The following is a 70367-nucleotide window of genomic DNA, read 5'->3' on the forward strand; positions in this document are numbered from 1 at the left end:
AAATTAAGCAATTGGGTAGTGGAAACCAATATTTCTTCCTTTTCTTTTCACACTATAGTTTCTTTCTAGTCTCACAGTTCCGGAGTCGATTCCAGTACCCATGAGCCGGACACATTGATAGAAACTAATAATACCCTTTATTGCATATAGCAAAAAGTTTGGTAAAGAGAATTATTGTATTTTCACTGCAAGGACATCCCCCTTCACTTTCCTTCCATTATCAATTGTACCTAGAACTTAAGACTTACTTGCATAGCAGATAGGCAGATACTTAATTTCCTCCTCCTGATTTGTTGGTTTTTCTTGATAAAAATTTTACATGGTTACTTCTATGAACAAATTAAAACATGCATGGTTTTGATAGAGTTAATGTCATGATTATACAAGTTTTTTTTTTTTAATAATTTTGTAGATTGAGAACTTCTCTTATGAGAAAAACAAAAACAATTTAATTTTGTTTGTAACCAAATGAATAGAGAATGAATTTAATGATTATTTATGAATTTCATAATTCTGTACTTACAAATTTATTTATGAATTCTACTAATTTTTAATATAAATTTGGGTTAAGTTTAGCCAACTTTGATAAATTATTTAAATATATATTATTCCAACTGAATTTTTTTTTTTTAAATTTTCTAAATACATTAAGCTTAGGATGCTTAATTTACCAGCTCTATTCCAAACTGAAGACTTTGTTTTAACTAATCTTTTATTTTTTTCTCTTTTGTGCAGGTCATAAATGCAAGACACAACTAAACATAGACTTAGAGAGAGAGAGAGAGATTTACAACTGAGATATGAATTCTGAAGTCAGCATTGTTTTCTTGGGGTGTGAAGAGAAAGAAGAAGAAGACTGTGGGAAGATAAACATTTAGAAAATTTAGGATCTGCATTGATATTTGAGTACAGCTTTTTTATTTTTTCCTTCTCATGACAAATAGTCTTAAAAAAAGCTATTTTGTAATTTAAAGTTAATAATCATTTTGGAATTGTTACATATTTAATATATATATGGAATTAATATGGATTTTTTTTTGGGTGATAGAAAGTTTCAAATCCTTTGGTTAAGGTGGCTTGATATGTGAAAACATTTTGTCGAATAAAAAATCAGACGACTCTATTTCTACCTAATAATTATTAAAACAAGAATAATGTATATATAACAGGAGGCAAATTGTCTGAATGTGTTCGTTAGAAAACAACCCTTTTTGTCTGGTTCATGAGTTTTCAAAATTTGCTGCCTCTTCTTCATATCTACAACCAAATTCCATTGATCATTGTTTTCTATCACCCTAACTTGTTTACACTTGGATACTTATCCCTAACTTATCGAATTAATCACCATATTCATTAATAATATTGTACATCATATTCTGAAATTTAGATAATAGAATTTACGATACAGAGTTTAGAGAGGAAAACATTCTTCCCTTTTAGTTCTTTTTCTTTTGTCCGCGAGTGATGTCTAACGGCCTCCTTACTATAGTGTCACATGTCTCTGTCATTCAGATCCGTACATATGAATGTATCAGAGTCCCTCTTCATGTCAGTCGGCTATTTAATTTCCCTTGGTGCGCATACAGGCAGGGCTGCGAAATGATTAGACCTACTATTCTTCCTCACGTCACATCATCAAACTGGATTACTTCTCATTGGATCTGGACTCGCGATCGATCCAGCCTGCCCCGCATATCTGGACCAAGGCTTGAGATACTAAATCGATCAGTAAAAAAGTTATATATATTTTGGCCAGCATTATTTTTTTTTTATTCTGACCTAACACTGAGTCCCGGCAATTATGATATATAATGGGTTTAGGGTATATAGTCAAAATAACCTAGTTTAAGAAAATTAGTTTTGAAAATTTTATTATTTAATTTTTATGTTATAAAAAATTTATTAATAAATTTTATGTATTATAAAAAATAAAAAATATTTTTTATGACATCATTATATCTTAATTATCTTAATTAAAGAATAATAACGTTATGATGGTTGTGGATTAATGAGTCTATGGCTAGAAAAATTTCAGTGATGAAATCATGGCTGGTGGGGATGAGAGGATGAGTAATGAAGTGGGGCTGATTTTTGAACCGATTGAATCGGAGCATCAGAATATTCATGTCAATTTAATAATGATAGAAATAAATAAGTATTGATAATAGCTTTGATATTTCTTTTTTTTTTATTTGAATGTCAAATCCATGCACGTGACAAGCTTCCTACCAATCCATCTAAAGTCAACAACAAAAGGTAATAAAAACAAAAAGAGGCAAAGTGAAGAATTAAAATATATTAAATAAATATTGTTAGAAAATTAAAATAAATGGAAAAAAATAGGAAAAGAGAAAATTGGAAACATGACTTGCATGCATTGCATTAGCGTCTGCCTATCAAAATTCAAAACACGGTCAGCATATTAGATTTGATTTAGACTCGGCTGTGGGCGATCAGGTGCATCTCATTTTCAAATCCTCTTTAAAAACCCTACTCTTTGACCATCCATGCCAAATTACTTTTACCAATCCGATAATCTTGTTCAAACAGACCCTTTAAATAATTAAATAAAATTATCTAATAATTTCAAGTTAATTTTTTTTATTAATTTTACTTGTTAAATATATATTATTTAATTTTATAGTTGAAGAAAATTTATCAATTAATTTTTTATTAATTTTTTATAATAATTAAAATTAAGTGATGAGCTAATTAGTAATTATTTAAAAATTTTTAAAACGTTAACAAGTTTTCTTTATATTGTTGGTTCAAATAATAATTTTTAAAAGCAATTAACGGAATAAAGGTACGTGCACGCAATTGCCCAGCAATCAAACAATGGACCCTTTTCTGATGGGTGCAGTAGTCGGTGCACAGTACACTCGCACCTCACAGCCCACCACTTTACTAAACCGCCAACCACTCATCCACCGCATCACCACCGCTCCCCCACCACCTGTCTTTTTCCCTCACGCCATTTCTATCGCCGCTTAACCTCTTCCGTTAACGACAAGCAATTCTCACTTCTTTTCACATTCTCCATTTTACCCCTTCCTCTTGTCTCTTTCGGAAATTAAAAAAAAAAAGTATACATCTTACGTCAAAAACAGCTGCTCCTGACAACACCGTAATATAGCCATTTAATTTTTTAAAATTTTAAAAATATTTTTATATATTTTTTTATTTATTAATCTGCCCCGTTCATTTTCAATTATAGTCCTTTTTTTCTTAGAAAGCAGTGGTGGATTGTGTTCTTGAAGCTTTTATTAATAAATAAAAAATAATTATAGAAAAAGGGGCATAAGTCCTCGATTAATAGCCATTGGCAGGTGAAGATATGATAGTTCATGGGTAGAAGCTTAAGGTTTAGTCGCGTCGATAATGAGAGAAGAAAAGGCAATGAGGTCAATCAAAACGACTGTGTGAAGCTGTGGAAATGCTGACACGCCATAACAGTAGGAGGAAAATCCTCTTCTCCTCTCTTCGTGAGTCGTGATGCAGAAGAAGAAGGATGAAGTTCAATCAGACACTCCAGTTCATGAATCCATATCCCCTCGTGCCTTTAAATTCTCCCCTTTTCTATTTTTTATTATTTTTTAAATCCAACCTCTGTCCTAAAGCCATGTTCCGCAATACAACTATAGAATCATTTTATTAATCACTGTTAAAAAATTCTGTTAACTATAAATAAAAAGTCTTAATTGTCATTTAAATTTTCCCTCACATAAAACCTATCCTAACTTTACTCTCTTGTTTGAAGATCTGCACTCAAATTCGATTCCCAGAAATCACAACCCCTCTTCCTCTTCCCATTACTCTCAATCAACCTTCCTTATCTGATTCTCACATATACCTTACTCCATCTTCAACAACAAGATTTCTCATTTGCAAATTGAGCTTCAATAAACTTACTCTGCTTGATTTATTCTCTTTTAATGTTGGTGGTGCTAGTAAATAGGAAGTTGAGCCAAAGAAACCGAGTCAAACATCCAAACTCATTCCAGAAACTAAATTGCAATCACCTTTAGAGTCTCGACGAGATCGAGCGGACTCGGAAAAGAGCGCGAGGCCACTGGAAGAAGTGGGCATAAAGGAACTCACGCCTCTATCGCTATGTTCGACCCTCGGAGGCATACCTCTGCGCCTAGAATGCAATTGATTTAGAGGAAACAATGAGTTTAGGAGTATCGAATTTTATTAATTTAATTAGGCATTTGTTATGTCATATTTTACTGAAGAGTGTATTAAAAAAGTTTTGAAAAATTTTAGAAAATTTTAATTGACTTTTTTACATCAAAAGAAATTTTGAATTTGGTTCTTTGATGTTGAAAAGTTGCAAGTTTTGTTTGTGGTCGTATAATAGAAAAATATTAGCATTGGTTCTTTGAGGCTATATGATGCGGAGGCTGTACTCTGATTGATTGGGTTTCGTTGCTCTTTTAACTAGCCCTCACTCCCTCCTCTTCCTGGATTCTATGACCATTTTTTTAATTTCACTCTTAATCATACTTTCTCCTTCTATGTTATTTACTAATATCAGTTCATCTAGGTAGAAAGAATTACGGCTTGAAGTTTAGGATTTTGTGATGCTAATCTGCAAATTTCCTTATAGTTTAATTTTATAATTTTTTAAGTGTTCTCTCTCATTTGACTAATAGATTTATCAGTTGACTACCAGAATTATTAATAGAAAGATGTAATAATTGTATTTTAAAAACAAGAGAGATATTTTAATTGAAATTAAAAATTATAAGAATTGAATAATTAATTTTATTAAAATACAGACATCTCATAGTAATTTTTTAAAATTTATCAATTAGATTTTTTTAAATACTATTTAATTCTTATATTATAAAAAATTTATTAATTAATTATTTTATTTTAAAAAATATATAAAAATATCCATGATATTATAAAAAAATACTAAATAGTTAAATAAAAAAATTTTAAATAACAGTAAATTTTTTAAAAATCTAAAGGTCAATTAATAATTTTTTTAAAATTATAAGAATTAAATAATAAAATATTTAACTATTAAAATAAATAAAGAAATTAACTAGTTAATTTTTTAAAATATTATAAATATTTTAATATATTTTTTAAAAATAAATTATCAATCAATGAGTTTAATTATATGAGAATTAAATAATAATTTTTACTTTAATAATTTTTTCTTTAAATAATTGATAATTAATTAGGTAACCTATCAAAGTCCCCACTCTTTGACCCAATGGGGAATAGGCATTGAATGGAAATATCCCCTCAAAAGAGAGGGCAGTTTGGGGATTATACATGAACATAGTCCAGGGACAAAGAGGTAACTCAGAACCGCATTTAATTGATGCTCAGAAATTAATTAAATACATACTACAATAATTAAAATGTTAATCGTACGGCTATGTCCTCCTCCCAGGAAATCTCAACGGTCCACATTTCACTTCTTATGAAAATGACATTCATGCCACGGTGACGTCTCTCCCTTGTCATTTCCGCTTTCTCTTTCTTTTTTTTTTTTAATTTATTATTTTTGTTATTTTTTTAATCTTCTATTTATCAGCGATTTTTTTTTTCCATTACTCTCTTTCTCGCTCTATCAGGTCGGGATCGTTACTCAAAGATCGGATCGAGAGTTGCAGCTGTTGGACTTGGACCCTACACCTCTCTCTCTGTGCAAGGTTTCTCTCTGCTTTTTTGGCTGCAAACGCTGTCGTTTTCTCTCTCTCTCTTTTTTTTTTTAAATTTGTTTTTTGTCTTCATGTTGACTGTTGGTGTTTGAATCATGCAGGTGGTTTAGATTGATCTGAAAAGAGAAGATATAGTTTCATCTTTCATGCATTTATTTTGTTTTCTCTACTGATATTAATCAAAGGTATTTTGAGGTGAAATTTTGATGTTTAATTTTGTCTTTCTTTCACAGGAGGATAGATTTTTTTAAAGAAATCTGGAGAACTGAGGTTGTTTGGATATGGAGATTGTTGGATTTTTCTGAGGTTTGGTTTTGAAAAGGAAAATTTCTTAATATTTTCATTACGTAAAATGGATCTCGAATGATCCTTTAGACCATCAATTTCTTGCATCTCACGACGAGACTGAGAAAGGAAAGAGCTTTTAAGAGAAGCGTTGATTAATTCAGTTTCCGGTAATTAGAATATATAGTAATCGGAGATTTTTTGTGGGAAGAAGATTTTAATTAAGTTTTCTTTGATGGTTTGTAGTTGGTAAGTGGGAAGAAGAAATGTCATCATCGAACTCGCCATGTGCGGCGTGCAAGTTTCTCAGGCGAAAATGCACGCCAGAATGCATTTTTGCACCCTATTTTCCATCGGACCAGCCGCTAAAGTTTTCTAGTGTCCACAGGGTATTCGGCGCTAGCAATGTCGCTAAGCTTCTCAACGAGCTTAACACTGCCCAACGTGAAGATGCCGTCAATTCCCTTGCTTATGAAGCTGAGGAGCGTCTCCGAGATCCTGTCTATGGCTGCGTGGGTCTGATCTCTATCCTTCAACAGAGACTCAAGCAACTTCAGAATGATCTCTACCATGCTAAGAAAGAACTTGCACAGTATGTTGGGCCTAGTGCAATGCTTCCCATTCTGCAACCGCCGATGTTTATGCCACAACAGCAGTTCCCGATGATGGGTATTGCTACTGGGCCAGCGCATGGCGGGCAACTGATGATAAGAGACCATCCACAGCAGCCACACCAGCATCCAACAAATCAGCAGCAGCAGCAACAGTTCTTTGAGGCTCAGCAATTGGCTGCCACTGTGGCCGTAAGAGACCAGCAAGAGCTGTTTAGGGCTCATGATCAGCAGCAACAAAATCAATCACAGCATCAGCAAGAACTTGTAAGGTTTAATAGTGGATTTGACGCAGCAGGATCGGTTACTGCTACTGGATACAATCAGCTAAGCGCCGCTTCTCTGGGCGACTATGACAACTCTTACCAGATTCTATCTCAAGCGGAGCACCATCATCATCAGCTTCAGGAACAGCTTTTGATTCAACAGGAGCAACAACAGCCTCCCCAGCAAACCCAACTGCAACAGCAAAGGTCTGGAAGTGAAGAAGGCAGGAGTGTCAGTCCATCTTGTTGAAACTTTGCTAGTCTCGTTGACCTTCTCGCTGGTTCCATTGAAGCAAATTTTCTATTAAGGTACGTGTTCTTTGTTGATGCACTGCAGTCGAATGGTGAGAGTTCGATTCACTTGAATTGTTGAGGCGTGATCCTAAATAAATATTTTTCGTTCTCGCTCAACATGAATTGTCTTGGATTTATGGATGATTTTGATGTCCTCTGTATTCTGGGCAGGGTTTTCATTCATGGGTTAATATAGTTTTCTGGCAGAATAAAACCAGAGTTGCTCTTTATTGCATACAGAAATATGGCTAGGGATATGGCCTTCAATCTTCTTATGAACAGTTCGAACCTCTAGTTCTTCTAATACGCATTAATTGATCACATAGAGTTGCAGGAGAATTTGCACTAGACGTTTTTTTTTTTCTTGTCCTTTGGGTGAGTCGAGATAGCTAGAGGCAATTATGTAGGTATTTGTTGTGTTGGTTCAATCCATGCTGATTTGCGTATTGCGTATTAGAATTTGATTTCTTAAGAGTAATTACAAAACCTTGGATGGTTTTTTCTACCTAATGAAAAGCAATTTGGTTTTCCATTGAAAATGATATCTAGTTGTATATATCTTTGCACTTTAAAAAAGTTTTTTTTTTTTTTTTTTTCATAGAGAATATTAGACATTCATTTTGAAGTTGATTAATATGATTTTCTGTTAATAGGCTGTTTTGTGAATTATCATTAGATTTCCTTGTTTTATAAATGTTGATAAAAATAAATATTAGGCAACTATGGTTTTTTTCTCCTTTTTATTCCTTGCAGCTTATGAATGCTGGACAGAACTTAACATAAGCAGAAATATAAAAAGATTGATAAAGAAAGGTGGATCGTGGGTAAAAGAAGAGGAAATATTCATACTTGAGATCTATGAAGTAAGCAAAGCATCGGTTTTTGTGTTTGAAGAAGATGACTTTTGTGGGTAGACAGATGGCATTTTCAAATGTAGATCTGCAATGATTTCCGAGTACAGCTTTTTTTTATTATTATTATAATAAGCAAATATGTAATTAAATAGTGGAATTTACTTAAACACTACAACTTTACGTTTATTTTATATTTATAGTCAAAATTTTTATTTTTAAATAAAAAAATTTTAATTTTTAAATTTATTTTAGTATTAATATTAATAAATATTAATATTAATAAATATTAATATTAATAAAAAATTCTTTTTAGTATTAATATTTATTATTATTAACTAATTTTTAAATATCATTATAATTTTATTGCAAAATATTTATAAACTTATTACAATATTTCATTAAATTGCTGTCATAAATTTATAACAGTAAGTTTATATTGTTTTTTTTTGGTAAAAATTGCTAATTTTAATATTTCTTATAGGGAACTATTGTACTATTAAAATAAATTCCATTAATTCATATGTGCAACTTTGTTTGTTAGTAATTATTTAATTGTGTTTGGTCAATTTTATTGATTAATTCTAAATTGGGTGACTAAGAATAATAAACTTATTTAATCAATAGCTATGTACTATTGATTGATATGGTTAAATAATTATGGTTAGGAATTATTAATAGATATTAGATTGATCTCATAGATTTGTTATACATAATTAAGGATGATAATCATGTGCATATTATAATAATATAATAATTTTTTTATTACTATTTAGTTTTTAAATATTGCAACATATTTTTTTTTTCTGTCAATAAAATAATTTTTTTTTATTAAAATAATAATAAAAAATTAAATTACTTTTCTCCTTCTGCTTTTAAGGCGGAGAAGGAGGAGGAAGCCGTACTTGTTCTTGTTCTTCTTTATTTTTTTCTTCTTTTTTTTTCTTCATCTCCTTATTTTTAGGAAAAAGATAAATTATTTTATTGTCGAAAAAAAATAATAAGAACTTTTTAATAGATCTGGAAAAAAATAAAAATATTTTAATAGATATAAAAAAATATATAATAACATTATAATAAATTTTTAAAAATATAGAGATTGACTTGTTAATAATGACAATATATAAGGACTAAATAAATGATTTAATTTGATGGTAAAATTGAATTTTAAAAATTTTTTTTTTCATTTATTATTTATTTTTTATGAAAAAGAGGATGAAAAGATAATTTCGTTAATGAAGAAAAAAAAGAAAACGTTTTAATAGATTTTTAACATGGTAAAAATTGATTTAATGATAATATAAAAAATTAAATAATAAATCTCTTAAATAATTATTACGAAACTGATCTCATGGAGATCCACCTTCACTCTCAATGAGATATGGATTTTCACTTGATGCAGGCATAATTGACAAATATTAATTAACTGAAAAAGAAAAAGAGAGACTTGCTTGGCCTCCATGAGAAGGTTGATGGAAGCAAGCAAGAGTGATGTTTTCTGGAAGCCAAGTGACAATTGCACAATTGGTTTCTTCTCAAAAGAGACAAAATGGGAGAATGCACAGCCTGCCTATTCTGGAATGTCAAGTGGAGACAAATTGAGAGGTGATAGGCTGATAGCTACTTTTCTTTCTATAAAACTGTTTGCCATTGAGGTTATTTTCTTATGACAATCAATATATAATCACCCATTTAATTACTATATTTCATTGGAAAGCACATGCATTAAGTTGAGCATTTTGCTACTTCAATTTTTTTTTGGGCTTTTTCTTCTTTCTCGTCTCTAGAGTGCTTTTGGCATGAAAATTCATATCTAAGCTGTGATGGTCCTTTGTCTCGGTGGGGTGTAGCTTGCTTGGTTATTGGAGACGGCTCACGGAATGTTGGTCGAAGATAGGCTGTCCAGAAGGCGCGAATGGGTTCGTCAAAGAGCTCGTCTCCTCCACTGCTCCCCGATGGGTTTTGTTTTTAAGTTTCGTTTTTTGTCTTTTCTCCTTGAATGGTGCTTTCTGGGAAATGGGTCCTCTGCTCTACCTTGTTTAAGATCTTTTAATCTCTAATCTTCGACTAAAATCTTCTGGTGGTGGTTTATAGCTACGACCAGCGATGCTCTTCTTAGTGGAGATGGCATCCTCAGATGTTGCGCTCTGTTGTCGTGTTAAGGGAGTACGAGTACCTACCCGATCCAATTTGCTTTAGTCTTGGGCTTGGGACTGTTTGTATGGGTTGGTCTTTGATTTTTTTGTAGAACTCAAGGGCTCGAACCCATTTAAAGTTCTTAAATAATGAAACAAATATCGCGCTTACCATTGAGAAACCTAAATGGGCTTTTGCCCAATGCTCCAACCTTAATACTCAATTCCATATCTGGACCCGGCCGATTCATGGAGCATTTACATGGAACTAGGACCGGTATTGATACGGAACCGACCGGTTTGAATAGGACTAGTTTAATTTCCTTTTACAAAAATTATATTAATTTATTTGATTTCTTTTTTAACTTTTTACTACATAAATAATGTTCTAAATGTAAATTTTATACATTTATATTTTTACATAGGGGTGAGCATTCGGTCGGTTTGATTTAAAACCGAACCGAACTGAATAAATCAAAAACCGAAATTTTAGTATTTATAAAAATCGAATCGAACTGATTTTGGTCAGAAACCGAATCGATCCGAATCGGTCTGATTCGGTTCGATTCTATTCGGTTTGATCAGTTTCAATTTTTAATAAATTTTTTATTTTTTATACTTTATTTTTAATATTTTAAATTTTAATTAAAATATTTTAATTTTAATATAATTTAATTTCTCTATATTATTGAAAATAATATATTATTATCACTAATCGGTTCGGTTTGATTTTTTCGATTTTTTTCTAATAAAAATCGAATCAAATCGAAATAACTGAAATTTTTAAAATTAAAAACTGAACCAAATCAAAATAAATAAAAAAACACATTAAATTTTAAAATTAATTTAATTCGGTCAATTTTTTCGATTTAAACGGAATACTCCTCAGCCTATTTTTACATATATAAAATATTTATATTATTATAATTTTAAAAAAATAAATTAAAACCAAACTGAAATCATGAAACCGATGAATGAACAGATCCAGCCTGAATCAGAATGTAACCTGGCTATCGATATCTAAAAAGATTTAACAATCTGTTCTCTAGAAATGGAATTGTCATCAAGCGATCCCCTTGATAAGGACCCTTGGATTGGGATGTAAGCTCAAGAACTCACCATGTTGGGCAGCCAGATTCTCGAATATTGAAGTAAAAAAAAAAAAAAAAACTTATAAATAAAATTATGGATCTTTTTCATTAAAAAAAATTACTATTAAAAATTGATTTAGAGTGGTTGAATGTTAATTCCATTGACAATGCCCAATGTATTTATATATATAATTAAAAAAAAAGATTTAAAGAAAATAATTAATAAAAGATGGTAAGCGAAAGGAAAAGATTCCAGGCAAGGTGCTGAGATTTAGAGCGGTTGAATGTTAAAAAGGCAAAATCCAGGGATGGGTCACCATATCCTCTCAATTAGATTGGTATAGTTTTGTTATTTTATTTTATTATTAAATTGACATGTTTGTGATTTTGTCTTGTTAAGTCTTTATTAATCCATTGGATAATTTAAATAAATCTGTTTTATAAATTTATTTATTTATTAGGTGGGTAATTAATTTAATCTCTCCCCCTTCCATCATTAGATTAGATGCTCTTCATCGTATTTATATAAAGTCTATTGGAAAAAAAAAATTCAAACATTTTATTTTTGAAATAGGGTTGGGTGAGTCGAATCTTAGATCTTTCAAGACTATAAGGATGCACATTCCACCAGGCTAAGTCTCAGAGTTCAAAAATTCAAACTTTTATCGCTTTACTTTTCATATATGACATATGCTAACACTAAAATTTTAGGTAATAAAATTAATTTTTTTATATTTATTTTAATTTTAATTATTTATTACGTATAATTATTTCTTAATAAATCTATTAAATAAAAAAATTTAAATATTTACACATAAAATTTTAAATTTTAAATAATAAAATTAAAATCTTTCACTTTTATCACAATTATAATTAAAATAATTAAATTAATAATAAATTATAATATAATCTCTAAAATTTTATTTGACTAATAAACTAGTACTTAAAATATATATTTTTATTTCAATAATATTCTTTTTTTATTAATTCCATTATTTACTTTTCATTCTTATTTTTATAGTTTAATAAAAATTTAAAATATAAAAAAGTATAATATAAAGTATATAATATTTTATTTTATTTAATATTGAAATACAGTTTTTTATGGAATTAACCAATAATTTTACATACATCACAATTTTTTTTGTTATATGGATGAACAAAATAAAAATATTTAATATCTCAAATAATTTATAATAAATATAGTTAATATGTTTAAACTTTTATAAAAATTATAAAGAAATGACTTTATATACTAAAAAAATTATAATATTTCATTTTATTTAATATAAAATATAATATTTTATATATTAAAAATATGTGTGTAATTTATAATGGTAAATATAAACTTTCAATAAAATAATTTAATATAATATTTATATGTGATATTTAATGTAGTGAAAATTTATTTATAATAATTATTTATTTAATATTATATATAATAAATATAAAATAACTGTAAATTTAATATAAAATTTAAATTAAAAAACTCTATATTTATTAACATAAAAATTTTAGAGACTATATTATAATTTATTATTAACTTTTCAAATTCAATTTAGTTCTCTTAGTTATACTAATTTTAATCTTTTAATTTAAAAAAAATATTAATTTAATTTAAAATTTTAAAAAAATCTACTAATTAATTTCTCTCCTAATTTCAAAAGCTAAAAATCTACGATACAAAGAGATCTTTCATAAATATTTTTATAAAATTAAAAAATTAATTAACAGTCCTTCCCCATTATAAGGATTAAATAGAAAAAATTAATTAACAGAATCCTTCCACGCTATAAAAACTAAATAGAAAAACATGTGAAATATTAATTAATAAAATTTTTAAATTTTAAAAATATTTTAATATATTTTTTAAAATCGAATATCATCTAATAACTTTTTTTATATTAAATTAGTTTTTTTATATTAAATTTACTCTTTGCAAGGACTAAGAGATTAAATCTAGCGGAAAGAAGACGTTTGGCTGACAAATAGCTCCTTCGTCTTCGACCCTTAGGTCACTAAAAGTGCCCCAATCTATTTATCTAACTCTTGACTTGTGTAATTTTAACTAGTATGTCAATATTCTACAGGAGACTTAGAAAATAAACATATCAGAGAAATGATTTGCTTCAAGCTTAAAATAAAAAATAAATAAATGAAAAAAAAATCCTCTGTTTCGGACAAAACAAAAAAAAGCTGCAAGAAAGAAAAAACAAAGATGAACGTGACAGCATTTCAAGCGGTTCAGCTGTCGCTATTATACACAAGATTATGCCAATCGATTCCTGTAAAGCTTTCCCTGTGTTTAAAAAGAGTGTTATAACAGTAATACCAATTTCTACAGGATATTCTTCAAATCGCAGTGAGGAAACTTTTCGGGTATAATATAATTCAACCCATGAAAAAAAATTATTCAACAACAGCGATCTTGCCAACTGATTTATCCTTCTTCAGAAAGTTCATTGGCGAATTGAAGCAAGTTCATTGCCAACAGATACATATACTTGACAATAAAATTGAAAATAAACAATAATATAGCTATCTATGTAATGAATATGTCATTAAGCCATTAACATCCTAGAATCAGTCAATATGGATTACATAAACTGATGAACAACCCAGATCAGATAGGAAGAGACAGAACTCAAGTTCGGAGAAAAATAAACTTGCCTCCTAGAATCGGCAAAATCTACTATATCCTCATTGATGACTACATCATCATCTCTTTGCTAAAGAAGAAAAAGAAGAAAACTAACTCCAATCTTGAATCCTGTATCTTGTCGACTTCATTATTCTTACCTTTACAACCTCACTCCCCACGTATATTTGTATCTGCAAAATTCATGGGTATATATCAGAAATCAGTTTAGTTACCACTATACATCAACTTCTCCTGCCTTGTGCAGCCTACCAGTCCAACTATGGCTCTCTGATTTGTCATCATCTTCCGCTTCCCCGCTGTTGCCTCCGGTACTAGATATACCTTTGGCATACCCACATGCATGGAAGGGTCCTTGCGGAGAATTAGACTCCGAAATGCTCGGTTTTGAGGGGTCTTTGCAGTGATCTTGAGCCATCCATAAGCCACTTGCTTGGCAAGCAGCCGAAGAAGCTGGAAGTTTACGTATATGAAGCCTGTATTTCTGCTCACACATAAAACATAGTTAGTATAGTTCTTGTATAACAGAAACAAACTGCGAAAAGTGTTCTCTGAATAGAAGAACATACTTGCAAGTGACTCTTAACTTCGTCATTTGTCAGGCCATCAACTTGCATAAGTTCTCTTATCTGTTTGGGAGTAGCCACTGCAAAGCAGAATAATCTAATCAGAGTTGAACAATGATCAATTCAACTAGAAAATCCAAATCACTCATAATTCACATATCAGCAGATCTTTGTAATTGCAATTTATTCAAAAAAAATTGCAGCTTTTTGGCAATTTCATCCTTTACTCAAATATACAACAATCCCTTTCTACAATTGTCATAAATAGAGAAAATAATGATAAGTTTCTAACCTTGAGATCCACCAAGTTGTTGAAGAGCATCAACAAAACGCCGATGAAGCTCCGGCGACCAGCAGCGCCTCTGTTTCTTGTAAGAAGGATGTTCTTGCTGGTGTTGCTGCAGTTGTTGAGGTTTATTGTGCATCTTCGTTTGAATATTGGCATTGCATTTTGAAATCAAATTGCAGGAACCCAATTGAGATACTGGAGTCATAAGAGAGAGATCAGTAACTCGAGACACAACCTCTTTCTCCTCCTTTCTTTCAGTTCCTTCAAACACAGAAAGTGCCTTAAACGGCATAAATGCTCCTCCTTTGCTTTTGTAATTACACAACTGAACTGGGTTCTCACAAGTGGACTGATCATCATCTTCTTCACTTCTCTGTGGTTTAAGAAAAAAAATCCCATCTTTCAAAATCATAAAAATGCATTTTTTGCTTGTTTTAGAACAAAAAGAAAATTCAATTATTTCAATTTACCTGTTTGGTTTCTGATTTTGAGTCATGTTGCTTGGAATCAGAGTTGATATTGTTAGTATTCCAAAGTTGAACAGAACTCATCCAGTTCTTCTTATCACTCAAATCATTTCCCATGTTTCCTCCTCCATCTCCTCCAGAATTTTCTTTCACTGATACAAACTCCTGTTTCCCAGTTCGATCCTCACCCTCCAATTCCTTACACTGCAATGCCTCCTGCTTCAGCCTCACAATAGCTACAAACCCACAAATCAAACACCCAAAATAATAAAAACCCATCTCCAAAATCACAAAATCAAAACAAATCCAAACAGAAAAAACCTCAAAAACCATACCATCGTTCAAGAGAAGCATGCAAAGAGGGAGCTCACGTTTAAAAGCATCAATCTTTCTCATCTCATCTTCTAATTTCTTGATATAATCATCAAGCTTTGATAACTTCCTTCTGCTATCTTTAATCCCGGAAATCTCCATAAGATACTCACTAATCGTTTTGGGTACATAAACCAAGCTCAAATCCAAGCTCAGCTCCATTTTCCTCTCCCTTTCTTTTGGGTTCTTATCTCTTATTTCCTCCGAGATTATCTGCGTATTTTAGTTTCTAACATAGCCCAGATAAACACGCTAAATGAACAGGAAAGAGAAAGGCGACTGGTCTCTCTCTATATAAAGAGAGAGAGAGAGAGAGAGAGAGAGAGAGAGAGAGAGATGAGGAAAGAAAATAAACTCAGATTCAGGGACCAGAAGATTCGGTTACTCACATTTCGGGCCGTCGCATATTTAAGTAAACTAGGGTGAATCGGCGACTTGTAAGAGTAAAATATATTAAGAGTTGAGTGAATCGGCGAGTTGTCGAATTTAACGGGTTGGGAATCTTTTAGATAACGTGTACACGCGGCGAATTGTCGTTAAACAAGAGATGGATAAAAAGCAGGGAGAGAAAATTAACTGTTGTTTGAATGAGAGGATAAATTAGGTAGACAAAAAATCAAATAAATAATGTGTTTATTTAAATATTATTTTAAAAATAGAAAGATTATTTTTTAAAAATATAATAAATATTAAATTTATTTTTATTCCACACTTTCCCTCATTTATCTAAATAATTTATTTTATATAAAATACTTGCTCTTATAATTTTTATTTATTTTATTTTTCATACATATTAAAAAAATAATATTTTTATTAATTTTTTAATTATATTTATTTTAAAATATATTAAATTTTATTAAATATTAAAAAATTTAAAAAAAATATTTTAAAAATAAAATAAAATAAAATAATTAAACTATATATTATTTTAATATAAATTAAATTATAAACACTAAACTAAAAATAATTAAACTATAAAATATTTTTTTTATATTTTAGATAAAATTCATTTTTATATATTTTAAATCTTTAATAAACTAGATCATCTAATAACTTGTCGTGTAGCGTTCCTTTGGCGTCCAAGATTCCCTGCGGTGGGTAAGGTTTAGCGATCGCAATGAAAAAGGGTGCAAAAGTCTTTTGACTTATGCTATCGCTGCTTTGGAAACAAAATTTAGTGCCCATCTTCTGGTTCTTGGAAATTACCTTAGCGACCTTTTCTTTTCTGAGAATTACCTAAACTTACTTCTTTTAGCACAATCAACAAAATTTAATTAATATACTTAAAAGATATTAATGGCTATAAAAAGCAAAAAATTTAATTTTAACTAATAATTTATTTCTATCATGCTGTTAGTTGCGTTTATTAAATTTAATGTCAATTAATAATTCTTTAAATATAGAGTATATCAATTAAAAGAATAACGTAGCTTGGTTATATTTTTATTGAAAAATTTATAATTTAATTTTTAGATATTATCATTATTAACATGTCAATTTTTATATTTTTAAAAATTTATTAAAACGTCTTTTTGTCATCAACAAAATAGTCATTCCGTCATTCTATTAAAATTAGATAAAATAAGAAAGAGATAATTTTTAAATTTTAATTTTATCCTCAATTAAAATCCCTTATTTAGTCTTTGGATATTGTTATTATTAATAAGTTAGTTCCTATATTTTTAAAAATCTATTAAAATGTCTTTATCTTTTTTCATATCTATTAAAACATTATTATCATTTCTGTCCGTTAATGAAATATTCTCTATCTTTTCTCATATCTATTAAAATGTTCTTATCATTTTGTTCCATTAACAAAATAGTCTCTTCTCATTGTTTCTTTCCGTTAACAAAATCGTCTCTCCGTATATTTTTATAAATCTATTAAAATGTCCTTATCTTTTCTCATATCTATTAAAATGTCCTTATCATTTTTTTTAACGAAATAGTCCCTCCTCCTCCTCCTCTTCCTCTTCCTCCTCCTCTTAAAAAAAGAAGAAGAAGATGATAATGATGAAGGAGAAGAAGAAAATGATGATGATGAAAGAGAAGAAGAAGAAGAAAAAGAAGAAGCAGAAAAAGAAGAAGAAGAAGAAGCAGAAGCAGAAGCAGAAGCAGAAGAAGAAGGAGAAAAAGAAGCAGAAGTAGAAGAAGTATAAGCAAAACAAGAAGCAGAAGCAGAAGAAGAAGGAATAATTGATGAAAAAAAAATAAGGAGAAGGAAGAGGAGGAAAAGAAGGGGGTAATTTAATCTTTTATTATATTTTTAATGGTAAAAATGGAAGGAAAAACTATTTTGTTGACGAAGAGAAAAGATAAGGACGTTTTAATAGATTTCTAAAAATACATAAACTGACTTGTTAATAATAGCAATATTAAGAGACTAAATTATAAATTTTCCTTATTTTTTTAATTTTATTATATTCATTTTTTACTTTCTTAATTTTTCAATTTTTTAAGAAAAAATTGTTATTATTATTACTATTATTTCTTTTATTTTTTAAAATAAATATAAGAAAAATAAAAAAATATTTTTCATATTCCTTTTATTTATAATAATATATAAATTTAGTTATTATAACTCTATTTATTATTATCTTATTTTTAAAATATATTTTAATATTTAATAAAATTTAATATATTTAAAATGGGTATAGTTAAAAGTTAATAAAAAATTATTATATTTTTTAATATATAAAAAATAAATTAGATAAAAATTATTAAACGAAATTAGTAAAAAAATAACTTATTTTAAAAAACAATAGGAGCAATATTTTTATAAATTTATTTACGTATATATACATCTCAATTTGAAAATATTAAAAAATAAATAAATTTAAAATATAGTATATCAGAAGGACGATTTTTTCTTTATTTGCAAAAAGAATGAAGAATATTGAGTGGAATAGTTTGAGTCAGCTTAGTGGTTATGCTTATCTGAACTTATGAAATCCCCAGATGCCAAATTCCTAAGCAACTTTCATTTAAAATATACTAATATTTATAGTTATTTAAAATTAGTCTTTTATATTTAATGAAACTTATTTATTAATTTAAAAAATTTATAATAAAATTCATTAGCTAATTTATTGATTTAAAAAATTATTAAAATATTTATAAAATATTAAAAAATTTACTAATCAATTATTTGTTAACTTTAAATATTAAATATTCTACTATTTAATTTTTGTAATATCAACAAAATTCATTAGTGAATTTATTAATTTTATAAAAATTAAATTAATTATTCTCCCATTTTATATTTTTTTATTATTTTTAAAATTAATGGATAAATTAATTAGTAAATTTTTTAATATATGAAAAATATTTTGATGTGTTATTTCAAATCAATGAGCTAGCTTTCACTAAATTTGAGGAATTAAATAATAATTTTCCTTAAATTCTTTTGATACATTAAATTTACTACATTATTTTTACATTAAGATAATAATTATATTTTTTCAATTTTTAACTTTTATATTTGTAGGATTATGAATAAATAAATAAAATTTAATATTAATTAATGTAATTTATAGGTGAAATAATTGATTGAATCTATCCTAAAAATTTTTCCAAAAGAATTAATGATTCATTGTCCATCCTTATAAAATAAAAATAAAAATAAAAAAATAAAATAAAAACTTAAAAATCAATTTTCTAATTTTTTAACATTTAACAATGATTTGGAAAACAAATATTTTCTACAGTTTTTATTTTTAATAAAAAATTTATTTTCTAGTTGTTTTCCAAATGCAAGATAATAACTCTTTTATAACATATTATAATATTTTTTATGACTAAAATTAAATAGTTATTTAAAAAAATAAAATAAAAATAATTAGGTTTTAAAAAATTGGAAACATTTTTCATATAAAATATTTTTAAAAAATATTTTATTATAAAATATTTTTCACAAGTAAACAGTATTTTAATATATAAAATTAAGTTGACTTTTTCTTTGATTTAATTAAGACAATTTGTAGAAAAAAAATGTCATTGAAAATAAAATTATTTGTTAAATAAATTTAAATAAACAAAAATTATTTTAATTCCTTTTCAAAAGTTAATCTAATATTATTACTTGATTAGCATTGTTATTTTAAAATTTGATGCAGTGAATTAAAATTAAAAGCTAAAAATTTATCGAAAAATATTAAAATTTTATTTATTTGAAATAATTTAATTAAAAAATTTAAATTTTAAAAAATGTTAAAATTATATATATTTAATTAATATTTTTATTTAACAAGTATTTATTCCCTTGATTATTTTCGGTTTAATTAAATTATTTCGTGAATTTTCTAGCCAATTTGAACCGAATGATCGCAAATCTTCTAATCTACCAAAGTATCATTTAAGGGGCCCCACAAAGAATAGTGACAAGATGGCTAAAAACAAAGAAAATAACTAGTGGTATGTTTGTCATTTAAAAGATTCCTCAGCTAAAGAATCTTAATTTTCATTCTATTCTCGCGTTATCATGGTTATAGTTATTGATGATCTGAAATCCAGAAAACAGGGTTCTATAATAATTCTGTAAAATTAGAAAAAATTTAGATCTAAATGAGAGTATTTCTCCTTTTATATGTTTCTTTTTGTCTGCTAGTGACGTGCTAACAAAACGTATATCATTGGTCCACCTGTCCCCTGCTACGTTGATATGGACGTACGAGGGAATTAGATCTCTGTTCCATGTGTAACGGCCTTTGATTTTCTCTGTGTGCGTGTAAATGGGCCCACAAGGTAGATGAATGAATCTTCCTCCTAGTTTCGGACTGGACCGAAAGATAAGAACAAAACGGGATCCAAAGGGGGTTGGTCTGAGAAGCAGTGAAGGCTGGCCGACCTGGTTGAGAAATTCGGAGGGGGCCTGATATCGAAGATCGAATGGGTCTGACCCGTCAGTGCAAAGGATGTGTGGGTTTTAGATGATGGGTCCTTACCGCGAACTTAACCCTTAACCGAGATGAAAAAACTCAGTGGTCATCAGTTATGAACTCGTATCAAAACTAAACATGCCAATAACATGTTTTTGATATTAATGATTTTTTTTTAAAAAGATAATAAAAATATAAATTTAAAAATTGAGAATCGCAAGGACAGAGTGAGACCACCAACGAAATATCAAAACATAGCCAAGCTCTAACATTGTGATGAGCGGTGAGATTCTTGTCTGCAAAACTCGTCCGTTATTAGGAGAATAGTTTCTTCTAGAAAACAACGGTAGGCCAGGCTTCTGGTTTTGATTCTCTGTTTCCAGATTCTTTCTGCTTTGGAAATGACACCACGACACGTGTCCAAATTAGCTTTCTTTTTTCTCGTACGGGCGAGATAAGAAAGAAAAGAAAGGGGATGTGTCGTTGGAGATAAGGATTCTGTTTGGAATGGTTTTGATTTTTCAATGCTTTCTTTTTTCTTTGAAAAAAAAAAAGATTTATTTGTCAGCTAAATGACAATCATTTCTAACCACTCGTTCTTGTTGGAACTTTAATAGCTTTTTTCGATTATAAATGCAGTGATGAAAGATGAGGAACTTTTGAAAAAAAACAAATTTTAATTTATTATTTCCACGTTTGAATTCAACAAATTCAATCTTCTTTTGATTCCCTTCGTTGCCTAAAAATAATTTATAGATAAAAAAGTAATTTTTTAAAATTTTTTTTTAATAAAATAATTTATTCTTTATTATTTAATTATCATTTTAAAATAAATAATATTAATAAAATTCATATATTAAAAATTTTAACTATAAATATAAATTAATGAAAATATTTAAATTTTTTCTTAAAAATGAAATAGTAGTATTGAAGTGAAAATGAGGTCCAATCCAATTTAGGGTTTGAAATTGGATTAAAGTCATGGACTACCGACCCAAAAAGAGAAAAAGCTTGGGCTATGCTAATCGATATATATACGGATCAACATAGAATTTATATTTTAAAAATTAAAATATTTAATAATACAGTATTTATGCTTAATAAATTAAAATATACATTTAATATAATTATATTAAATTAATTATAATTTAATTTTATTAAAAATATAATTATAATTAATTAAATAGAGTTTATAAAATATTAATGAGTTTAATCAAGAGATCATGCCTCTCTCCCTTTGTTTCTTTTTCTTTTATCTTCAGTGATACATAATCACTCCTATTATCATGTTATTTATTTATGTCATTCAGACTCGTATATATAGACATACCAGTGTACTCCTCTGATCAGACGACTATTTAATTTCTCTAGCGTGCATACTAATAAGGCTGCGAGATATTTAGACCTGCTCTCCTACTCCTACATCTTATTATGTCATCAGATTAAATTATCTTTTGATGGATCCGTGCGTATAGTCAATCCGTCCTGCTTCACGTCACCGGATTGGAGCATGCGATATTAGGCTGGTCTGCTTGAGAGCGGTCTGGTGAGTTTTGAACTTATATTTTTTTCAAAGTTTCGATCTCACTTCAGAGTATAAAAAGTCCGATAGTCATGAGAACTTAATATTTCAGGTATTAAATTTGAATGTTTTTTGAATATCTATTAGACATATATAATCACCTATTATATTAAGTTTTCCAAATTTCATTTAGAAAGAGGCAAAATAATTATACTATTTTTTATATTTGTTTTGAATTTACTATTCACAAAGTACACATATTTAGCAGTGTTAAAAATTAGTTAAAGTTTAGTTTTGAAATTCTCAGATAGAAAAAAAATTATAAAATAACTGTTTTTTGGTCTGAGCATTGCGTAAGTAATATTTTGTGATTTACCTGTGGCAATAAAATTCTGACACCATCGAATATTGCTAATATGGTATGCATTTTTATTATTTTTAATTAATAAATTAAAAAAATAAAAAAAATATACATAAATTGTCAAAATTAGTATGGTGTCAGAAAATTAATATTCATAGGTAATTATTATTAATAATGATTTGTTTTATTCTATATCAAAATAAATTAATATAATTTTAATTTATTTAATGTGAACGAAAATTTAAATTCGAAAATTTATAATTTTAAATATGGTTTTAATACTAATGAATTATATCTTATTAATTAAATACTCAAATTTAATTATTAAAAATATATTCACACAAGTTTGCCCTATCATTATATTAAAATTTAATTATCAATGAATTTTGAAGTCATTATTTTAAAATTACTCTATCTTGAAATTTAATTTTTCTTGGAAAGCTTAATAATAAATCATACATCTAATTGGTGTTGTATCTCTACATTTTTAATTTCTATTTTAGAAATTAAATATTTTTAAACAGGGCAAAGCATATAAAATAAATAAATAAATAATGATGATTGGTGAGTAATAATGACGAAAGTCCAACCGATCAACAGTTCAGATTTCGTGTAGCTTGTACTCCTTAATGTACCATATAATCTCAATCAAAGACATTTCTTTATTTAGCAAATTCCAACTTACTACTTTTTGTACCTTCTCATTCATTCTATCCCTCCATTTATTTAATAATTCTTATGTAATGTTATTTACATTTTAATAAATTTATTTATTTTTGTACATTCTCATCGGTTAATGTTAATGTGAAAGCGTTTATGTCTATTTCTTAAATTTAATTTTTTTTAAATTTTATTAATTCGATTGTTTCGGAAGATAATACTCAATAGAGATTTATTAGTTATTATGAATTTTCGGAATCACAACGACGACATCAATTTTAAAATTTTATTCAAATTTTATCTCGTATAAATTTCCTTCCGTAGTTTTGTTCAGAAAATTTTAATAATTTATACTCGAAAGATAAGAAAGAAAGATGAGCATTTTTGTCAAATTATCTTATGTAAGGTTTAGACAGATATTTTGAGAAATATTTTTATTAAATTATCTCATGTAGGGATTTAATTTTAAATGATTATAAATTTTTATTAGACTTTATAATTGATATTTATGTTAAATGAGTTCATTGCAATACTACTTTAACTGTTCATACTTTGGCAAGAAGATCTATTAGATATAACGTTTTTGTTTGGAATGATATATCTATTTATTTAATGGAATTTTATTAATATAATTTGTAGTTTTATTTAAAAATAAATAAATGATTTCTCACCTTTTTCTAACTAGATAATAAATATATAAAAAAATATTAAATGAATAAAAAATAGCCTTACATAGAATACATGTAAAACTATAATTTAAATGATAAATATATTTCACTCATATATTTTAAATTATTTATTTAAAATGAATGAAATGTACATATAATTAAAATAATAAATTATTATTTAGTTTCTCTATTGGTTTTACATTCATAATTAAAATAATAAATTATTATTTAGTCTCTTTTATATTCATAATTAAAATAATAAACTATAATTACTTTCTATCATAAAAATAGTTACCATTGTTGTATTAATTATTTAAATACTAGTTTTCCACATGAATATAAACTACATAGATTAAAATATTGAAATGCATGAAATTGAAGAGATGAATTGTCAATAAAATGAAATTATTTTCAGAATGGTTGTGTTTATTTGAAATTTTAAAAATTAAATTTGAATTTAAAATTTAGAATTAAAATATTTGATTTGGCTAATAAAAAATAATTTAAAATAATTTAAAATTTAATATGCAATAATTCTATTTAGTTTATACGATATTAAAATTCATTAATTAATTTATCGATTTTAAAAATATATTTAAATATCATTTAAATTTTAAAAAAAAATTAATGAATTAATCTATATATTAATTTTAGTTATTAATTATTAAAACTCAATAATTAATATATTTTTTAAAATTTTAAAATATATTAATATATTTTTTAAAATTAATAAATTAAATATTAATATAATATCTAATGGTTAAAATCAACAGAAAAATTAAATAATATATTTTTAAAATTTTAAAATATTTTGATATATTTATTGAAATTAAAAAATTAATTACTAAAATTTTCTATTATTACAGGATTAAATCGCATATTTTTAAATTTTAATTTTAATATATATATATATATTAAATATGAATTTCAAATAGTGTAGCCTTTGTGGAAATCCAAATTTATATATTTTTAAACTTTTCAAATTATTTTGAAAAAAAAAATTAAATAAGGTATTTCATCCCAGCGCATGAATTCCAATATAAAAAATTTTCACGGTAAAGATTAATTTGTTAATTTATAAAATTAAGAAATTAATTTTTAGAAAAAAATAAGTTAGTTTATAAAATTTACTAATTTATTTTATTTAAATTTATATATAAAAAATATTTTTAATAAAATAACTTATTTTATATTATTGGATTATAATTTAGAAAGTAAAAATATCATCAATTTATATAGGATAACATTAATGAGATTTTCAAAACATAGATAATAATTTTTTTAAAAAAAATATTTTTACAAAAATAATTTGATTTTTTGTCTTGAAAATATTTTATATTAATTTTGTAAAAAAATCCTAAAAATTTTAATCAAACAAATTAGGCTTTAAATAAATTTACCAATATTTCCAACCCTTAACGGTGATCACATGCAACTCACGTGGTCACCAAAATAAATAAATAATCCAAAGACGAGCATAATCCAGGCACCAAGCAGTAAAAGGACGCAAAGCTGAAGGTCAATTATACCGGAAGACGACAAGATACAGCGAGACAGAGAATGGAACATCATTGCCAACTAAGCAGAAAAGACCAGAGGAAAACGCCGTCGTTTTTCGTCATCCACACTACTGCAACTAACACCACTGTTTTTGTCTTATTTACCTTCTCTCTAGTAAATATCTCCTTCGCTTCACCATTTCCTTCCCTGAAGACCAAACAAGTCCTCTCTCTCTCTCTCTCTCTCTCTCTCTCTCATTGTTACGGTGGTCGGAGACAGAGATATCAAGTCGTCGCCGATCGGAAAATCTCCCTCCAAAAACTAGCTTTAGCCGCCTCTTAAGCTCGTCGAGTTCAAGGAAATCGAGTCACTGATCTGCAAGTCGTGCCTTTGTTTCTTGTTGCTTTCTGACTTGATTTGTGGCTGAGCCGGACAAACGTCGTCGTTTTTGAAGTTATCTAATGTGATCAGTGATTTTGGTAGAGGGGCAAATCCAGAACGTGGATAATGGATCGGTCGACGATAACCGTGGGACCTGGTATGGATATGCCGATCATGCACGATAGTGACCGGTACGATTTGGTCCGGGATATCGGGTCAGGGAACTTCGGTGTTGCGAGGTTGATGAGAGATAAGGTTACCAAGGAGCTTGTTGCTGTGAAGTATATCGAGAGAGGTGATAAGGTTGGTTTCCTGATTTCATAGATTACGCGATAATGATTATTTTCTTCTTCTTCTTCCTCTTCTTGTTAGTATTATTTATTATTGTTTTATTATTGTTGTCTATGGGAAATCATTAATTGGTTTTTATTGTATTTTGTGGTCTGCCAAATTTATTTATTTGAATTTATTGTTTGTTCCTTTATGGATTTAGTTGTGATAATTTAGGTCTTCAATTGTGAGAGTTTATGGTATTTTGTGCTTACTGCTCTCTCTCTCTCTCTCTCTCTCTCTCTCTCTCCTTTCCCCTTTTTATTTATTTATTTATTTATTTTTTGAACTTGATCCGAAGAAAGTCAAGTTGGACGGCTTAAAATTCCATATTAGTTCATGTCGGTAGGAGAAGACAAAATCTTACAGCCAGTTTATAGCTTTCTAGTGTTTGCTGAGTAACGAGACTATACACTCAGAATTTTCTTTTCTTCTTGTTTGGTGCTTTATAATTTTGATCCTTTTCTTTTATTAGTATGGATGATGATTTAAGATTAGATTGATGTTTTTATGCTGTTTGCTTATGGCGGGAGCAGAATTAAGTTGGTTCTTTAAGGTAACTCTCAAATGCTTGTAGCAGTTCACTGTGGTACTTTTTTGCAGATTGATGAAAATGTTCAAAGAGAAATTATTAATCACAGGTCACTTAGGCATCCCAACATCGTGAGGTTTAAAGAGGTTAGTTATTTATTTATTTAATACTTTTTGTTTCCTCACAAGATCATATCATTTAGATGTGTTTCTGTAATTTGATAAAACGTTACTGTGAAAATCTTATTCCAGGTCATTTTAACTCCTACCCATCTGGCCATTGTGATGGAATATGCATCTGGAGGAGAGCTTTTTGAGAAAATATGCAATGCTGGACGTTTCAGTGAGGATGAGGTTACTTTCCAATATAGTAATTGTCCTTTCCTATCATATTTGCACTTTTTGTACGGTTTGTTGACATTGTTTCCTTGTTCAGGCTCGATTCTTTTTTCAACAACTCATATCAGGGGTTAGCTATTGCCATGCTATGGTACTCAAACTAACTTTATTTTATCCCCTTAAATATTTAGATGTTGTTTTGAGGTGAAAACTAAATTTTTGCCTGATTCATTTGGCCTTTGAATATTGTCTTTCTTGATGAAGCAAGTATGTCACCGTGATTTGAAGTTGGAGAACACTTTACTGGATGGAAGTGAGGCTCCTCGTTTGAAGATTTGTGATTTTGGGTACTCCAAGGTAATTACTTATTATCTACACTTCCTCTTCTTTCACTAGCCCCCTCCTATTCTCATTGTTATTATGTTACAACATCTGTGGGCCATTGGACCTCAAGGTTTCTGGTGCACAATATCAAGTCTGAGATCTATGCCATTTTGAATAATGAAAATGCACTATTGATATAGGACGATTCAAGAATTCTGGTTTTTCGTTGAGATGCTTTATATCACAATGAAATGCTGAAATGATTGAGATAACTTCAAGTTCTAAAATCTTATGGGCAAGATGATTTATAGTGTTGGAATTGGAAGGGGACAATTGGTACTTCATCGATTCTATGGAGGATGTCACATGACTATTTCTTATTTAGGCACCATTTAGTTAACTGCTTACTAGAGTTACCTTTTTGGGTTTTTGCTGTTTTCAAAGCAAAAAGCAATAACTGACAAGCAACAAGCAATCATTGGTTAGAGAATCATTGGTTAGACAACTAAAATATTACTGAAAAGCCAAAAAATGTGTTTACAAAATTAGAAAAATTAATTCCCTTCACATTTTGCTTTTCTCATGTGAAATTGTGAATTGAAAATTCTTGCAAGCATACATTTTTATTCTCTTTTCTTTCATAATGAATTCCGAACTTCAGCAACTTGCTAATTGTCTTCCTTCTTTTTATGAGTATTTAGGACCACTAATAGTAATAGTAGTTTTTTTTTTCTTTTAATTATTTTTATTTTTATTGCATCTATGGGTGTTTTTCCAGTCTTCAGTGCTTCATTCGCAGCCAAAGTCAACAGTAGGTACTCCTGCATATATTGCACCAGAAGTGTTGTTGAGGCAAGAATACGATGGCAAGGTAGCATCTTTTTATTTACTTTGAATTCAATTAATAAGATATATGACCACCTCAATCAATATGGATTCTTTTTACCACTTTTAAAATCATTTTCTATTTCTATTAAATTGATTGGCTGAACCAATGTATTTGAAGTTTTCTGCAAACATATTATTTTTCTTTGTTTGTTCTTGAAGTGATGGACAATCAAGTGGAAAATTGGGAATACAATGAGCCTGAGGTCTACATCTATTACGTGGTGTTTTTTTTTTTCAAATAAAATGTAATTCGTCTATCATTTTTCATATAGCTTATGGTTTTGGTGTCATCATTTGAGCATTGTGGCTGAAACAGCATCTAAAACTTTTTTATGATGCATTCTCCTTGGTACTTGGTGTTTCTGATTTGAACAGATTTTCCTAAACCTACTGTTTTATCATAGATTCAAAATGTAGTTTGAAGCTTTAAATGCCCATGGTCAACACCATGGAGGCAATCAACTTGCTCTAGGCATCACTTGCAACCTATTTTATTTTGGAATAGGACATCTCCTGTGGAAGAACCTGGAAAGCTTTCACATTTATCATCTGCCCATGTAGATGTGGTGCTGGTCCAAGACGATTTAACCTGTGTGGCTATGCCAATTGTAGGCCGTTGCTTAGTATTAGTCCTACTTAGATACTTACTGAACTGTACACTCCTGAGATGCCTTTTTTGTCAATATGTCATGTTTGGCTTCATGGAGGAACTCTGACTCCACTTCACTTGTTACTAGTCTTATACACCCCTTATGTGAAATCTCATGATCTTCTCCATGGAGGGCGAACTCTTGGTGATGCTTTCCTTGATAATGTCAATGCAAATGGGTTTAAGGCTATGCTTTCACTGCCACTTAAGAGTTTATGCTGCCTGTTAACAGGCCATAATTGTTCTAAGCTGGAAGTTTATTTATCAAATTCATGCAATAGTACTATTCTTCTCTTGTTCTCTCTTCTTTTTGCTTGTATGCACGTCCACATGTGCATTACAAAAGCCAAAATGCACATTTATACATCAATCATGGAGAATTGGTGCAAAACTTATATTACCAGTTTGCCTGTTCATAGTAACTTTAGAGCAAAAGATCTTTTTGTCTTCTAGGAATTAGAGATGGCATGTACACCCTAATGTGTGTGCGCATGCTTGAATGCATTTATGGGCAATTAAAGGTTTCAATCGGTAGACCATTTGGGTTGGCATATTTAATTATGCCTTCACAGTTCTTGCAAGTGTGGCAGCCAACAGGAATCCTTCTGTATTTTAGAATCTGATGATTCTTTCTTATTTTATGCTTGTTTCTTTCCAACTGTTATCAAAGATGTTGATAGATTTTGCTGTGTTAAGCATTATATTTGTGTGTGTGTGTGTGTGTATATATATATATATATATATATATATATTTATATGTATGTATATATATCTACTTGTGAAACTGCATTGGTTTCTTGTCTGTCTTCTTAGTCTAAGCAATATGTAATTTTGGATCACATGCAGACTTGCCCACACAATGATAAATGTTATTCAGAATTTTGTTGTTTAATATGAAAACGAGAAGCTATTTTAATGTTGTACTGCAATACCAGATTGCAGACGTGTGGTCATGTGGGGTAACCTTATATGTGATGCTGGTTGGAGCATATCCCTTTGAGGATCCTGATGAGCCAAAGGAAATCAGGAAGACAATACAGGTTTATCTCTGGTTAATATCACGTAACATCTTATGCTAGTTACCCTTATTTATGCAAGACAGTGTTCTTGTTGGTTCCTTGCAGAGAATTCTTAATGTCCAGTACTCTGTCCCAGACATTGTTCAGATATCTCCAGAGTGCCATGATCTGATTTCTCGAATTTTTGTTTTTGATCCTGCAGCTGTGAGTAATTTTCTTTTGTTGCTAAACTTAAATTTGCTATTATATATATATAAATTCAATACGTCAGTTAGAGAACAACTTGAGAAGGATGATCCCAAAAATGCTGTCTTTTTGGTCTTTTGTTGGTATGGCAGTAAGGGTATCCCCATTCCCCAATGCTTTGGGTTGGGGGATTAATCCCTCCCTGGGTCGGTCCAAACAGAGCATGTATGCAGTAAAAATCACGACTTTTACTGCTAAGTAACAATATCATAAATTTCTTTGACCTCTGTGCACTTTGATGAATAGATTAGAAGCAAAAACTGTAATTACTTGAAATTAAATGGAATTGTTATATGTGAACCTTGATGAAAAATGTTTTATATAATTGATATTAATAAACCTTTACTTGAGTTGGCTTTATTATTCTTGGAAACTTGCCTCAAAAGAGGAACTAGAATCTTGTGAGATGCTTTCTATTGTTTTTCATGTTGGCATAATTATAGTATACAACTAGTTCTGCTATTTGTTAAAGCTCCTGCTTTTATGTATTTTTGTATGCAACAGAGGATCAACATTCCTCAAATAAAGAACCACGAGTGGTTTTTGAAGAATCTTCCAATGGACCTAATGGATGAAAATACAATGGGCAACCAGTTTGAAGAGCCTGATCAGCCCATGCAGAGCATTGATACCATCATGCAAATAATTTCCGAAGCCACCATACCAGCAGCTGGGGCTCATGGCCTTAATCGCTTTATGACAGACAACCTCGACATGGATGATGACATGCTCGACTTTGATTCTGAATCAGAGCTTGATGTGGATAGCAGTGGGGAGATAGTTTATGCATTATAACTTTTTCATATCTTTACAAGAGGTGGTGGTTCTTCAGGCATGTGGACATATCAAAATTTAGCCAAGAAAAAAAAAAAAGAACGCATTGTAGAATGTGGTAGGTTAGAATAGAAAAAAAACAGCTTAGGAATAGGAAAAGTTCAACGTATGCTTTGGGTCTGTCATGTTCAGAATATGTATCCTCTATTCGTTTCTGTGTGGAGGGATTTCATCTTACTCCTTCAAAAGGGTTGGTAAGTGGTACAGATCCTCAAACTCGGGGGATATGCACCCTTAGCCATCCCATTGAACGACTATTATCATTTTTGCGTTGGTCCTGTGCATTTTGTCTTCTGTACTGTTCTGGTATAACATATGCTTTATATGATATTCATGTAACAGCTGCTTGTAAGTTCTAATATATTTGGCAGCTAGTTCAACTCGGATGGCTTAGTTCTCTTCCTCTATGTGTAAGTGCAAGCTCTCATCTCTTTTAGGGCAAGAAAACCGCATCCTGTTGTGAAATAATGCACATCAATGCCATTATAAAAAGCCACAAATCTCCAATTTCAGCAATTGGCTCCCATAAGGTGCCTATTTCTTCATAACGCAGCACTTGCTGTATATGCTGTAGATCTGAGATTGACATGGGCAGCTCAATTTTATTTAGCATCCCATCAAATCTCTCTTAGACAAATGCAGATCAGTAGTCTGTTCTGGCAATCTTACTGAATTTTTGGACCCTGATATGTCCAGAGTTGTAACTTGCGGATGCTTACCATTTTGATATGCTGACTCTGCCAGTTTGATCCAACAGCTCAGTCTTACAGTCTCTGATTTGACCAACTTGCCTATTTCATCAGGAAGTGCAGCCAACTTGTGACAATCGGTGTGATGCTGAGTTTCTTCAGTTGGATTCATTGATACAGCCCAACAGGCAACTCTTATAAGATCGTTGCACCAGTGATATTCATTTCCACCAAGTTTGACAACTTAGATGGCAGATGTACTGCTAAAAGCTTGACCAATTTTGCATGGCGCCGATGTTATGTTTTCAGATTCTTGAACTGTATAGTATATAGATGTGAAGCCAAAGGAAGGAACTGAAACCTGCTCCAATCCGATTTTCTTCAAATTGGATATGGTACAAAAGATGGGAAATTTCTTATTTCAGCAGGCAAGAAATCGTACACTTTGACTATCAAAACTTGTTTCTTTCCAATCTTCTTAAATTCTTTCTTGGAATCTCATATCAGTGAATACCCACTCTTTCTAACTTCATCCATATTTTATTCATATCTTTGTTTCTGAGGCCTTATCTGTAGCCAAGTTGAATGGAGCAGAAAAGAATGCTATATCTAAAAACTTGTCGAATTTTGTTATAACAATCAAGCAGAGATGCATCTTTAAAATATCCGAGGCATGACCAAGTACTATAGTTGTATTAAGTTAGAACCAGACTTGTACACAGTTCTCTAACTTTGAGAGTTCTCAATAATTAATACATTATCACCAAGATACACAGTGCTCTTGAGGTATGATCCTTTGCAAGAAAATGAATTGGATAATTGATCCAAGACAGAGCATTCTTCCCAACCCTTCCTCTTTCCAGGGCTTTTGCTGCTGCTCTACTGCTAATATTTAACAAAATCATACATGTTTTTAGTGGAGAAAAGATTTGAAGTTTATTTCTGATCTAATTACAAAATAAGGGGTGCATGATCATTAGTGGTGAATTAACATCATCAGAAAACAATGATTATCGAAGCCAGTTCAAGTTGAAAGGCTCATAATCTTCACAACTTACCATGGTAATTCAAAAGTCGAGCAGTCAATCATGTAGAACTTTCTTAAACTATTCAACTCACTGACTGGCAATTTTGTTACGCCTAAATATTCTGATATGTCGAGAATTCTCAGATTATGAAGCTCCCTCTGGCAACTCTAACAATTAATGCAGGATTCAAGTATTAGCAACTCCAGATGAAATACCAGATTCCTGTCGAATGTTTCAGACATGCCCTGTTTTGATGTCCCTATGCAAAGGCAACATGGTTTTCTGGCCCCTGTTCTTACAAATCTAATCCCTTTGGATTCCAGTCGTTTGATAAGTGATGGGGTACTCTCTCGAATGAATTAAGTCAGTTCGAGGAGATGGGTATCTAGCGAGATAAACCACTGGATGGTTCGTCCGGCCTTGATTCTCTTCTTTCTCGTCCGCCCTCATCATGAATAACAGTCGAGGGTCTAGAACCCAAACCACAGCCTCAGTGTGCGAAACACTTCCAAATACCAGATTTCAGATGTGTGGTCACGATGCTGGCTGGAGCATATCCCTTTGAGCGTCCTGTGAGCCAAAGGACTTTAGGAAGATACAGCTTAGGAATCATGTTCTCAATATGCACCTTCTATCCCTTTTTGTGTGTGTGGATCATAGTAAAATGAGAAAAAAGAAGCATCGAAAATGATCTGGATAGCTCAGTTGATGGAGCAGAGGACGGAAAATCCTCGTGTCTATCAGTTCAATGAAATGGCATAATATAAATGATGGTGTCCAAGCTAATAACTAAATCTTAGAGTATATTACAGTTCTATTTTGAGGATTTATCAAAAGTTAAGAAATTATCAGCAAAGATGCCCTTTAGCCTCTGAAGTAAAATCTTTCTTGCAAGAAAATGAATTGGACAATTGATCCAAGACATAACATTCTTCCAACTCTTCTCTTTCCAGGGCACTTTATGCTGTTGCTGCTAATAATTAACAAAATTGTACATGTTCTTAGTGTAGAGAAGATTTGAAGTTTATTTCTGGTCTAATCACAGAGCAAGAGGTACATTTACAAGCGAAGCCAGTTCAAGTTTATATCTTTATGCACCTTTATTGCCAGATTTGGGAGGAAAGGCTTAAATTCTTCCCATGCGTTGGCTGTTTCTTCATCAGCTACAACTTCGTTTAGGTGGACAAGGTTCACAACTGACCATGGCAACTCACAACTTGAGCAGTCAATCATGTACAGCTTTCTTAAACTACTCAACTCGCCAATCTGGTCTGGCAATTTTGTTATACTTAAACATGCAGATATGTCGAGAATCCTCAAATTACGAAGCCTCCAGATTGTGTCTGGCAACTCTAACAGTTCAATGCAGGAGTTAAGCCTTAGCACCTCCAAATTCTCCAAATTCTCCAAGTCTTCTGGCAGTGCAGAGAGTTCGTGACAATTGGTGATACTGAGCTTTTTCAGCCGGACAAGTTCACAGAATCCATCAGGCAATTCCTTCAAATCATTGCAGTAGTCAATATTGATTTCCACTATGTTAGGCATAAAAATGGTAGAGTGGCTGAAAGCTTGACCGATACTACACATAACCAAAGATATCTTTTCTAGCTTCTCCAATTGCACAGAGGCCGAGAAAAAGGATGGAAGTGAAACCTTTTCCAATCTGATTCTTTTCAGATTGGATAAAGAACCAACAAGCTGGAAATTGCTCAATTCAGCAGGAAAGAAACCATAATTTGCAACGACTAGAACCTTCAGCTTATTCATCCCTCCCATGAACCAGGGTAAGGTGTAATTCTTTGTCTGAAAATTTAGAACTAAAACCTCAGCTTCGGGTGCTTCGATGCTGCACCAATTTGATGAGAACACAGTATCTGCAAGCAATGTCTCTTATGGTTTCAGAGCACGGAAAAAAATGAAAATCTTTAAAATATTTTCGTGTCATGTGTATGTGTGTGAGATTGTGTATGTTGTATTAAGGAAATAGAGATGGGGAATATCAACCTGTGGAAATAGATAAAAGGTTGGCCCTGATAAATTGTTGCCTTTGTTCAGCCCACCATTCAGGAATTTTATTACCACTTATGTCCAGAAATAGCCTCTTTCTGTGCTCAATGCTTCCTGAGCTGCTTTGAATGATAGCCAACTCTCTTAGTAAATCATGCTGCAGCACATTAATAGAGCCATAATCTTCACTGGCGTATTTCCTGGCGAAAGACAGAAGTTGAAAGATTAACAGTTTTAATTGATAGAAAAAACTACAATAACGAGTTTAATTGGAACAGGAAATCCATCAAAGAAATGCGAAAAACAACACAACAATTTTTAATTTCAAAGATGAATTACTTAAATCAAGGATGTATGCTATTGTACCTTGTAACAACAAAATCAATCAGATTTCGTTGAGAGAGTTCATAGAGATTAGCAATGGCATCATCTTCTTCGAGCTTATGCCATTCGGTCCACATGTCAATAAGTGTAGAGGCAGGAATTTTTTGGTCTTCAGGAAAGGAACCTAAGTCCAAGTAACACTCCTTGGCTGCAGTATTTTTATTTAAGGCATCAATGCTGGTTTGAAGACAATGAAGCAGCTCAAACTCAAAGTTGGCAAGAATAGAAGAAGCTTTAGAACATTCCTTAATCCTCTTGCTCCATTCTGCTGCAGACTTCCCACATAGTGATTTGCCAACCACTGAAATGGCTAGTGGGAAGCCCTTACAGACTTCCACTATCTGTTCTCCGTTGCCAACATTAAAAGATTTTCTTAATTCTGTAATTTATTTGCTTCTACAAGTTCTGAACAAAAATAGTGAAATAACAAACAAAAATAAACAAATATTCTTGTCTGTAACTACAGGTTAATGAAGCAGAAGCACCTTATTCACAACTTCTTGATCTGGTCTGTATGAGTTCCCATCTTGCAGGAATGCTAGGTTACAAAAGAGAGTCAGGGAATCTGCATTATTCAGTGCTTTCAGTTTATAACTGGGACCGAAGCGTGGAAATTCAAACCTCGATGTTACTAAAATCTTGTAATCTATTATTGGGAACTTGAGCTTCTCAACTAGATATTCTGCTCCAGACCAAACATCATCAAGGACCAGCAGTATAGGTTCTGGTCCTATGGACCTGAGCAAATTTTCCAGTTGATTAACTGCATCTTCTTCACTTAGAAAACCAGTGCTGGAATTCATATGCTGAAATAACCTCTCTACAATAACCAGCGCGTTCAGTGATTTCGAGACAGTAACGAAAAAGATATTGCCCTTGTATTTTTCTGTCCAGAGACATAACACCATATAAGAAAGCAACCATTGAAATTTTTTTGGAAATATAGCATTTCACATTATGAAAAAGAAAGATTATTCATAACACAAAGTCTTAAAGAAAAATAAAAAAAAAATCTACGATCCATGTGTAGATTTTCGACATCAAAGTCCCTAATGAAATCCCAGCAATTTTCCCATCACTCAACCTAAGGACATACAAGAAACAGATGTGTCCAAAAGGACCAAAACAGTCTCCTACAGCTGAAAAGGTTAAACATTTGGATTTAAGTTTGCACGGTGGTCTATCTCTATCTGAATCATCTTATTCCCCTCCAATCCTAGTGACTCGTGTATTTTGTTTGGTACATTCGGCTCCAACTGTGATTCGAACCCGAAAATTCACAGTAGACACTCCAGTACCAATAAGTCAAACCTTATTGGTTCAGGACTAATGCATTTAAACTATACATGATTAATCATGATAAGCCAAACATAACAATCAAATTCGTTCACCCAAACACCATATATGAATAAGCATTTCTATATATGAATCAATCATAGCTAAACTTTGAAAAAAAAAATCACAGCTAAAAATAAGAGATTAAGAAAAGGGTAATCAACTAAAATATGGAATAAACAGGTACCCTTAACATCAGCATCTTGACAAAGTGCAGTAACCAATGTGGTCTTTCCACATCCTCCAGGAGCAGAAACTACAGTCACTTGTGAGGCCTTATCATCCTTGAGCAGCTTTTCTTTCAATTCCTTCAAGGGAATCTCTAACCCAACTGGAACCACCTTGAGCCCAGGAGGCGAGCACACACCCACAAACCCACTCTTATTGGACACCCCAGCACTGGACACCCCAGCACTGGATGCTCCTCCCATGCTTAAGTTCCTAATCTGGCTACTTAGGATTCTCATCTCAAATAATGTCTCTTTAACGTCTGATGTTTGATGCAGTGGCAAAATGGTCTCAATATATCTACGAATAGATTCATCTAACTTAACAAGTTTCTTTGTATAAAGAGGCTTCTTGACATAGTTGTATCGATGGATTTTTGCGCATTTGAGAACTAATTCCTCACCCCTTCTCATCAAATCTTGTAGCCTTTTGATTTCATCTGGGCGATCTAAATCTCTGTTGAAAGTTTCGATTCTCATGATGCTTGGTCTTATAGACTCCATTGTCTCTTCAAGGAGCTTCAGGGTAGAAGCAAACATGATGTTGCTTCTCCTTACCTCCAAAATAGCTCTCAGAAAACTTCCAAAAACTAACTCCAACCCAGCGCCTGCAGCGGCTGAAGCGAAAAGTGAAGCCATCTCCTTGAACAACAATTTCACTCAGAATCTTGCAGAACTAATTGTGAAACAAAAATAAATATGGGAAACAAGATTCATGGGTTTTGGTTAATTTGGAAAATGGAAATCTTTCACTCATTCTTGGGGAAATTCCTTCTTCTTCTCGGATTAACCTTATAAAAGGCACTACTTTATGCCACCCTTTGTCGACAAGCATAGATAAATAATTTTATTTATTTATTTTTTTTGAGGTTCAGGAGGAAAACAATAGAGAAAAATAGGAATTTGCAAGGAAGGTTCTTTCTTTAATGAACGACCACTGCAAAGGCAAAGACTTTCGCGGTGATAACGCCGTTTACTGCAAGGCAAGGACCAAAGAGCAAGACCTTATCTATTCTTCCAGTTTCAGACATCCATGGACCACTCAGGCTTTGGAACGTGACTGTTGCTTGGTTCACAATGGAAAATTGAGAAAATGAGGGGAGAAGCAGTTGACTTGATTATTCATTTTTATTTCCTCTAAATAGCTAATTAGATAATCTTCTAGACAATTATTAGGATGACATTTGTCCAAAATCAAACATTAATTTGAAAGACTGCGGCTTTACTACATGTTTAATTCAGTATTTTACTATAAGATAATTTCTTCAGATTTTTTCAGACATGAATGAAATTTCTTGGTGGTTTCTATTACACTTGAAAAGCCATCGTTGTTAGGTTCTACTCCACTGCAACACTAATTTTAGTCCTTGGCCTTCTTTCTGGCTTCAATGAATTACATCTTTACAAGCTATCGATCAAGATATATAAGAGTTTGATTTTCTTAAATATCTAAAAAAATATTGATAAAATAAATTTAAGAATTTATAAATAATTAAAATTTATTTTTTTATTAATGCTTTCGTTGTTTGTAAAAAATAATTTATATTAATACAATAATTTATTTTTTATTATTTTATTTAAAAAAATATATCTTAATAAATTTTGTATATAAATATCTTAATAAATTTTTTGAAATGTGGAAGATATTCGCTTTGGCTCCTCGGATCAACGTGTTTCTGTTATCTCTAGATTCCACAATAAGTCGTCAGAGGCAACTCATGGAATTATTGTCTTGGAAGGCGTGATGGATTGCCTGAGAGCGTGCCTTTTCCAACGCAGTGCACACTTTCTTCGAGATTTTTAGCTGGAATTTTTTGCAAACAATTTATAATTTAATCTATTAATATCACATTAATCTTTATAAATTATAATTTCTCTATCCTTTATTTTTATTAATAAATAAATTATTTCATTTAATTTTATTTATTTTTATTATTAAAACATTATAAAATATCAAATTATCTTTTTTTATTATTTTCTCTTATACAAATGACTCTCTCTTATAATTTTTATGAGATAAATCACGATAATTAATAATAACTAATAAAAAAAAATCTTTAAAATTCAAATCATCTTTCAATAATATAGTTATGTGTTTAATTCCAAACTAAATAAAAAAAAAATTGAACAACTAAAATTTATCCAAATCCAACAAAAATCAATCCTTTAATCCAAAACAATTTTACCTAAATCATCACTCAACTCGAAAAACATTAAATTTAAAAATTTAATTAATATGAATCTGCAATTTATCACGGAACTAATTAATAGATTAAGCGAATAAATTTATATTCAAATAATTGCATTTTACAAATCTACAAATATACAATATAGAAAGAATTTTGAAAATTAATGATTTTACATTAACAATAAATCTACAGCATACATCAGTGGTAAAAGTATCAAATGAGCAGAAATGGCTGATAGAAACTTGAGAGAGAGCAATATAGCAGCATATACTCACAAATCTTTGTAATTTGATAATCGTGTGATGATTGATGGGATTGGAGACTCAATTCATCGATAAGTAGAAAAAGAACAGGAGGAGCCAAGGAGTATTGACCATTTTAAATGGGGACTGAGAAGTGATAGATAAAAGAGTTAGGGTGGGAGACGATTGATCGAAATGGGTAGAGATAATATCTGGTTGAAAGAAAGAAAAAGGAGAAGAAGAACAAGAAAGTTGGAGGCTTCAGTGGGGAATCTATGGTGAAGAAAGGAAGAGAAAAAGAAGAAGAATGCCTTTGGTGGGAGCATTATGGCCAAAAGTAAGAAAGAAGGAGGCTGTTATTGCAGCCGTTTTAGATATGTCTTTAAGGCTAGAGTTTAATTGAGAGTATAATGAGAATAAAATTGACTTTTTAAAGTCTTTTCTCTTATTTTTAATGAGAATTTGACAACCAGAAGCTTCACAAAACACTCACTTAAGAACAAAGGAGGAAGAAAAGATTAGAATCTTCCAAATGGGACATGCACTGCCAAATCAGAAAATCAGAAGATCAAATGGAACTTATAGAGTTGAAATACATTCTTCGCCACATCAAGGAACTCGCAAATGCATTGAGGGAAGCTGTCTTCGCTCAGATCGTCGCCAAGAGAAGGGAAAAGTGTGTTTTTCTGCGACAAACATGCTTTCGAAAAACCGACTACATGAACCACCACCAACATCTCTTTTTAGTTTGAGAACACAGGAAAACACGGAGTAAGGAGAAAACAGTCTCTGCAAATAACACAACCAAAGAAAAGGCAAATGAAAAACAACTGCATATCACAATTTTCCTCATCTTTAAGAGCAAATCTCTAGAAACTAAACCAAAATGTTATTATTCACACAACCTCGTCCAGAGGAGGAGAGGGAATAAATCCACACTCTGGGCAAGGAAAGGAGACGACCGTCCTCCACCCAGAGAGATAAACAATGACCATATAAAACTGGCAGCAGAGAGAAGTGAACTCGCTATAGAAATAGAAGAAAGGGAGAAGGAGTACTTCTCTCCCTAAAAAAACCAATGAGAAAGAAACTAAAATTAATTTCTTAGCTGGATATTAAGGTTGCAATGAAGGTAGTTTGTATTTTATTCTTGGTGGTTGTTGCTGTGGTTGTCAATGTTTCATCTTCTCTATCTCATTCATCATTTTCTGGCAAAGTTTCAATCTCTACCCTAAAAGTTTGTTACAAGATCTCTATGCACTTCAATGTGCTTTTATTTTTCTTTCTTTTTTCCTTTTTTCCTTTTTAGCTTTAGTTGGCTTTCGTAGTAGGAGGTTCGCCAAGTAGCTGTGGGTGACGTCTAAGGGTGTCGACATTCTCTGGGTAACAAAAATTGCAAGTTCCCATTCTTTGTACTCCATCAATTTTCCATTCAAATCCAAATCTTATTGTTGGGTTTTCAGAATTGAATTGGATTTGTTTATTTTCTTCTTCTATAAATTTTAGAGAAACGTCTTTTAAGCTTAATTGTATAAAATTTAGGTTTTAGTCTACCTTTTATTATCCGGTTTATAAATGAAATCTTCTTTACTTTTATGATAAAAAAAATTAATTGCTTTATTTTAATTTTATTTATTTTATCTTTATAAAAAATAAATTTAATACGAATCAAATTAAATTAAATTAAATTAAATTTATTTAATTTAATTCGAATTTTTATCCGATGAAATCATGCTCACCCCATGTACCAAGTGAATTTGATGATTCAAAATTGCAAACCAGTGAAAGATGTTGATAACGAACTGAAGTACTCAAATCCAGGAAAAAAAGATAACTTTAGTGGTTAAAGGAGTAGGGACAGAGTCACGGTGAATGAAGGGGCATGGCGGTCGAAAAATTCCAAATTATATAAAGATATTGAAGTAGTTTTATATATAACAGAAAAAATTATCATTAAATTTTTATATATTTAAAAATTTATTAATTAATTTTTATTCTAAAATTATTTAATTAAAATATTTTTTATTTTATAAAATTAAATTTTTAATTTTTTATTAAATAATTTTTTATTCATTTTCAATATTATTTAGTTGATTTAATTTTAATTATTTATTTTATTGTTCTTCCAATTTTTTTATTTTTTCAATCTAAAATTTTTATTTTTTATTTTTAAAATTGCAATTTCAATACGTAATTTTTTTAAAACTATTTATTTATTGTGTAATTTAATTTTATATGATATTTTTATTATATGGATTCTTCATGAGCTCTGGCAACTGTGTGAAGTTTCAGATGTTGAACCCGTAAAACATAGGCTAGTGCTTGTTTGCAAATTGTTCAAGTTCCTCTCATTGTTTATAACTTAAGCAGTAGTATAACGTATTCTTTTCCGTGGTGGCTCTGTTCCCCACCCCCCCCAAAAAAAAAAAAAAAAAAACAATGCAATTTCTGAACTTCAAATCATCTCGATCTCTCTATCTACTAAACCTAAATAAACTCATTGCATCTCCTTATTCTTCTCAAACCCATTCTCATAAGCCTCTTACCCAAAAAACCTTCTTCAGATTAAACACGGAAGAAGGCCTCCTAAATCGTTTATGCAAGGATGGAAGATACAAAGATGCCATTGACATTTTGTGCCAACAAAAGCGCTTCAAGGAAGCGATACAAGTGCTCAGTCAATTGGACAAACCTTCTGCTTCTATTTACTCGACTCTTATACAGTCTAGCATCCAAAACCGTGTTCTTGAAGTGGGGAAAAAGGTACATGAGCACATTAAGCTATCTGGGTTTGTACCAGGTCTTGTTATATCAAATCGGCTTCTGGAAATGTATGCTAAATGTGATAGTTTATCGAATGCCCAGAAGCTGTTCGATGAAATGATTGAAAGGGACTTGTGCTCGTGGAATGTTCTGATTTCTGGGTACGCTAAAATGGGATTCCTTGAGGAGGCGAGAAAGATGTTTGATAAAATGCCTGAAAGGGACAATTTTTCTTGGACAGCCATGATTTCTGGGTATGTGAGGCATGATAAGCCAAATGAGGCTTTAGAATTGTGTAGAATGATGAAGAGATGTGATAATTCAAAATCAAATAAGTTTACTATTTCTAGTGCTCTTGCTGCAGCAGCAGCGGTTCCTTGTTTGAGAATTGGGAAAGAGATTCATTGTCATATCATGAGAACTGGGTTGGATTCAGATGAGGTGGTTTGGAGCGCTTTGTCTGATATGTATGGTAAATGTGGGAGCATAGAGGAAGCAAGGCACATTTTTGACAAGATGGTCAATAGAGATGTTGTTACTTGGACAGCAATGATTGATAAGTACTTTGAGGGCGGAAAAAGAGAAGAGGGGTTTGATTTATTCGCTGATTTGTTGAGGTCAGGGATTAGGCCGAATGAATTTACATTTGCTGGGGTTTTAAATGCATGTGCTGATCTTAGTGAAGAGGAGGTTGGTAAGCAGGTACATGGACACATGATTAGAATTGGTTTTGACCCATTCTCTTTTGCAGGCAGTGCTCTTGTTCACATGTATTCTAAGTGTGGAAATATGGTAAATGCAGAAAGGGTGTTTAGAGGGATGCCCAGGCCAGATTTGGTTTCATGGACTTCCTTAATTGCCGGTTATGCTCAGAATGGCCATCCCAATGAGGCCCTTCATTACTTTGAGTTGCTACTAAAGTCAGGGACACAGCCTGATCACATAACTTTTGTTGGTGTTCTTTCCGCATGTACTCATGCTGGATTAGTTGATGAAGGGCTTCAGTATTTTCACTCTATAAATAAGGAACATGGCTTAAATCATACTGCTGATCATTATGCTTGTATAATTGATTTATTGGCCCGATCTGGTCGATTTGAAGAAGCTGAAAATATTATCAATAAAATGACCATAAAGCCTGATAAGTTTCTGTGGGCATCTTTGTTAGGTGGTTGTAGAATTCACAGAAACCTTAAATTGGCAGAAAGGGCAGCAGAAGCATTATTTGAGATAGAGCCTGAGAATCCTGCTACTTATGTTACAATGGCTAACATCTATGCAACTGCCGGTATGTGGAGTGAAGTAGCAAAGATCAGAAAAACGATGGATGACCGAGGAGTGGTAAAGAAACCAGGTTTGAGCTGGATTGAAATTAAAAGAAAGGCACATGTCTTCATAGTGGGAGATACTTCCCATCCAAGATCCAAGGAAATACATCAGTTTCTGGGGAAGCTTTCTAAAAGGATGAAGGAAGAAGGGTTTGTTCCTGACACGAATTTTGTGCTGCATGATGTGGAGGAGGAACAGAAAGAGGTAAATCTCTCTTACCACAGTGAGAAGCTTGCAGTGGCTTTTGGAATTATATCTACTCCACAAGGAACACCTATTAAAGTTTTTAAGAATTTAAGAACTTGTGTAGACTGCCACACAGCAATTAAGTTTATTTCAAAGATTGCTAGTAGAAAGATAATTGTGAGGGATTCAAATAGGTTCCATTGTTTTGAAGATGGAAATTGTTCTTGTGGAGATTTTTGGTGATTCAATCCCTTAGAGATCCATCAAGCATTTTGGGAAGGCGGAGAAGATCATGTGGGGAACATTTTTTAAGCTGCAGCATTTTTCTGTAGAACATTATTTAACCTTCGTTAGAGCTACATCGGTGGACAAGGTAGGGGGAGAAATGGGGTATTTGACATGGGCATCTCTGTTTATTTTGCATCAGCAAGTCCAGTAGATGAGAAAAAGGATGCCTTGCTTTAAGGATCTGTAACTGATCGCGAAGATTGGCCCCTCCAAGTAAGCCATTAAAGATGAGGAACCCTTTTTTTCCTTGCAGAGATGATTTTCTTGCATCTTGGTAAATATGTGAAAGTGTAACATTTTTCATTTGGACTCAAAATGATGATAATTCACAAGGGTTACGTGATGTATGTCATGTTTTCTTTTATTTCAGGGTCTTATATAAAAGTAAATCTTTTACATTAAATATTTATACAAAAAACTTGGACGGGGCTAACAAGTTCATTGTTCTAATTATTTTAAAAGGTTCACTCGTGGAGCTAAATTTGGCTAGTAAACATACAGGAGAGTACCAATCGATACTATTTCCCTTCAGCCAGATTCAATATGAGCCAAGCACTAGAGAAAATCTGATCGAGCCAAATCGTCATCGTTGCTGCGAAGGGCATTCTAAGCAGAGCCTTGGCTTTTGAATAAGAGCCTCTAGGGGTCAATTGTGGAAGGAGATGAAGCGGCTTGGGAACCCCAAGAAGACATAGGTCAAACTAAAATTGAGAAACTCTTTAGTCGTCAATTTTTAGACTTAGACCGATTGAGGTGCGTGAAGACGAAAATGAAGTCAAAATCCACAGGTCTTCAATTGAAAAAGAAAACCCTCCCACCAAGCTCATGATTTGCAACAAAAACTCGCTGGAAAACGAAAAGTAAAAAATATTTACACTCGGCTTGGATGGAAAAGGATAAAACCATGATTTAGGCATGTAAATGACTCTCCTCTAGCCCCTACAGCTACAACTAAAGTAGTAAAAACAAGGGTTTTAACCGGAGACAATAGAAGTGTGGATAGAAAATTCTCTCCCCATAGTCCGAATCAATCTAAAATATTCTAATTTAATATAAGATTTTTCGTAAAAAAAATTATTGTATTAATTTAATTTCAATCCGATTAAAGTATGGTGGCAGTTATTTTTGTTTTTTTTTTAAAAAAAATTTATGATCATTGATTCATAGGTCTTTTGATGGGTATGCACTATCCACCACAGAAATTTGGGCTCCAGGAAATAGACTTCCATCTGGAGTCATTCCATTTCCATTGCAAGCTATGTACGTTTTATTATTTAACGAGCAGACCAAAGTCTCATCATTCATGTACAAGGCTCGTTGAGGTTCCTGCCAATTTCTTGTGGGATCAACAGCACAAAATGTCGGCATCTGGAAATTGCTAAAATTGGCACGTGCAAGCGATGCCGGAATCCTAATTAATTATTTTTTTGAAAAATAGAAGCATAATAAAGATTAACCATAATCAATTTTCAAGTGAATTTCCCAGCAATTATCAAAATTATGAATTTCTTATACATTATTCACTATAATTTCACTATTACAAAACCAGAAGTAAAGCCACGTCCGTAAATTATTATTCTATATATTTTGACAGTAAGAATACATCAATAGCAATAGTTTAATAATTACAATATTACTTTTTTTAATATAAAATAATGATTATTCATTTGTTTTACAATGAATAAATAATATGATTAAAATTATAATTTTATTAAATATAAAATAAATTTTTTATAAAATATATTATTACTTAAAAAATAAATTTTATTTATAATAATTTTAAATTATTATCAAATTATTATATTTTAATAGTAGTGATGCAACAATTTCACAATTGTTATTAAAATACCACTATCTAAACCGTGTTTTTTTTTTTCTCGCACATTTGCAAAGGATATGTATCTTTTTTTTTTTTTTTTTTTCATTTAACTGCCATTAAATTTAACTTAAATTCCATTGGTTCATCACAAAACTTTTACAGCAGTAAGGTGCAAGACGGGCAAACTCTCTAACAAATCATAAGTTAACATGGAGGCCTTAGGCTTAGCCAGCCGGTCAGAAAATCCGGCCGGCAATGGAGTAAGAATTGTGGTTCTCTCACGAGTACCAAACCACTTGGATTGCATATACTTGTGCTTCCTCCAAGGACCTAAGTGCAACTTCTTCTCCTTCATGCATTGTTTTCCAGCTGAGCATAGTATCTTGATCAAAGCTTTTAGTCTCTCTTCTTTTCCCACAAATATTTCCGGCAGCCGGTTGATTAATTGATTATATTCTTCACTTGCTTTTGCCATCTTGAATTCTGCTTGAAAATTCAATTCTATTATTACTCTAACTTCTCCTTCCTTTGATCTCAATTTATCCACCACTTCCATGTAAGTGTGTTCTCCTGTTCAAGGAAAAATATTAGCTTCCATGGCGCAATATTATATTTTTGCAGCTGCAATTTTTTTGCTAGCTATATATCTACCTGATGGAATTTTCTCCGAGCTCTTCCATTTAGACTTGCAGATGGCACAATCAAAACCTTCTGCTTGAAGCTGTAATGAGATCTCCCTCTGCAAGCAATTCCGGCACTCTCCAGCCACCGCCTTCTGACATGTGCATTGCAGACCTGTAAGCTTAATTTCCTTTACTGCAGCTTTTGTAGCTTGACGGATTCTTGTTTCGAGGGATCTAGTCCTATACAATGTTGCCTGAAAAAACATTGAAAGAAATCAACTTGGAAACTAACATTACAAGAATTATAGTTTTTAACAATAAATTTATCTACGAATAATACCTGAAGAAGTTGGTTTTGTGTTTCCCAGAATTTTCTGTTTTCATCAACACTACAAGAAATCTCATCCTCATCTTCCTCAACGTAATCAATAGAGTCACGAGAACTATTAGGGGACTCTTCTTGCTCTTCCAAGAAGCCGAAAACATCGTCGGCGATGCTCGTGGACTCATCGGAATATCCAGCACTCCTGTCTGAATCCCAGCAAGTGATCCAAGTTTTTCCGGCCATGGCTTGAGCTTCCTTTTTTTCTTTTTCCCCCTTTCTCTTTAGGTCTTAATTTGAAGGTGTGACATTCTAATGTGCTGAATTAGATCAAATTTATAGTTAGATTTTGAGTCGTTACATGGGACCAACGTGTCTTAAACGGACGAACGAGGCGCCGCGAACATGAAAGGCTGTCTTCTTTTGCTTAGGTGGCAGAATGTTACTGGCAGTTGAGTAAGTCTAATTAGTGATAGCTGTACTCCACGTCACCCTAACAAATATTTGTTAGGGCTGATAACTAAGGATATGCACAAAATATTCCATTTTTAGATTAGATTACATGTTATTGTTATTATTTAGTTAATTATTTTTCTTAATTAAACATCTCAAGTACTAATTACTATGACTAATTAATTAATCAGAAAAGTTTTGAGCAAAAGAGGAATCCTAATCCTGGGAGGTAGTGGGTTGGATCTGGTTGCAGGTTTGTTTAGAATTAAAACTATTTAAATAGGATTAGTTTAAATTGAAGCTAATATCATATCAAATCAGAAATTAACTATTTAGTTCTTGATGAAATCTACTAATTAATTTTTTTAAATATATTAAAATATCAGTTTATTAATTAATTATTTTATTAAATAATTTTAACAGTTAAATATTATAAAAAAATTAAATATTCTAAAAAAAATTTAAATATTCCTAATATGGAAGGATTAATTAATATATTTTTTAAAAATTTAAGAAATTAATTAATAAATTTTTTAAAATTATAAAAATTAAATAAAAAATATTCAACTGCTAAAAATAGTAGATTATACTTAAAAAACGTCTAAAATATTTTAATATATTTTTTAAAATAGAGAAATCTATTTTTCTAAAATTAATTAGTCTATGTTTAGTTAATTGAATCAAAGTTTCTATTAAAAAATATATTTAAACCTTAAATAAAAAATAACAATTTAAATTGAAAATCAAACCGAAATTAATTTTCAGGGAATTCTAAATGGGGCCACCTATATAATTTAGAAGGATTTATTTTATAATAAAATAATTTAAATAAATTGTTATAAGATTGCATATAATTTCAGTTTATTATAAATTAAAACTTTAAACTAAAAAAACTAAATTCATTCAGTTCTAAATTAAAAAATTAATGAAAAAATCAATTGAATTAATTTTTTATTATGATTTTTTTTTATTTCAAATTAGAAAAAAAATGAAAATTAATTAAATGCATAAATCATTAATAAATTGCCATGTGTGTACTAATCCAAATGAAAAGTGGGTCATAATGTTAATTACGAATATTTCTCCATCTTAAGGATATGCCTCCATTTTATGCAAGTTCCTAATGATACAAGAATAATTTGCATGAATATTCCGAAACTGAGTGCCATTGATGTAAATAATTTGCATATAAATAAATTTAATAATTTTAAATTAAATAATAATTATTTGTCAAAGTTTTAGTTACTTTGTAAATTTATTTAAGTAATTGTATACTTTTCTCTGTTCCAAAATCTTTATATAATTTAACAAAATATAGTTAATTAATATACATTATTAAAAGTAAAAAAAAATATTTAATTTCTGTTAATTTATTATATTGTTTTATTAAAAATTTAATTGCTTTTATATCATTAAATTAATATTAAAATTATTAGATTTTTCTTTATTAAATATATAGAGATGTAGAAATAATTTTGAGGCAAATGAAAAAAAAATTATATAGTTTATCAATTATAAATAGATAAGATTACATAGTAAGAGTCTGATAAATAGATATGCAGTTTCACCTGTGGAAAGAAAAATCTAGACAATGTAACACTCGACTCTTCATCAAATCTCATTCTCTTCTGAATAGGTTGAGTTTTCACATAAAATTACCATTAGCAGATACAATATAGTAAATCCCCATTTATACCTATAATCACGGGATTCCCAATCAATTAGTAGGTATCAACTGAATTTTCACCCAGACAATGTAGCATTCGACTCTTTATCAAGACTCATTATCTCCTGAATAGGTTGAGTCTTCACATAAAGTTACCGTTAACCTATACAATCTAGTAGATCCCATAATCATGGGATTCCTAATCGATTAGTCGATATCAACTGGATTTTCAGGAGATTCTTAAATTAACTCCATCTTTTTACAGTATAAAAACTAATGATTGTAGAGACCAAAGTATGCATTCTTACACAACTACTCTTGAGTTACAAGTAATTCCTTACATTTGTCCTTTTTTCAGTTTACTGACTTGAGCGTCGGAGTGGCTGCTATAGGCGCCAACCACCTCACGTTCTCTTTCCAGCAGATTGACCAATTACAGCACAACTCTGTTTCAGCCACATCATTTAGTTCCGCTGCCGGGAGATCCATTGAATTCTATGTTCATTAGATTAAAATTGGTCTCTTATCCCCTTTCTCTTAAAAAGAAATCTTTCTTTTCCCTCTCTCGAAATGGCCGGCAATTCATGAGCTGCTGCTAATGTTGTTATCAATGAGGACACTATCATTTTTTTTGCTCCTCGCAGCGGACAAAACACACTCTTTATGCTCAACGAAGCAGATCTCAACAATATGAACAATGAGCAAATGCTCCAATACATTAAAAGGTTGCAAGCTACTGTCGAGCAATACAAAGCTCGAGAGGAGGCATCATTCATGGCTCCTAGGGGAAGGGAGAAAGCCTCCGTTGATACCCCAAGGACTCGAACAAAGGCGATCCAGATGCGGTCCAAAGGGAAGGTCAAGTTCAAGGAAGAAGAGTCATCAGACGATACTATGAAGGACGTCGACTGGAAGCTAGTACAGATTGTTCAAAGGTACCAGAAGGGGCAAGAAGAGGACTATGGCCTGGAGGATGCCTTGGCCCTATCAGAAAAGATCTTAGCATGAACTTTTCCAACTAAGTTCAAGCTGCCAAACTTGGATAAATATGACGAAATAGTAGATCCAAGAAGTCACCTGGTGATCTTTATGACAACCATGTAGCTTTAGGATGTCAATGAATTCGTGTTATGCCGAGTGTTTCCGTCAACACTCACAGGTTTGGTTTAGAAATGGTACTAACATCTGAGCTCAGATTTAATTCAGAACTTTACACAATTTGCTATGTTATTTAAATCCAGGTTTATTACTTGTATATCTCCTAAAAAACTCTCATTTGACTTACGAAAGATTAGCCAAGGAGATGGCGAGTCTTTGAGAAGTTTTATCTCATGGTTTAATGCAGAAGCAATACAAGTGAAGAAATTAAATCATGAGATAGCATGTGAAGCATTGAAGAAAGAAACACATAACGTTAAGTTCATGGATTCACTAATCAAGAACCCAGTCGCTACGTACCAACAATTAATGGATAAAGCCCAAAAGTATATCAGGATGGATGACAAAGTCCAAGTATTGAGAGAGGGTAAAAGGACGAGTCAAAAGCAAAACTAAAAGCTAGAGAGTCGAGGATACAAAGGAGATCACAGAAGCTACCCAATCTCTAAAAGGAGAGATGACCAAAGTAAGTATAAGAATTATACTCCATTGAATGACTCATAAACATGTACTCTAATGTGGATCAGGAAAAACAATAAGGAGGTCAAGTGGCCTCCGAAGCTGAACCTTGAGAAAGCTGAAAGGCAAGACAGAACTAAGTACTATCGCTTTTACAAAGACCATAGACATACAATTGAGGAGTTTTGGCAGCTGAAAGATGAGATCGAGAGGTTAATAAGGGACAATATACTTTGAAAGTTTTTTAGAAAGAATAGAGAAAAGAGGAGGCTCGAACCCGAGATAATATCTCCTGAAACTACCCTTGACAGTGAACCTGTAGGGGTTATACATGTAACTGCAGAAGGATCCAATAATGGCAAAGAGAAAAATAAATGCGTCATAGAGGACGTCTTATCAGTTGAGCATGAACCATAGGCCAAACAAGAAGTAAGGTTCAGACCTACAGACGAGGCGATAGAATTTTTTTAAAATGACCCGCTGATCGTCAATATCCATCTAAACATGTATGAATGTAATACCCGGCTAGACTCTGGTATCGAAATTCCTGCCGTCCGGTGGGATCTCGGATGTCGGAAGCCTCTAGTAGGGTAGAAACATGTTTTCATAAAATGTTTTAATATTTTTCATGGTTTTAGGTGAAAAGGAAACGAGTTTTGAATGAAATTAGCTTTGGAGGAAAACTCAGGTTCGGCCGCCGAAACTCAAAGTTCGGCCGCCGAACATGCATGCATTTCGGGTGAGCCTTAGGCCCCCGAAGGCATAAGTGAGGAAAGCCCAGGTTCGGCCGCCTAACCTCAAGTTCGGCCGCCGAACATGGCATGCATGCGGAGGCACGTTCGGCCCCCGAACGTGGCCTGGCCAGCCACTATAAAAGGGTCCCTTAGCCGAAAATGGGCGAGCTTTTCTCCCCATTGTCGGCCAAGGTGAGTTCTCCGCCGTTCCTCACCAATCTTGAGTCCTTTCCTTCAAATCTTTCAAAATTTTCACAAGTTTTTGCTTTGTTTTGAAGATTTTCGAGTTTAAAGCAAGTTTTGGAGCTTTGAGGTTCAAGAACTCAAAAATCTCCCACCTCCGAGTTTAGGACGTCTCTCTCTCGATCTTCAAGAGGTAAGAGCCGATCTTAAGCTCATTTCATATTTAAAGTAAGTTTTATACAAGATCTATGGGGTAGAATGCATGTTTAGCTCATAGTTAGGTTTTTGAGTTTATGTTGTGTTTATGAGCAATGTGTTGTTGTTGTGTGTTGTAGTTGGGGTTTAAGTTAGTTTGAAGCCCCTAGGAGCCAATGTATGTATATTTGCATGATTTGAATGAGTTATATGCATGTTGGAATGGGAAGGAGAGGTTTTGTGCAAAGGGAGCCAAGTTTCTGCCCTTTGGCAAAAACCAGGTTCGGCAGCCGAAGGACTTTCGGCCGCCGAACATGGCTGGGGAGGCAAGCCTTTCGGCTGACGAAGTTGCCCCCGAAAAGAGACTTTCGTCTCTGTCTGGGACTTTCGGCCGCCGAAGGTGCCGCCGAATCTGCCTGGGTTTCGGCTCTGGAGGGACTTTCGGCCGCCGAAGGTGCCGCCGAACCTGCCCTGTCCAGCCTTCCTTTGCATGTTTTTGCATGATTGTTTTGAGGTGTTTTAGGGGGTTTTTGGGGGATGTTTTTAGAGTTATGTTCTAGTTGTTTGGTCCCTCATTTGAGTCCACCTGTGTAGGTTCGGACCCGAGGAACCAAGGACCCCAGCAGTGAGTTCAGCTGCTTCTGAGTCAGTAGAGCTTCAGTCAGAGGTGAGTAGAATAAACCTTTATGTTTTTAAAGCAAATGAATTACACAGTTGAGCATGTTCATGCATCATGAATACCATGTGATGAATTAGGTTGTTTGCATTAGAATTCACGAATATGTTGCATTGCATTTATGATGTTGATGTGGATTGGTTATTGAATGATCCTTTAGTCCTCATATGGTATGATGATGCTACGGCATGATATGGTATGGAAGTCCAGGTTGTACCCAGTCTACGTCCCTGGCACTATGTAAGAGAAAGTCCAGGTTGTACCCATTCTACGTCCCTGGCACATTGGTATGTATGATATGTTATGTTAAGAGAAAGACCGGTTGTACCCATTCTACGTCCCGGCACTTTGGAATGTAGAGGACTATTGGTGACAATACCATCCGAGATGTGATTTGTTGTGATGTGTTGCATTACATGATGGCATGAGAATTTAAATGTTATTTTTCATTATTCTTGTAATACCCGGCTAGACTCCGGTATCGGAATTCCTACCGTCCGGTGGAATCTCGGACGTCAGAAACCTCTAGAAGGGGAAAACCATGTTTTATGAAAGGTTTTTAAGGTATTTTATGTTTTAAGTAAAAAGGAAAATGAGTTTTGAATGAAAAAGGCCTAAGGAGGCTTTACCAGGTTCGGCCGCCGAAAGTTAAGTTCGGCCGCCGAACATGGATAGGTTTTGGGAGCGCCTTTGGCCCCCGAAAGCCTTGTCTGAAAGACTTAAGGTTCGGCCGCCGAACCTCATGTTCGGCCGCCGAACATGCATGAGATGTGGGGGCACGTTAGGCCGCCGAAAGGTGGCAGAACCAGCCCTATAAAAGGCCCCGTGACCGAAACAGGCGAGGTTTCCTCTCCCATTTCGGCCGACGGTGAGCTCTAGCCCTCCTTTGGTCATTTTAAGTGTTTTCCCTCAAATCTTTCAGATTTTAACAAGTTACATCTTGTTTTTGAAGAGTTTTGAAGTTAGAGTAAGATTGGAAGCTTGGAGACCAAAGAGCGGATTTCTCCCTACCTCCAAGCTAGGATCGTTTTTCCCTCTCGATCTTCAAGAGGTAAGCTTAGATCCAACCTCTCTTGCATGTTTTAAGAAAGTTTTAAGTAGACCTATGGGGTAGAAATGCATGAGTAGGCTTATTGAAGTTTCTTTTATGTTTATGGGTTCAATGTGCATGTTCTTGAGCAATGTGCCTTGTTTGTGTGTTGTAGTTGGGGTTTAAGTTAGTTTGAGACCCTTAGGAGCTTGTATGCTTGAGTATGCATGTTGTAGAATAGGTCTTTGCATGATTGGTTGTGTAGGGGGTTGGAATGGGCAAGAAGAACCAAGTTTCTGCCCTTTGGCAGAAACCAGGTTCGGCAGCCGAAGGGACTTTCGGCCGCCGAACCAGCTTGGGAGGCAGCTTTAGGCTGCCGAAGCCTGCCCCCGAAAGTGGGAGTTTCGGCTCTGTCCGAGACTTTCGGCCGCCGAAGGTGCCGCCGAACCTGCCTGACTTTCGGATCTGTCTGGACTTTCGGCCGCCGAAGGTGCCGCCGAAAGTGCCCTGTCCAGACTTTTCTTGCATGTTTTTATGTGATGTTTTCAGGATGTTTTAGGGGGTTTTTGGGGAGTATAGTAGAGTTATGTTTATGTATGTTTGGTCCCTCACTGGAGTCCACCTGTGTAGGATTGGACCCGAGGAACCAAGGTGTTTAGCAGTGTCAACCACTTCAGAATCGGTGCAGAGCTAGCCTCAGGTGAGTGGAACTAAACCTAATGTTTTAAACTAAGAAATTAAATGTGTTTAGAGCATGATCCATGCATCATAAATGCCATGATATATGTATTAGGTTGTTTTGCATTAGAACTCACGAATATGATGCATTGCATAATATGTTGTTGATGTGGATGGATGTTGGATGATCCTTAGCCCTCAGTATGAGATGAGATAATATGATATGATATGCCATGGTATGATATGAGACAGAAAGACCAGGTCGCCCCTGGTACTATGTTATGTAAGCGAACACTAGGTGAGGCCTAATCGCCCCTGGTGTAGTTGGACTTGTTATGATATGAGTTATGTAAGCGAATACTAGGTGTGGCCTCATCGCCCCTGGTATAGTTGGACGTACTACAGTATGTAGAGGGCTATAGGTGACAAATTCATCCTTGATGTGATATGTTTGTGATGTGTTGCATTTCATGAAAGCATGAACAAGAAAAAGTTACTTAATAAGATACCTAAAAATGGAGGAACTATGATAATAATAAAATGAACAATAAGATACCTAAAAATGGAGGAATTAAAGCAAATATTTTTAGTTTCTGCTCACTGGGCTTTCTAGCTCACCCCTCTCCCCTAACCCCAGTCTTGCAGGTGCAGAGTAGATAGAGATAGACAGGAGATCAGCAGGTTACGTCCATGGTCATGATTATGTAATAGAATAGTTGTGGACATGATGTAATGTAAGGTTATGTATTGATGTAACAAGAGTTGTATTGTATAATGATATTATGTTATATGATCAGAGTTATAGTATTGTGCTTGGCCCGAGTTGGTTAATCCCTTTGTGCATGAGTTTTATTTTATGTGTTTCATGTGATGGACCAAGTTTGACAAAGGGGTATGCTGACCCTAGGGGTTCTATGAGTTCAGTCATAGTGCATACACAGGTCAAACGGGTTAAAGAAGAAGTTTACAGTTTTATACTTTAAAGTTTATGCTTATGTTTGATCATGTATGGGATTATACCAGCTATACAGGATGCATGTTAGGCTTGCTACGGGTCCCGGCGGCCTTAAGCCGATCTGGATCCTAGCGCAGATAGCGGTCCGGATTTCCGGGTCGTTACAGAGTGGTATCAGAGCCCTAGGTTCACATGGTCAGACCTATAGTGTGTCGGGCTCATAGAGGTTATAGTAGGGCAAGCACAATAGGAAGATCATGTCCACTAGGATAGGATATGGAGTCCTGTCTTGTATGATGATGTGGAATGCCATGATGATGAGCATGTGCATTAATGCTATGATATGTATGTGATGCAGGTTCATGTGTTTCCACATGAACCGTATGATGCTTATGTTTATGTGCTATGTTATGCTTTCAGAAGTGAAGATGAGAGGAACTCGTCGATCTGCGAGATTGACTGGAGCTCCGCCAGAGAATGAGGGCATGGATGCCCATCCCCCTGCTCTGCAGAGGGCAAGATCTTGTAGGACGATCAGAGAAAGTACATCAAGGGACCCCAGAAGGTCTTTTGATGCAGGTCGGAGGAGATCAGTTCATGAAGGTATGTCAGCGGATGTGATGGAAACAGAGGAGGATAACCAGAGAAGAGATAGTAGTTTGGGCATGAGTATGTCAGTAGAGGATATGGGAGAGTCCCTAGGAGGCACTCAGGCCTCGGGTTTTGTTCCACCGCAGTATCCACCCTACCCGCAAGGGCCAGGGTATCCGATGGGAGGTACGTCGGATTTCTTCAGCTATAACCCATATCCCACCTTTATGCCCTATCCTCCCTTTCACCCACCGTACCCACAGTACCCCATGTTTCCATCCTCACCCTTTTTCTCAGGTCCAGCTAACCCTAACCTAGGGAATGCTGCACCTCCTCCTCCACCAGCAGAACCAATTGTCCCTGATGTCCCGATACCCAAACCTGGTTCATCAGTTGGGGGTAGAGTAAAGATGACAGATTACCTAAAGTTGGATGCCCCCAAGTTTGAATCAGGTGATGACCCTTTTGAGTACCTCAGAACGGTAAAGATGATAACAGATGAGTTAGGAGCGAGTGACAGTAGAGCCATTCAGATGGCAGGGTTCACATTGAAATGCAAGAAGGCAAGGGAATGGTTCAAAAACTATGTGAACCCAAGGTTGGAGAGCTTATCCTGGGAGCAGTTTGCCAATGAGTTTGCAGGATGGGCTTTTCCAGATAGTTCCAGAGAACTGAAGATGATCGAGTTTGAGCAGCTAAGGCAGACGGAAGAGATGAGCGTAGAGGAGTTTACTGACAGGTTCCTGGAGTTGTTGCCGTTTGCAGGACAAGGTCTTGACACAGACCTGAAGAAGTCTAGGAGATATGTTATGAAGCTTCACCCCAGGTATTCCTCGTTGGTTCAATCAGCAGAAAGGGAGAGCTTCCATGCTATAGTGGATATGGCACGGAGAATGGAGGCTAGTGCCATTGTCCAGGGGACAGTTAAACAGTACGTGGCACAGTCTTCGGGTTCAAAAATCCCAGGGACAAGTGATGTTGATCTCTCCCCTTTGAACGAGGCTGTCACAAAAAGTAAGAAGGGAGGCAGAGGCCTCAGAAGATCGAAGAAGAGCAAGTTTTGGGAACAGATAAAGTCTGGTCTGGGTTTAGGTGATGGTTCGAGCTCTGGTTCGGGTAACTCCAGATGTATACGGTGCGGTAGGCAGCACAAGGGAGTCTGTTTGATTGGGACAACAGCATGCTTCAGGTGCGGACAGGAGGGGCACATGGCACGTGAGTGTCCCACCGCGACCTTGGTGGCACGGTCCCAGCAGACAGTTTCGGACAGTGTAGCTCACCCAGTAGCTCCATCCTTGTTTCAGGGCAGTGGTAGAGGCGGAGACAGGGGGACAGCCCCTTCTTCAGCAGGTTCCCGTGGGGAAGGTCCATCAGCTCCAACGCGGATCTTCGCCATGACCCAGCAGGAGGCTAACACATCAAACCCGATGGGATCAGGTAATCTCACTCTTTTATGTTTTGATGTGTACGCTTTTATGAACCATGATGTTTCTCTTTTCCTTGTTTACTTGTGAGCCCTTGTGAGGTTGGGTTGATAGCTTATGGGTTAGAGTATCCCCTTGGGGTCAGTGCACCCAAGTGTGATCCATCTGTGGCAGAGTCAGTCTGCCGGTATAGTCAGAGTTTGTGTTGTGAGTAGATGCTTTCCAGCTGACCTAGCGGTTCTAGATTTGACTGTTTGACGTCATTCTAGTGTTGGATTGGTTCTTCTACTAGTGGTACTACCTAGTATGCAGAGACAAGGTAGTCAGGCTCAGAGTTCAGGATGGATCAGAGGTAGTCCGTAGAGGGGACAGAATAGGGATACCTAGAGGTTCAGTATCAACCCTATAGGCTCGTAGGTTGTTCAGGAAAAAGTTGTCAGAGATTCTAGCTCTTCAGAGAGAGTATAGCAGTCAGGTCAGGGAGCCCGCCTCAATGCCCGTTGTTAGAGAGAGTTTTAGATGTTTCTCCAGATGAGTTCCCAGGACTACCACCTGTCAGGGAGATAGAGCTTAAAATAGAAGAAATTCATGAAATTGGACCAATCTCTATCCCTCCCTACAGGATGGTATCAACAGAGTTAAAGGAGTTATAAGGATCAGTTGTAAGAATTGGTAGTTAAGGGTTTCCATCTGACTGAGCACTTCGCCTTGGGGTGTTCCAGTGTTGTCATGAGAATAAAAGATGGATCCCTAGGACTTTGTATCGACTGCAAGTCGTTGAACGAAGTCACTACCCAGATCAGGTAGTTGTTACCGTGGATCGACGATCTAGTTGAAATCAGCTAGCAGGAGCTAGTTGCCCTTCCAAGATAGATCTGAAGTCCATGTACCATCAGTTAAGATCAAGGAAGAAGATGTACAGAGAGCAGTGTTTAGAACCAGATATGGGCACTATGGGTCCCTAGGAATGTCGTTCGGGTGAATGCACACCCCTACAACATTCATGGATCTCATAAGCAGAGTTTTAGTCAGTTTCTGGATCACTCCGTTATTGTCTTCATTGACGGTACCTCGGTGAGTTCCAGAAATGCAGAAGGGTACGCCCATCATCTGAAATCAGGATTGCAGATCCTGAGAGAACATGGCTTGGATGCTCAGTTCTCCAAATGTGAGTTCCGGTCAAGGAGCATACTTTTCTTGGGTCATATGTGTCGGAGAAAAGAAAAGTGAAGTAGACCTGAGAAAGTTGAAGTTGTAGCCGACTAGCCCAGGCCCATTGTAGTGACAAAGATCAAAGAGCTTTTGGGTTGGGCAGGTTACCTAATGGAGGTTCATCTAGAACTTCTCTAGAGTTGCCGCTCCTATGGCCAGACGGATCAAGAAGAACTAGAAGGTGTGTGGTCTACTCAGAGTGAAGAGGGCTTTGGAAGAGCCAAAGGAAATGTAGATGTCAGCACCAGTGGTGGCTCTGTCCGCCAGTGATGAAGATTTCACAGTGTCCCGTGATACGTTCCGAGTGGAACTAGATTGTGTATTAATGAAAAGGGGTAGGATGATTGCTTATGCTTCTAGGTAGTTGGAGAAGCATGAGTTGAATCATCTTATACATGACCTAAGGATGGCGATGGTAAGCTTTGCACTCAAGATGTGGAGGCGGTACCTGTATAAGGCGTGGTAGTAGATCCTTACAGATCGAAGAAACTTGCAATACATCTTGAGTCAAGGGAGAAGAACCTGAATTAAAGGAGATGGGTAAAAACTGCGTAGTGGTTATGACTTCAAGGTTCGGTATATTCGGCTGAGGCAGATATTTCGATAGATGCCCTCAACCGGAAACCACTTGGCAGCTTACCCCATCCCTTAGTACAGTAAGAAGAAAGCCACTAGTTAGAAGATGAGAAGAAGCAGAACTGCTGAGAGTCAGCAGGAGAGTATGGAGTCGTCCGCAAGAGACATGTAAATTTCAGAAGAGAAGAAGAGTTTTTGTTAGAGTGCGCAGTGGAAGCGTGTTGAGGTTCTCGAGGAAGATGAGGTTACTGGAGATGTCTCCTAAAGAGAGGGTGACTCGTTATGGGCAGAAAGGTGAATTAGCTCTAAGATACATTAGACCCTTTGAAATCCTGCAAAGGATTTGGGAATGTATCCCACGAGTTAGATTTACCTACTTCAATGGAAGAAATCCATCCGTTTTTCCATGTTTCCACGGTATATGAGTTTGTGTCGGGTCCGAGTGAGGTTCTTGAAGGAACCAGAGGTGGAGATCGCAGAGGATCTCACCTATGTTGAGCAGCTAGTACAGACCGCAGACACGCACGTTAGAAAGTGTGGAAACAAGGAAATCCCGATGGTGAAAGTTCCTTAGAATCACCTTAAGATGAAAAGTGCATCAGGGAGACCGAGAGTTCATACTCCAGTGACACCGTGTTTCTTTTTAGACTAGAACTTATGTGTTGTTATGATTGTATGTTATGTTTCATGTTATGCATGTCCTAGCTGAGGAACATTCGGGGACGAATGTTCTTAAGGGGGGGAGAGTGTAATACCCGGCTAGACTCCGGTATCGGAATTCCTACCGTCCGGTGGAATCTCGGACGTCGGAAACCTCTAGAAGGGGAAAACCATGTTTTATGAAAGGTTTTTAAGGTATTTTATGTTTTAAGTAAAAAGGAAAATGAGTTTTGAATGAAAAAGGCCTAAGGAGGCTTTACCAGGTTCGGCCGCCGAAAGTTAAGTTCGGCCGCCGAACATGGATAGGTTTTGGGAGCGCCTTTGGCCCCCGAAAGCCTTGTCTGAAAGACTTAAGGTTCGGCCGCCGAACCTCATGTTCGGCCGCCGAACATGCATGAGATGTGGGGGCACGTTAGGCCGCCGAAAGGTGGCAGAACCAGCCCTATAAAAGGCCCCGTGACCGAAACAGGCGAGGTTTCCTCTCCCATTTCGGCCGACGGTGAGCTCTAGCCCTCCTTTGGTCATTTTAAGTGTTTTCCCTCAAATCTTTCAGATTTTAACAAGTTACATCTTGTTTTTGAAGAGTTTTGAAGTTAGAGTAAGATTGGAAGCTTGGAGACCAAAGAGCGGATTTCTCCCTACCTCCAAGCTAGGATCGTTTTTCCCTCTCGATCTTCAAGAGGTAAGCTTAGATCCAACCTCTCTTGCATGTTTTAAGAAAGTTTTAAGTAGACCTATGGGGTAGAAATGCATGAGTAGGCTTATTGAAGTTTCTTTTATGTTTATGGGTTCAATGTGCATGTTCTTGAGCAATGTGCCTTGTTTGTGTGTTGTAGTTGGGGTTTAAGTTAGTTTGAGACCCTTAGGAGCTTGTATGCTTGAGTATGCATGTTGTAGAATAGGTCTTTGCATGATTGGTTGTGTAGGGGGTTGGAATGGGCAAGAAGAACCAAGTTTCTGCCCTTTGGCAGAAACCAGGTTCGGCAGCCGAAGGGACTTTCGGCCGCCGAACCAGCTTGGGAGGCAGCTTTAGGCTGCCGAAGCCTGCCCCCGAAAGTGGGAGTTTCGGCTCTGTCCGAGACTTTCGGCCGCCGAAGGTGCCGCCGAACCTGCCTGACTTTCGGATCTGTCTGGACTTTCGGCCGCCGAAGGTGCCGCCGAAAGTGCCCTGTCCAGACTTTTCTTGCATGTTTTTATGTGATGTTTTCAGGATGTTTTAGGGGGTTTTTGGGGAGTATAGTAGAGTTATGTTTATGTATGTTTGGTCCCTCACTGGAGTCCACCTGTGTAGGATTGGACCCGAGGAACCAAGGTGTTTAGCAGTGTCAACCACTTCAGAATCGGTGCAGAGCTAGCCTCAGGTGAGTGGAACTAAACCTAATGTTTTAAACTAAGAAATTAAATGTGTTTAGAGCATGATCCATGCATCATAAATGCCATGATATATGTATTAGGTTGTTTTGCATTAGAACTCACGAATATGATGCATTGCATAATATGTTGTTGATGTGGATGGATGTTGGATGATCCTTAGCCCTCAGTATGAGATGAGATAATATGATATGATATGCCATGGTATGATATGAGACAGAAAGACCAGGTCGCCCCTGGTACTATGTTATGTAAGCGAACACTAGGTGAGGCCTAATCGCCCCTGGTGTAGTTGGACTTGTTATGATATGAGTTATGTAAGCGAATACTAGGTGTGGCCTCATCGCCCCTGGTATAGTTGGACGTACTACAGTATGTAGAGGGCTATAGGTGACAAATTCATCCTTGATGTGATATGTTTGTGATGTGTTGCATTTCATGAAAGCATGAACAAGAAAAAGTTACTTAATAAGATACCTAAAAATGGAGGAACTATGATAATAATAAAATGAACAATAAGATACCTAAAAATGGAGGAATTAAAGCAAATATTTTTAGTTTCTGCTCACTGGGCTTTCTAGCTCACCCCTCTCCCCTAACCCCAGTCTTGCAGGTGCAGAGTAGATAGAGATAGACAGGAGATCAGCAGGTTACGTCCATGGTCATGATTATGTAATAGAATAGTTGTGGACATGATGTAATGTAAGGTTATGTATTGATGTAACAAGAGTTGTATTGTATAATGATATTATGTTATATGATCAGAGTTATAGTATTGTGCTTGGCCCGAGTTGGTTAATCCCTTTGTGCATGAGTTTTATTTTATGTGTTTCATGTGATGGACCAAGTTTGACAAAGGGGTATGCTGACCCTAGGGGTTCTATGAGTTCAGTCATAGTGCATACACAGGTCAAACGGGTTAAAGAAGAAGTTTACAGTTTTATACTTTAAAGTTTATGCTTATGTTTGATCATGTATGGGATTATACCAGCTATACAGGATGCATGTTAGGCTTGCTACGGGTCCCGGCGGCCTTAAGCCGATCTGGATCCTAGCGCCGGTAGCGGTCCGGATTTCCGGGTCGTTACAATTCTGCTCACTGGGCTCTAGTAGCTCACCCCTTTTCCCTAATCCCTCAGGATTGCAGGTACAGGCTAGACAGAGAAGTCAAGAAGAGTAAAGTCTTATATTTGTAATAGATAGAAAGTGGACATGATAAATTGTATAATGATGTAAAAGTTATGAATAGTTATGTCATGTATATGTTAATTATGATGTTGAGGATTAGAAGTTGTGCTTGACCCTATAGATGTTGTAATCCCTTTTTGTTACATGATCGTAATGTTTATGGATGACTATGTTAGCCAACTCAACACATGTTGTGCCACCCATTGGGGGCATTGATGAGATCCCACAGAGGGGTCAAGTTTATGATTATGATTATGTTTAGTGCATGCACATGTTGAGTTTGGCATATGATGGAATGTATGAAAGAAAAGTTTTAATTTTTATTTATGTTGTTGATCATGTATGGGATTAAACAGGTTTACAGGTTACATGTCAGGCTTGCTACGGGTCCCGGCGGCCTTAAGCCGATCTGGATCCTAGCGCCGGTAGCGGTCCGATTTTCGGGTCGTTACAGAGGTGAGGCGAGTCTTAGTGGATACAGGTAGTTCCATTAATCTCCCTACCTTAGATGTTTTTAATAAATTAGGCTTAGATAAAATTAACCTTGTTAAAGTCTCCTATACATTAGTGGAACTAGGAGATAAGACTGTGGCAGTATTAGGCACCATCAACCTCCCTCTTGTACTGGGTGATGAGAAGCATAAGCGGGAGCTGTTTGTGGAGTTTGCAGTGGTAGATATCCCGCTTGCGTACAATGTGATACTTGATCGTCCAATTCTAAACTGTCACAGTGTAGTTATCAACATGGGTGTTATGAATCTTAAGTTATCAGCTCTAGGAGGATCAGCTATAGTCTGAGGCAACCAGAAGTCAATCCAAAAATGTTACAGACACTGCATAAAAAGCCTCAGAAAAGCGATGATGCCCATCGACTTGCTAGAGAAGCTTGATTCCCCCATAAAATCATAGCTAGCCGACCCATTAAAAGAGGTTCAGTTAGGTAGGGATCAAAAGGTACAATTCAGTACTGTATTAACTGGTAAAATAAAGAATCATTTAATAGAATTACTAAAATGCAGAGTGACCACTTTCGCTTGGTCTCTAGAAGATGTGACAAGAGTGGACCTGACTCTTATCACCCATAAGTTGTCTATCGATAAAACAATAAAATCGGTACAATAAAGAAAAGAAAGTTTACACTAGAGAGGCATCAGGTGATTAAGGAGAAGGTTAATAAGTTGTTAAGTGTATGATTAATAAAGGAGGTCCAGTAATGTAATACCCGGCTAGACTCCGGTATCGGAATTCCTACCGTCCGGTGGAATCTCGGATGTCGGAGACCTCTAGAAGGGTAGAGTCATGTTTTTATGAAATGTTTTTATGTTTTAAATGATTTTAAGTGTGAATTAAATGAGTTTTTACATGAAAATAGCTTTGGGGGAAAACCCAGGTTCGGCCGCCGAAAGTCAAGTTCGGCCGCCGAACATGCATGCGTTTTGGAGGCACGTTAGGCCCCCGAAAGCATGAGTGAGGGAAGTCAAGGTTCGGCCGCCGAACCTCATGTTCGGCCGCCGAACATTGCATGGATACGGAGGCACATTCGGCCCCCGAACGTGGCCTGGCCAGCCACATATAAAAGGGGTCCCTTTGGTCCGCACGGGCGAGCTTTTTCTCTCCCATTGTCGGCCAAGGTGAGTCTCCGCCGCTCCTCCCTCAATCTTGAGTGTTTTCCCTAGATCTTTCATGGTTTTCACGAGTTTTAACTTCTATTTTGAAGATTTGTGAGCAAAGAGCAAGTTTTGGGTGCTTGGAGGTTCAAGGAGCTCAATCTCTTCATCTCCAAGCTAGGATCATCTTCCCTCTCATTTCTTCAAGAGGTAAGCTCGGATCCACCCTTATTATGTGTTCTAAATAAGTTTTATGCAAGATCTAAGGGTAGAAATGCATGCTAGGGTATGTGTTGAGTTATGGGTATATATATATTGATGTTTTGAACAATGTGTGTTGTTTGAGTATGTTTGAAGTGTTGTAGATGGGGTATATGTTTGTTTGAGGCCCCTAGGAACTTGTATGCATGCTTTGGTTGAAAAATATGCATGTTTGGAAGGTTTGGAGGCGAAATGTACAAAGGGAGCCAAGTTTCTGCCCTTTGGCAGAAACCAGGTTCGGCAGCCGAAGGTACTTTCGGCCGCCGAACATGGCTGGGGAGGCAGGCCTTTTGGCTGCCGAAGTTGCCCCCGAAAAGAGACTTTCGTCTCTGTCTGGCACTTTCGGCCGCCGAAGGTGCCGCCGAACCTACCTGAGTTTCGTCTCTGTCCAGGACTTTCGGCCGCCGAAGGTGCCGCCGAAAGTGCCCTGTTCAGCCATTTCATGCATATTTTCTGTGATGTTTTCATGATGTTTTAGGGGGTTTTTGGGGGATATATTAGAGTCATGTTTATTTATGTTTGGTCCCTCATTGGAGTCCACCTGTGTAGGTTCGGACCCGAGGAACCGAGGACCCCAGCAGTGAGTTCAGCTGCTTCGGTATTGTCAGAGTCAGCCAGAGGTGAGTGGAACTAAACTCAAACTTTTAAATTAAATGCTTTATCATGTTTCATGCATCATGATTATGCAATAGGATGACTGCATTAGTTTCACGAATATGCCGCATTGCATAAATTGTTGTTGTTGTGGGTGAATGTTGGATGACCCAATTAGTCCAAGACAGGAAGACCAGGCCCCATGCTACAGGCCTGGCACAGAGTAAGCAAGTCCAGGCCCCAGTCTACAGGCCTGGCACAGAGTAAGGTACGGTTATGGGACTTGAAGACCAGGAGCCAGAGGAGGCCCTAGGAAAATGGTAAGTAATGTATGTTCTGACAGGAAAGACCAGGACCCCATTCTACAGGCCTGGCACAGAGTTAACTTGGACTAATTGGTGACGAGTTCACCCAACCCTTATGTGAATTGTCTGTGTTATGATGCATTCCATTTGAGCATAGTGTTAATGTGTTTTTACTAGCTCTACTCACTGGGCTTTTAGCTCACCCCTCTCCCTTTTCCCCCAGGCTTACAGGTACAGGATATAGTGCGGGAGTTCGGATAGAGTAAAGAAGTAATGCTTATGTAATAGCTAGCAATGGACATGATCAAATTGTAATGTAAAAGTACAGTATAGTTATGTAATGAGATTTATGGATGTTAGTATGTGCTTGACCATAGATTGTTGTATCCCTTTTATACATGATCTTAGAGATTTTGTTGATGTTTATGTAAACCAGCTCAACAGATGTATGTTACCCATTGAGGGCACAGATGAGATCCCACAGAGGGATCAAAGTTATGTTAATGTTATGCACAGGTTGAGTTTGGTTGATGTTCAATGGAAAGAAAAGTTTTAATTTTTATGTATGATTGTTGATCATGTATGGGATTATACAGGTTTACAGGTTTTATGTCAGGCTTGCTACGGGTCCCGGCGGCCTTAAGTCGACCCGGATCCTAGCGCCGGTAGCGGTCCGATTTTCGGGTCGTTACAAGTATCCTACATGACTCGCCAATGTAGTACTGGTAAATAAGGCCAATGGAAAATGGAGAATGTGCGTAGATTTTACTGAGTTGAACAAAGCATGTCCAAAGAACCATTACTCACTCCCATTTATCGATAGGTTAGTGGACTTGATCTCGGGTCATGCAGTGATTTCCTTTCTTGATGCCATTTTAGGTTACTACCAGATTATGATGGATATCAAAGATACAGAAAAGACTGCATTCATTACTATTGCAGGAGTTTTCTGCTAAAGTGATGCTGTTTGGACTAAAGAATGCATGGTTGACTTACCAAAGACTAGTGTCAGGCTTCTACCAGAAGCAGAGAAAGAAGTGTTCATATTTATTGCTATGAAACTGAAAGTGAATAGGAATTACGTTGAGTGTGTGAATAAAAAAGTGTATGGTCAAATCTTTTCTAAAGCACAGAAGTTGGTTGTGAGCAAAAATAGGAGAAGTAGGGTTTTTATATGATAGTTTTGACGGCAGGTTTTGAATGCAGCTCGATGAACAAGACAATCATTGTTTATGATCAGGGGTAGGCAGAGCGATGCGAGTGTAGAAGTCCAATCTAGATATGCCATGTGCTCAAGATCGTAAAGACAACTATCACTTTCGAATATGAAGAATCGAAGACCAACATGGGACCTTTAATATAACACAATAATCGCCCAAAGTAAGCCATGTGCTGTCACCATAAGATAGGGCTACGTGACAAGAGTCTGATAAGCAGATACACGGTCCCACCAGTAAAAAAGAAGACCCGGACACTGTGAGACTCGCCCTCTCCTGAATAGGTCGAGTCTTCACATAAAGTTACCGTTGGCAGGTATAATCCAACAGATCTCCATTTACACCTATAATCACGTGATTCCCTATCAATTAGCCTGCACCAATCAAATTTTTAAGAGATCCCTAAATTAGCTCTATCTTCTTACAGTATAAAGCTAATGATCGCACATTCTTACACAACTACTTTGAGTTCTAAGCAATTTATTATATTCACCATTTTTTTCAGTTTATTAACTTAAATATCGAAATGGCCATCATAAGCATATTTTCTTTCTTGCAGATTGCAACACAACTCTATTTTAGTCACATCAATAAAAATTGAGTGCTAATAGTTGATTGTCATTGTTAATATCTTGTAGCTAATATTCTTTTAATTAATTTTAATTAATATATCTTAGACATTCAATAAAATTATGTTATTGTTATGAAAAATTACTAATATTATATATATATATTATATAATTATCAATATTAACATCATTGATTTTTACTAATTAATTTATGGGATTCAAACTCCTACATAGGGATGGCAACGGATCGGGTATTTTCGGGTACCCGATCCGACCGAACCCTAATAAAACGGATTTGGGTAGTTATAATCGGGTTTGAGACGGGTTCGAGTTTTAAAAATAATATCCGTTGCGGGTTCGGATCGGATTCGGATTTTATGTACAGGGTACCCACTGCCCGAACCCATTTATATAAATAATTAATTTAATATAAAAAATATATTTTACAATAATATTTATAAATTTTTTTATATATTTTTATTTAAAAATTTAAATTTAAATATTCTTTAGAAATATTAGATTTTTTAAATGAAAATTATTAATGAGAAATATTTTTTATATAAATTATTAATTAAAATATATAAAATTAAACGGGTTCGGATTTTATTCGGGTAATAATAATCGGGTTTGGTACGGATTCGGATAGTTTAAATTAATTTTTAATCGGATTCGGAACGGATTCGGATATTACTAATATAAATCGGGTTCGGATTCGGGTTCGGGTAGTTTAATTTTCGCTACATCCCTACTCCTACAACATCTAAAAAGAGAAAGAAAATCATGGAATAAACTACATAGTAGAAAATGGAGAATTATATATTAAAAAATTGGAAAAAAATTATGCATAATAATAATAATAATAATAATAATAATAAATAATAATAAAAAACAAAAAGATTCAAAAGCAATATGGAAAAAATGTGGATTTCGAAGGTGTACCACTATAATTAACCAAGATTAGTCATTAATGAAAAGTGCATAATTTTCTAATTTTCTTGCTAGAAAATTATCTAAAGTCAATATAAACATCATCTTTTTTAATTGAAAAAAATCATTTGTATTTTACCCTTTTGTCTTTTCAGATCATACCAGCAAGATTTAATGAGAATTATTTATTCTTTTGAGACTTTTTATAATAATAATTATTGTTTTTTTTAACCTATTGGAATTAATTTGCTTCCCCACCAAAATATCTTTGTGTTTGGTACCTATAAATTTAATTGCTAAGATGATTAATTATCCATTGATCATGGCAAGTAACAAATTTCTACCTTATCTCTTTGAATTATTTGGCAAAATTTATTAAATTTTAATTTGTTTCTCTCTACTCAACATTCCTCTTTATATGATAGTGGCCCATAAAGGCAGAGGAAAAGGCTAGGATGGCCATGTATACGTATTAACAAAAAGAAAAACGGAATTTGAACCCGACGTGAATCGAACACGCAACCTTCTGATCTGGAGTCAGACGCGCTACCATTGCGCCACGGATCCAATTTGATTATTTCTTCGCACATTGTTTTACTTATAAATTTTACTCGTTTTGCCCCATTCTCTGGCAGCACATTAAGAATGTCTGTTTCCAAACCTGGGAAGAGGATATTATTCATTACATTCTGTAGTAGTACTAATGTACATCATGTACAAGGCGTTGATATTGAAGATTCTAATGGCAAAAACAGAAACAGTAAATCTATTCAATCTTCGTCTCCTTTTCTTCAGCCTTATCGTGTTCAACCTTCTTCTCTTTTTCTTCAGCCTTATCGACACGGTGAAATTTGTTTTTCACTTTCTTCCACACCTTATCGTCCACCATCACAGAAAATCTTCTTGCCTGCTGTTTCATCCACTCTCCACCTCCCTTTATCCGTTCCTCATACTTCATGTAAATCACTGGAACCGTCATCCCCACCAATATAACTGTGATCATGCCCCACATTCAAATTCATTTCTCAACTAACATCAGAATAACACACAGCTCTTCAAGAAATAGATTAATGGAGTCTTGTTAATTTTCTTACCTATGTATGAAAGTGTTAAGAGATCGAAGCAGCTCCCTACAAGAGAAAGCAGCCACAATAAGGCAACTACTCTAGCAAAAACAAACCAGTCTTTCTCTGCAGCACTCAACTCGAACATCCATCGAATACCAACTTCAATCATTTCTTTTAATGATTTTGCTGTATCTATCGCTGTCTGCTCCGGAACTTCCAAAAAACCAGACAAATTTGGCTCTTCTCTGAAACCAATTAATTATTTAAGCAACAATAAAATTCTCAAAACGTTGAAGAAAAATGAAATAAGTGCGTTGTTAAGAGAAGGGTATAATTATTACTTGCCAAAAAGCCTAACCAAGTTGCCATAGAGGAACAGTAAGCTGATAATAACCATGGTTGCCCATGAAGCAATAGTGATGAAGTTGAATTCATAGACATCCAGCAATACCCATGCAGCTGTTGCGGCTATAAGAACCAATAAACTCAGCTTCTTTCTCCTCCATAACAATATATCTCTCACAGTATCTGTACGGACATCAAGGCATAATTCAAGTAAAGAATTAATTACACTGTAGCTGAAGATTATTGCATGTATATATTGATCGATATTTCTATTACCTGAAGAGAATAACAGAGATTTTGAAGCATCAGACATTTCTTTCGCTTATCGAGCTGAAGCTGGCTATCTAGCAACGTGACAACCAGGAAGTATTATCGTCTATAGCCGATTTTGCTGAATTGTTTCTTCGGTGAGGTAGCAATCGCCATCACCAGAAGACAGTACACGTATACAAAAACGTGGAGGCCACAGGGAAAAGGCCGTCGTGGCAAAATTCGGAAGCCACGCGTAGCCTTGATCATGCGCAAGAGACGAGGAAGATGGATCCTGTTGTTTCTTCTGTGAGCCTATACAAGCCCAAGATTAGAAGTAACAACCAACCATCTGATCAAAGCCTGTGCCTTTCCCCTTGGGGACCTTCAGTTTCTGGCTTGGAGGTTGAGGCCCATATTCTCTCCTGAGATGGGAATTGTACTGTGCCAGTAACAGTAGTCACTTGCCTCCAAAATTCAACCAATGGGAGTGGGGTATATGCTATAACTTTTTAGATATATATACATATATTTTTCCTTCAAACGGAGGAGAGAGCCCTTATATAATTAAGGGAAAATTACTTTTTAGTCCCTCAGGTTTAACGTAATTAACACTTCTATCCCTCTATTTTGGCGACCCAACATTTAAGTCCCTCACTTTCTCTTCCATCCAAATTCGCAGTCCTTCCGTCCAAAATAGCCGTTTGGGACACGTGAATTGACAAAATTAACCCTCACTAAACCCAAACCCAAATACCCCTTCTTCTTCTTCTCCTTCTTCTTCTCCTTCTTCTTCCTACCATTTTCTACAACTTCTTCTTTTCTTCTTCTTTCTCCTTCTTCTTCTTCTTCTTCTTCTTCTTCTTCTTTCTTCTTCTTCTTCTTCTTACCCTCTTTTCTGCAATTTCTTATTCTTCTTCTTCTTCTTCTTCTTTCTCCTTCTTCTTCTTCTTCTTCTTCTTCTTCTTCTCCTTCTTCTTCCTACCCTTTTCTGCAACTTTTTCTTCTTTCTCCTTCTTCTTCTTCTTCTTCTTCTTCTTCTTCTTCTTCTTCTTCAAAGAAAGCATGAAAGAGAAAAAAAAAAGGAATTTCACATTAAGAGAAGGGTATTTCTGGAAAAAATTATCACCTCTCACTTTTGACTCTTTGACCAAACGGTTTAAATGGACGGAAGGACTATGAATTTGGACGGAAGAAAAAGTGAGGGACTTAAGTGTTGGGTCGCCAAAATAGAGGGACAGAAGTGTTAATTACGTTAAACCTGAGGGACTAAGAAGTAATTTTCCCAATAATTAATCTCGGTAAAAAATAGCCAATAACATTTATCAGGAGAAACAATCTCATACTATTATCTTATTACTTTATTCACTTCACACCATACTCTCCATTATATGCATTTTTCATTATGCTATCCGTCACTTATTAGCTTCCCTGTATATTATTTTCAATGTTAACTCTCAGCATTTACGCACTAAATTATTTAGTCGAAAAGTTTCATAACTATTTTCCATAATTAAAATAATAGTCATAGCAGAATTAGATTGCACTACCAATTTAGACCATCCTTTTTCCCATACAAAATTAAGACCATGAAAACAGCTCCACACCTTTGCCTCTAAAGATCCACATGAATCTAAGGAGTGTTGAAAACCACCTAATTATTTGCTTTCTTTATCTCGAAAAATGCCTACACATGTAGCCGTACTAGAGCTACCTCTCGCACCATCATCAGTGTTATAAACAACACACCCATCCGGCGGAGGTTCCCGTCCAATAAAACGCAAATGCTTGCGCACGTCTAAATTTAGCTTTGCATCTTGATACCAGGCCTTCAAAACGACATGGGTCTGTTTGAAAATCAAATCTTTCGACAAAACACTCGGATTT

General features: G+C 34.1%; 8 protein-coding genes and 1 non-coding gene across 15 annotated transcripts in view; 4 read left to right on the top strand and 5 right to left on the bottom strand.

Annotated features, from left to right (window-relative positions):
• LOC110629697 (LOB domain-containing protein 36) overlaps positions 1-1325 on the top strand; it is a 3351-nt gene extending 2026 nt beyond the window's left edge. Inside the window, exon 3 of one of the 2 annotated variants that reach the window (XM_021776786.2) lies at positions 736-1324. The gene's annotated coding sequence lies outside the window, so the exon portion shown is untranslated. Of the gene's footprint in view, positions 1-735 lie in introns of both variants that reach the window. The other variant, XM_021776787.2, reaches the window with a different exon arrangement.
• Positions 1326-5558: 4233 nt separating this feature from the next.
• On the top strand, positions 5559-8156 carry LOC110629617 (LOB domain-containing protein 36). Of its 5 annotated transcripts, none has more exons than XR_006348205.1 (4): positions 5561-5675; positions 5786-6139; positions 6216-7155; positions 7894-8156. XR_006348205.1 is itself a non-coding variant. In XM_043949448.1 (2 exons), exon 2 carries the CDS (start codon positions 6236-6238, stop codon positions 7094-7096), a length of 861 nt encoding a protein of 286 aa, XP_043805383.1. In that variant the 5' UTR covers positions 5559-5675; positions 5786-6235; the 3' UTR covers positions 7097-7503. The 5 variants fall into 5 exon arrangements, 1 of the variants encoding a protein (XP_043805383.1); XR_006348206.1 differs by having other exon boundaries at positions 5786-5990; XR_006348207.1 differs by having other exon boundaries at positions 5580-5675; positions 5918-5990.
• Positions 8157-13730: 5574 nt separating this feature from the next.
• LOC110629050 (transcription factor HHO5) lies at positions 13731-15892 on the bottom strand. 2 transcript variants are annotated; one of them, XM_021775897.2, is made up of 6 exons: positions 15534-15892; positions 15202-15434; positions 14735-15104; positions 14446-14522; positions 14129-14360; positions 13731-14049 (listed from the first exon to the last, which is right to left on the bottom strand). In XM_021775897.2, exons 1-6 carry the CDS (start codon positions 15730-15732, stop codon positions 14027-14029), a joined length of 1134 nt encoding a protein of 377 aa, XP_021631589.1. In that variant the 5' UTR covers positions 15733-15892; the 3' UTR covers positions 13731-14026. The 2 variants fall into 2 exon arrangements, with proteins under 2 accessions (XP_021631589.1, XP_021631588.1); XM_021775896.2 differs by having other exon boundaries at positions 13731-14360.
• A 9453-nt stretch (positions 15893-25345) lies between these two features.
• LOC110629381 (serine/threonine-protein kinase SRK2I) lies at positions 25346-31085 on the top strand. The gene is made up of 9 exons (XM_021776319.2): positions 25346-25842; positions 26473-26547; positions 26653-26754; positions 26837-26890; positions 27004-27096; positions 27842-27934; positions 29536-29640; positions 29725-29823; positions 30370-31085. The coding sequence occupies exons 1-9, from the start codon at positions 25666-25668 to the stop codon at positions 30658-30660; spliced, it is 1089 nt and encodes a 362-aa protein (XP_021632011.1). The 5' UTR covers positions 25346-25665; the 3' UTR covers positions 30661-31085.
• A 2069-nt stretch (positions 31086-33154) lies between these two features.
• LOC110629379 (probable disease resistance protein At5g66900) lies at positions 33155-37400 on the bottom strand. Its single transcript, XM_021776317.2, has 5 exons — positions 36330-37400; positions 35293-35693; positions 34790-35148; positions 34421-34623; positions 33155-34290 (listed from the first exon to the last, which is right to left on the bottom strand). Exons 1-5 carry the CDS (start codon positions 37006-37008, stop codon positions 33476-33478), a joined length of 2457 nt encoding a protein of 818 aa, XP_021632009.1. The 5' UTR covers positions 37009-37400; the 3' UTR covers positions 33155-33475.
• A 3651-nt stretch (positions 37401-41051) lies between these two features.
• LOC110629380 (pentatricopeptide repeat-containing protein At4g37170) lies at positions 41052-43730 on the top strand. The gene has a single exon (XM_021776318.1). It carries the CDS (start codon positions 41240-41242, stop codon positions 43319-43321), a length of 2082 nt encoding a protein of 693 aa, XP_021632010.1. The 5' UTR covers positions 41052-41239; the 3' UTR covers positions 43322-43730.
• A 1539-nt stretch (positions 43731-45269) lies between these two features.
• LOC110629382 lies at positions 45270-46417 on the bottom strand. The gene is made up of 3 exons (XM_021776321.2): positions 46149-46417; positions 45837-46062; positions 45270-45755 (listed from the first exon to the last, which is right to left on the bottom strand). Exons 1-3 carry the CDS (start codon positions 46374-46376, stop codon positions 45331-45333), a joined length of 879 nt encoding a protein of 292 aa, XP_021632013.1. The 5' UTR covers positions 46377-46417; the 3' UTR covers positions 45270-45330.
• A 20897-nt stretch (positions 46418-67314) lies between these two features.
• On the bottom strand, positions 67315-67386 carry TRNAW-CCA. Its single transcript has one exon. It is a non-coding gene; the product is annotated as a tRNA-Trp (tRNA).
• Positions 67343-68956, bottom strand: LOC110630494 (reticulon-like protein B13). The gene is made up of 4 exons (XM_021778014.2): positions 68508-68956; positions 68228-68414; positions 67914-68131; positions 67343-67812 (listed from the first exon to the last, which is right to left on the bottom strand). The coding sequence occupies exons 1-4, from the start codon at positions 68542-68544 to the stop codon at positions 67586-67588; spliced, it is 669 nt and encodes a 222-aa protein (XP_021633706.1). The 5' UTR covers positions 68545-68956; the 3' UTR covers positions 67343-67585.
• Positions 68957-70367: the final 1411 nt, after the last annotated feature.

Source organism: Manihot esculenta, chromosome 13 (genome assembly GCF_001659605.2).
Source record: "Manihot esculenta cultivar AM560-2 chromosome 13, M.esculenta_v8, whole genome shotgun sequence".
In the NCBI taxonomy this organism is placed as follows: domain Eukaryota; kingdom Viridiplantae; phylum Streptophyta; class Magnoliopsida; order Malpighiales; family Euphorbiaceae; genus Manihot; species Manihot esculenta.

Excerpts from the sequence above, each read along its gene's own strand:
- LOC110629617 (XM_043949448.1), top strand. The coding sequence starts at position 6,236 with ATGTCATCATCGAACTCGCCATGTGCGGCGTGCAAGTTTCTCAGGCGA.
- LOC110629050 (XM_021775896.2), bottom strand. The coding sequence starts at position 15,732 with ATGGAGCTGAGCTTGGATTTGAGCTTGGTTTATGTACCCAAAACGATT. Across the intron at positions 15,105-15,201 it reads CAAAATCAGAAACCAAACAG|AGAAGTGAAGAAGATGATGA; the intron begins GTAAATTGAAAT and ends CTTAAACCACAG. Across the intron at positions 14,361-14,445 it reads AAGTTAAGAGTCACTTGCAA|AAATACAGGCTTCATATACG; the intron begins GTATGTTCTTCT and ends ATGTGTGAGCAG.
- LOC110629381 (XM_021776319.2), top strand. The coding sequence starts at position 25,666 with ATGGATCGGTCGACGATAACCGTGGGACCTGGTATGGATATGCCGATC. Across the intron at positions 26,891-27,003 it reads TTAGCTATTGCCATGCTATG|CAAGTATGTCACCGTGATTT; the intron begins GTACTCAAACTA and ends TTCTTGATGAAG. Across the intron at positions 29,824-30,369 it reads TTGTTTTTGATCCTGCAGCT|AGGATCAACATTCCTCAAAT; the intron begins GTGAGTAATTTT and ends TGTATGCAACAG.
- LOC110629379 (XM_021776317.2), bottom strand. The coding sequence starts at position 37,008 with ATGGCTTCACTTTTCGCTTCAGCCGCTGCAGGCGCTGGGTTGGAGTTA. Across the intron at positions 35,149-35,292 it reads ATCAAGAAGTTGTGAATAAG|ATAGTGGAAGTCTGTAAGGG; the intron begins GTGCTTCTGCTT and ends AACGGAGAACAG. Across the intron at positions 34,624-34,789 it reads ATTGATTTTGTTGTTACAAG|GAAATACGCCAGTGAAGATT; the intron begins GTACAATAGCAT and ends GTCTTTCGCCAG.
- LOC110629380 (XM_021776318.1), top strand. The coding sequence starts at position 41,240 with ATGCAATTTCTGAACTTCAAATCATCTCGATCTCTCTATCTACTAAAC.
- LOC110629382 (XM_021776321.2), bottom strand. The coding sequence starts at position 46,376 with ATGGCCGGAAAAACTTGGATCACTTGCTGGGATTCAGACAGGAGTGCT. Across the intron at positions 46,063-46,148 it reads CACAAAACCAACTTCTTCAG|GCAACATTGTATAGGACTAG; the intron begins GTATTATTCGTA and ends ATGTTTTTTCAG. Across the intron at positions 45,756-45,836 it reads CTCGGAGAAAATTCCATCAG|GAGAACACACTTACATGGAA; the intron begins GTAGATATATAG and ends TTCCTTGAACAG.
- LOC110630494 (XM_021778014.2), bottom strand. The coding sequence starts at position 68,544 with ATGTCTGATGCTTCAAAATCTCTGTTATTCTCTTCAG. Across the intron at positions 68,132-68,227 it reads TTGGTTAGGCTTTTTGGCAA|AGAAGAGCCAAATTTGTCTG; the intron begins GTAATAATTATA and ends AATTGGTTTCAG. Across the intron at positions 67,813-67,913 it reads CTTAACACTTTCATACATAG|TTATATTGGTGGGGATGACG; the intron begins GTAAGAAAATTA and ends GCATGATCACAG.